The sequence below is a fragment of the Perognathus longimembris genome, chromosome 7 (genome assembly GCF_023159225.1).
Source record: "Perognathus longimembris pacificus isolate PPM17 chromosome 7, ASM2315922v1, whole genome shotgun sequence".
Lineage (NCBI taxonomy): Eukaryota > Metazoa > Chordata > Mammalia > Rodentia > Heteromyidae > Perognathus > Perognathus longimembris.
In genome coordinates this window covers 7,121,782-7,190,371 of record NC_063167.1, presented here as the reverse complement: position 1 = coordinate 7,190,371, position 68,590 = coordinate 7,121,782, and the positions used below count along the sequence as shown (strand labels likewise).

Genomic DNA, 68,590 nt, shown 5'->3' with positions numbered 1-68,590 from the left:
AAGACACCGGCGCCTTCGCAAGCCGCCATCCCTGCCGCCTTTTATTTATTTTTGTTTTGTGCTCATCCTGGGGCTTGCACTCAGGACCTGGGCCCTGTTGCTTAGTTTTCCCACTCAAGGCTGATGCTCTATCACTTGAATCACAGCTCTACTTCTGGTGTTCTGGTGGTTCACTGGAGGTAAGAGTCTCACGGACTTTCCTGCTTGGGCTGGCTTGGAACTTGGGCTCCTCAGAGCTCAGCCTCCTGAGAAGCTGGGGTTACGGGCGTGAGTCGCTGGATCCTGGCTCACAATCTTAACTGCTCACAGGGTACGACTTAGCTCCCATGTGTTGAGTCAACGAGTCAGTAGAGCCATCAGCCCGTTTCCCTGGGGCCTCAGGCTTGGCGGTGGTCGTTCTTGTGGAAGACGTGGAGTTCAAGTTCAGCTTGGAAAGGGAGGCCCGAGAACTCTCTCCCACCATCCCAGCTCCTACACAGCTCTTCCTTTTGTTTTGTCAGCTGTGGGGCTTGAACTCAGGGCCTGGGCGCTGTCCCTGAGCTCTTTTGCTCAAGGCCAGTGCTCTACCGCTTTGTCTTCTGGTGGTCCATTGGACCTAAGACTCTCAGGCACGTTCCTGTGGAGGCTGGCTTAGAACCTGGGTCCTCAGATCTCAGTCTCCCCGGCGAGGACTGCAGGCGCGAGTCCCCGGTGCTTGGCTTTGGCGACCTCGTCTGTGAAGTCGCGTCCAGCGCCTGGCCGGTCTGCCCTGACCAGGGCCGGTGCTGCAGGAGGTGGGGACAGGAGGTCACGCGGGGAGGGCGGGCTCTGATCCGCAGACCCGGGCGGAAGAGGAGCCACGAGGCGGCAGAGAGGTCTGCGAGGGCCGGGTCATCCTAGCTACGCGGGAGGCTGCGATCTGCGCACCCCGGCCCAGAGCCAGCCAAGCCCGCGAGACCTTGATCTTCCATGAGCCACCGGGAAACGGGAAGCGGCGCTGTGGCTCAACGTGGCAGAGCACCAGTCTTGAGCAAAAGAAGCTCAGGGACAGCGCCCAGGCCCTGAGTTCGAGCCCCACGACAGGAAAAAAATAAGGAAGGACTGTGGTGGGGGTCAGAAGGCCCGGGTCCAGTCCTGGCCCTGGTGGCCGCCTCTGCGCCCCATCATTTCAGAGGACGCACAGCAAGGCCTGCTCTGCAGCAGACTCTGGGGTGTCACCCCCGGCTCCTCCGTGGGGTGGGTGGGGGGGGGTCCCCGGACACTGAGAACGGCGGAGGCCCGAGCTCTGGGAGAAACCTCACCCCGCCCAGCCGTCCCTGGGTGCATTAGTCGTGGCTTCCTTACTGTTTAATTTAATCACCAAATGTCATCCGATTGCCATTTACCCTGCCGGCTCGCCAGAGATTTACCTATTTATTTTACATTTCAAATGAATTGTTCATTATTCTGTCACTGGGGCCTTTATTTCGCAATCCGTCTGGCGAGTTGTGACAAGTTGGAAATGATGCTGTATTGAGCGGAGTTCCCCCCAGGCCTCCTTGAGGGGGCCCCCCCCGCCCCCTCCCTCCTCAGTGGTGGCTGACTCACAGAGCAATCGCTTTCTAACAGCTTGCTTTTTAAAATTTGTGCTAGTCCTGGGGCTTGAACTCGGGGCCTAGGTGCTGTTCCTGAGCTTTAGTGCGTAAGTGCTCTCCCTCTTGGGCCACAGCTCCTCTGGCTTTGTGGTGGTTCGTTGGCGGTAAGAGGCTCATCGCCCGTGCCCAGCTGGGCTCCTTGCTTAAAAGACAGTGATAGGGTGATGATGGTGATTTTATTTGGGAATGTTGGCATTGGAATTCAGGTCCTCACACTTGCTAAGCAGGCACTGCGCCTTCAGCCCTTTTCTGCATTCGTGAGTTTTCACACAGAGTCTCCAGTTTTTCTCAGGGGCTGGCCTCAACTTACCCTCTTACCTGTGCCCCTGGTGCTAGGATGACAAGGTCTACCGTTAGGCCCAGCTTTTTAGTTGAGATGATGCCTCGATGGCATATTCCTGGTACTGTCTTGGAACGATGATCCTTCTGAGGAGTTGGGATTACAGGCGTAAGCTACTGCACTCAGCCTCTATAGTTTGATTATTAACTGCTGTGTAACTGAGGTGTGTATGTGTGTGTGTGTGTGTGTGTGTGTGCTGCTGTGAATGCACCTTCATTTGAGTTCTGCTTGTGTCGCATGGCTTTCCACCCTGGGATTTTGACTCCCTGGGCAAATGGCTGTGCTTCCGGAGTGTTGGTGTTCTCATCTGGGAAACGGGACGGTAAAGGGGTGGGTGTTTCCACGTGGTCGTGCTGGGAGAGGGCTGGGCTGGCTGCTGGGCTCTCAGTCCCGGGGCCAGGCAGCGTCCTCTGGCTCTGGGCGGCTCCCTTCCCAGATTCCCTCCGGGGCGCCTGGAGCCCTTCCTGTGTTGGGAGGAGGTTGTCGGGGGCCAGGGGGCCCAAAGCAATCACTTTTTGGAGGCCAGGAGCTCCCCTGGCCTCCTGAGGTCTTAAAAGAATTGATTGGCTTTTCTGATTATGTGATCAATACCTGCCCAATGCTGGAGATTTGGAAGAAAGACCTAGAAAAGCCCACAGGCAGGCGGGGAAATGGCGCAGCAATCCTTCTTGCTCGGGAGGGCGCACGCTTCCTCCTGACTTGGGGCGCGCTCTGGGCACCGCGCTGGCGCGCTCTTCTGGCGGAGGAACAGGAACAGTGCTGGCAAATTTCCCTCTAGGGGGTCGTTTGTCTGTCCCCACCTCCCGTCCCTGGGACTGGCTCGGAGCCTCCTTTATTTCCTACCTTTGCCCCAATTCGCAGCCAACGTCTTCAGATTCCCCATCCAAATACAGGCTCGGTTCTCCCGCTTCCTTCCAGGGTTTCCTGTGCCTTTGAGACACCAGCCTGGTCCTGCTCCCCCTCTCGCGCCACCTTCCCAGGATTCCTTTCCTGACCCCCAAACACAGGCCCTGCCCCCACCCCCGCCCTCCACCCCCAGGAGGCTGGATTGAAATAGATTGCCGGCCACACGTGGAATTTTAAATGTTCCTGCCAGCCACGTTCAGAAAATGAAAGGAATCAGGAGAAACGAGTTTCATCGCAAATCTGCTTTCCCCCGGTGTACCGCGGAGGTTTAGCATTTCCACCCGTAAAACCTCACCGGCAGCAGAGCCACGCGCGGGCCGTGTCCTCCTTTCCCTTTGTATTTGGACCAAGACGTAAGAACTGGGTGTGGGTTTTAATCATTGTTATTCTAAAGGTGGTGCACAGCCGGGTGTGGATTTTGTTGGCGCTCCTCTTACCTGATTCAATCCAAGTTCTAGGGAGCCCCTGGGGGACTGGCGAGGAGGCTCCCCCAATTCTTGCATCCCCACGGCCTCTTCTCACTTCAGCCTCACGCTCGGTGGCTTTACTTGTGCAACTTCTCTAATGCGATCAGTGATGCAGGGCCACACCTGCCAGAAAAATCCAGCTAGCTCTGAGCTGGATTTTGTTTTCTCTTACGGTCTGGGGGATTGAACCTGGGGCTTCGCAGTGGCCAGGTGGCTCCTTGAGGCCCTTTCTCCCCCCACACCTCTGTGGTCACCCTGTCTTGGCGGGAGAGGCTCATTTTCCCGTAGAGATTATGGCCCGGCGCAGTGGGCTGGCCAGGGGAGAGGTGTGCTGGGAATGGAGCTGGTGCCGTGGAAACAGGCAAGGCGAGGAGGAGGAGCCGGGTGGCACCCCCTCTCCCTGGGGGAGGAGGCGAGGCCACGGAGACCTGATTCAGCACAAGGGAAGGGAGGATTTTATCTTTGGGAAGCAGACAGGAATCAGACATCAGCCGACTGGCCCCGCTGCCAACGAAGCAGGGCTGGGGTTTGCAGCTGTCTACCTGGGCTGTTGGGCAGAAACACCCAGACTGGCTGAACCTGCAAACGTTTATTCCTCTCAAGATCAAGGTGCTGGCGGATTCGGACGCCAGGGCAGCCTCTTCCTGGCTTGCAGAAGGCCATTGCCTTCTCCCGGAGCCTCCTCAGATCAGGGCCCCAACCCCCTCCCGAGACCCCTTCCCCGAACCTGGTTACCACCCAGGGCGCTGGGGTTCTTGGGTGGTAACCTGAAGCTGGGGGTTAAGGTTTCAATATAGGATTTTTGGTGAGGGGGGCGCGGAGAGAGGGGAGACACAGTTGAGTCTATGGCAATATTTTACCAATGTTGAGATTATTGAAGCTGCTACGTTGCAAAGGAGTCTGGGAAATATGATGGTGTCACTTTGGGCATTGCAAGGGGTTGGGATTGTGGGGCAGGGCATCATGAGGGCGTGGCATCGCAAGGGGTGGAGCCTTGGAAGGGCATGGCATTGCAAGGGGGTGGGGCATCAGAAGGGCGTGGCACTACAGGGGGCGTGGCATAAAAGGGCGTTTCACTGCGAGGGGCTGGGCATCATGAAGGCGTGGCATCGCAAGGCGGGGTCACGAAGGGGCGTGGCATCGCGAGGGCGTGGTGCTGCGGGGGCGGGGCCTCTAGAGGGCGTGGGGTCACGAGGACCACAGGCAAGTGAGCCCACCCAGACACCGGCTAATCCCCAGACAGACCCAGGAGCCCCGTTCCCCTCCTCCCCCCCAGCCTGCAGGCCCGGTGCCCTAGAGGCTGCCGGAGGCTTTTCTCATAACGATAATCGATCATCAGTAAACATCCCTCTACTGCCGCCCATTTTCACGGCTCCTCCCACTTCACAGTGTGGATAAACTCATGATTCATTTCACCAGGTACCTACTGTTGAGATTCTTTAGAATGTATTTAGGTCGTTCCTAATTTTCTCTGAGAGAAGCACAATTATGAAGAACATTTCAGGAGCAAAATGTAACAACACCGTGCCTGAGAGCAAACAGGACCAAGCTGTGCAATCTGAAATGGCCCTGGGTCACAACACAACGGTGACACACTCACACGGAGTGTGCCCAGCACAGGGATGCTGCGACAGCGATGGTTAAAACTCCTCTCCTGCAATCCCAGCCACTCAGGAGGCTGAGATCAGAGAACTGAGGTTTGAAGACAGCCTGGCAGGAAAGTCCTTGAGACTCTACCTCCAACGAGCCAGCAAAAGAAGCCAGAAGTGGGGCTGTGGCTCAAATGGTAGAGCACTAACCTTGAGCAAGCACACCCAGGCCCCGAGTTCAAACCCCACTATCAGCACAGAAAAGCCTAAAACAAAACCTTGTTCCATTTGGTAGCGAACACTCTCCCCTGTCCACACCTCCACATTGCCATTCTTTACCTGTGGTCCTTTTCTGCTTAGTTGGCTCCTTGGTGTTTTTTTTTTTTTTTGCCAGTCCTGGGCCTTGAACTCAGGGCCTGAGCACTGTCCCTGGCTTCTTTTTGCTCAAGGCTAGCACTCTGCCATTTGAGCCACAGCGCCACTTCTGGCCGTTTTCTGTATATGTGGTGCTAGGGAATCGAACCCAGGGCCTCATGTATACAAGGCAAGCACTCTTGCCACTAGGCCATATCCCCAGCCCCTTGGTGGTTTTTTTTTTTGTGTTTTGTTTTTGCCAATCCTGGGCCTTGGACTCAGGGCCTGAGCACTGTCCCTGGCTTCTTTTTGCTCAAGGCTAGCACTCTGCCACTTGAGCCACAGCACCACTTCTGGCCATTTTCTATATATGTGGTGTTGTGGAATCGAACCCAGGGCTTCATGTATCTGAGGCGAGCACTCTACCCCTAGGCCATATTCCCAGCCCTTAGTTGGCTCCTTGGAAAACTTGTTCAAGGTTCCCCACCCCACAGCCTCCCCCATTCCCAGCCATCTACCTGCCTTCTTTTCTTATCCAACATCCCTTCCTAAGTGTGAATGAAGCCAACCTCATAGACCCTCCCTCTGGCCAGGTGTGGCGGTGATGCTTGTAACCCCAGCGCTGGCCAGCCAAGGAGGATGGCAAGTTCTAGGCTGGCCTGGGCTACAGAGCACGACTGCATCTCGAAGACAACAGTGCCCAGGCTCAGTGGCACGAGCTGGAATCCCAGCTACCTGGGAGGCAGAGATTAGGGCACTGAGGCGGAGGCTTTTTGCTGGTTATTTTGGGAATTGGAAGCTCATGGACTTTCCTGTGCAGGCCGGCCCGGAACTGCAGGCCTCGCATCTCAGCCTCGTGCATGGTGGGTGACAGGTGGGGGGCCACGCTCCCTGGACGCTGCCCTGTGGTGCCATGCCCAGACTCCCGGCCGCCAGCTCCCCATCACCGGCCCCTGAGCCTTGCCTGCAGCTGGGGGCGGGGCTTAGATCCCAGCTCTCACCAGCTGTCAATCATCAGAGGGGTTCCAGTGCCCTGTGTGAAGCCAAGGGCCCTTTGGGGACTTGGGGACTGCAGTCAGACGGTCACTTTCCTGCTGTGTGACCCTGGACATGTTGTTCAATCTCTCTGAGCCTCAGCTTCCTCCTCTTGTACTGGGCCCACAGAGGCTGCATGTAAGGTCTAAGGGTTTGTGTTTGCCCAGCACCTGGCCGCAAGTCAGGGCTGTTGTAAGTGCTAGCGGTGGTTATACTGAGTAACAAATGAACCCACAGGAATGCCGGTGACAGAGCCGATCCTGAACTGTGCGCGTGGCCCAGCGGGTCCCCGAAAGCTTGTCAGAGCTGAGTAGGGTTGGGGCGTCCTGGGCCCCGACTGTGAGAGCCCTCCATGGGAGGCGGTGGGTGGGAGCAGGGCTGTCTATCCGGCTCAGCACCTGCAGCTGGGAGAACAAGCTGTCTCCACCCCGCTGGCATTTTCCTTCTTCTCAGCGGGAGCCAGGGCCGCCCCATTAATCTACGCAGTAGGGGGCCTTTCAGAGCGGTTTCCAGAGCTTCAGCTCCTGCTGGGGGGGGGGGGGACTGGGAGGGTGTCGGGCTCCTGTGTGGCCCACAGCCACCCGCTGTGTGTCGGGGCCCAATTTGCCCTGAGGTGCAGCCCCCCCTCCGCCCCTCCCTCTCCACCGTCTGGGGAGGAGGCCTTGGAGGCGGGCGTGCGCATCCGGTGGGAGACAAGGGGCTTTGAACTCAGGGCCTCGTGCTCCGGCTCAGCCTTTGACTCAAGGCTGGTGCTCTGCCCTTCAAGCCACACCTCTACTTCTGACTTTTTGCTGGTTAGTTGGAGAGAAGAGTCTCTCAGATCTGCCTGCCCGGGCTGGCTTCAAACCTTGATCCTCAGGTCTCAGCCTCCGGAGTAGCTGGGGTGACAGCGTGAGCCATCGGTGCCCGGCTCAGAGACAAGGTGTTTCTAGCCTGGAAACGCTGCGGGGCCTGAGCATGGGGGCCTGGAACACAGGAACTCGATGCTGTTGAGGAGCGCTCTGTGGATTCCTCTCCTAAAGCACTGCGTGGGAGCCGCATTTCCTCAGCCTCAATCCATGCATGGGTAAACCGAGGCACGGGGCAATGCAGTGCATAGCCAGGGTGCCACGGCTGCTAAGTGGCAGGACAGGGCTTCCAACCTGCAGAGCCTGTCGCTGGAACTTGCAAGCCAGGCCGCTGGGCTCCTCTGCCTGGAGCTGCCATTGGCGGCTTGCCCACCTCCCGTTACCCCCAGTCTGTGCCCAGCAGACGCCAGGGCCTTCCGGATAGGGGTGCCGGTGGGAGACCCGAGTTCCACTTTCCCTTTTCTCACGTGGGGCAGGTCCAGAAAACCCAAAGCCAGGCTGCAGGCAGTGCCCGATTAGGGAGAGAAAATCCAGGCCCATCCGGCTTCAGCCAGAAGGAGCCCAGAGCCTTGAGGCGTCCGGGGCCCAGGTGTCCTTGCTGGCTGGTAACTGCCGCTGAGCTGGCTTCAGGCGTCTGTGCCCTCAGGGTGGCAACATGGCTGCCGGAGCCCGGCCTTGCATCTGCTTTCCAGTAGCTGTTACTCAAACCCACGGGCTGCTGCAGCCCAGGAGAGGGGAGGAACCGAGGGTCGGGGTGTCGGTGCTGCCTTGCCTCCGCACGCGGATGGATGGATGAGCACGGTGCCCCTTGAGGACCCTGCAGTGAGGGGCTCTCCCCTCTCCTTCCTTCCTTTCTAGCACGCACGAGCCCACACAGCCAGTGTCCCCGGGATGGCTCACTGTGACGGTGAATCAGTGCGTCCTTGCCACTGTGTCAGGACCTGAGGGCCCCCTCAGCCCACCAGGGGCTCCTTTGCGTCCGGGGCTCTGACACCAGGCTCTACCCGGCACTGGGTCTCCAGACTTCCCACCGCCCGTGTCTTCATGGAGGCGGCCAAGGAGATGGCCGCAGGGCCTTCTGCCCTCAGACACCTGCATGCCGGTGCCCGCGGTGGGGGTGGCGGGGTGGTTCCCGCCGAACGAGGCTCAGAGAGGTAGCGTCACTTGCCCAGGGCCACACAGCTGGGAGATGGCGGAGATGAGGCTGAATCTCGGGAGGAGGGATCTGTGGCGGGGGGGGGGGGGGGGGGGCACGTTCTCTTCGCATGTTCGGAGTCACCCAGCGCCAGCGTCTGAGCCTCCAGCACCAAGCGTTCCTGCCCCCAGGCTGCTCCATTAGCACGCGCCCGCGGGCCGAGGGAATTCCTCTCCCTCCTTCTGGGGGGGGGGAACCCCTGCCCTGCCCCCCACTGTGCAGTTCACCCCCCGGCCTGCACAGCTGTCCAAGACGGTCGGTCTCGGAGCCCTGTGTTTATTAACTGACTATAACTGTAAACAAAATGTAATTAAAGTGCTCAAGTAGGCAGAGCAAATCATTTAAATAACAAAGCGAGTCTGCGCTCGGGGCGCCGGGGTACAGAGGGGAGGAAACTGGGTCAGTGATAAACAGACGGCGGCCATGGGGCTGTAGAGAAAGCTGAGCGCAAAGTGGGTCAGGCCGGGCTCCGGTGCACATTCGCTCCTGTCTGCTTCGTGGCTTTTCTCCAGCGCGCTGGTGGAAGGGTTCTCAAGAAGCATCGCCGGCAGGGGGGGGTCAGCAGAACCCCATCTTGATCTCCGGGGGAGCACCCCGTGCGTGCTGGGCTCTGAGGATCTGTGAGGTCCGGGCAGGTGGGGGAAGGAGAGGGTGGCGGCGGAGGGGCCTGGCCTGGTCCCCTGCGCTGGCTGCCCCTGTTTGCAGGTGACCTCACGGTCAAGGTCAAGATGACCTTAGACCCAAGAGCGGCCTGGCCACCCCATCCCCCACTCCGGCAGCCAGGGCGCAGGTGCACACCGGGAAGAGGGCCCTAAACAACTGCGTGTGTGCAAGCAGACCAGGCGTGGCGGGTTGTGTATTCTCGGCTGCCGCAGGGGGTGTGCAACCAAATGGCGCTGGCTGCGTCCCAATAAAACTTTATTTATAAACTCAGCAGCGGCGGGGTGGGGGGGGGGGCGGGGGTGTCTGCTGCCCTGGCCGGGCTGGGCTGGCCGGGGGTGTGGAGTTCTGTGGGTGGGGGGCCGGGACGCCCCCTCTCGCATCTGTGTTTCGCCTCTCATCCTTGCCAGTTGACCCTGGAGGATTTCATTCCTGTCCGTGCCTCGCTTTCCCCTCTTTGGAGGGAGAGCACTGTCGGGGCTTAGTGACAGGGTTCTCAGAGGATGGGGTGAGCAGGACGGGCGGCCTGGGGCCCACCAGGGGGGAGGGGGCCACGCATTCTGTGGGTGTGAGGGACCCCCTCCCCCGTCCTCTCTGACCTCTGACCTGGGAGAGGACGCTGGCCCCATGCCTGCCTTGGTCTCTTGTGCAGACAGAATTGCGAGAACGTTCAGTTAGGAAAGCGTGGCGGGGGGGGCCCATCCGCGTAATAAACAGCAGCACTTAGGGCGCTCTGCTTAGGGCTGGGGTACTCCCGAGTTGTCTGTTTTATATTTTTGGACTTCTTACGATGGGATCCAAGAGCAAAGCAAAGGCAGAAGCTGGTCCTGGGGGGGGAGGTCCCCCAGCCTTCCTGCCAGGCCGGCTGCCTCCTCGGCACCCCAAACCCCAGCCAGGCTGGTGAGGGGGAGCACAAAAGTGCCTGGGCCTCAGCTTGCTGAGAATGGGGACTAAGCCAGCAGGTGGCCTTTGTGGGGGGCGGTGGAAGCTGGGGTGACAGGAAAGGTGAAGATCCTCGCACCAGCCACCCATCGTGGAGGGCTGAGGCTCCTCGCCTGCTCGGCGGCCTGCGGTGTGTTTACAGACACCTGCTGAAATGAGCTGAACCCCGACTGATGAGATGTCACAGTTACAGAGGGGGGGGGCTGCCCTGCTGGGTGGCAGCCACCATGGATTGCTCAGAGGTGAGGGGCACACTGGAGGGGCAGTGGGGGGCTGGGGGGGGTCAGGGGGTTTCCATCCAGCACAGCAAGGTTTCCTGAGGCCGACTCTCTCTCTCTGTCTCTGTCTGTCTGTCTGTCTGTCTCTGTTCTCTGTCTCTGTCTGTCTGTCTCTCTCTCTGTTCTCTGTCTGTCTGTCTGTCTGTCTCTCTCTCTGTTCTCTCTCTCTGTCTCTCTGTCTGTCTGTCTGTCTCTCTCTCTGTCTGTCTCTCTCTCTCTCTTGCTTGAACTCAGGGCTTGAACTCACGCTCCCCCTTGGCTTTTTCCTCTCAAGGCCGGCGCTCTACCACTTGAGCCACACGTCCACGTCCAGCCTTTTTGTTTTTACTTTTGCTACTCATTTGGAGCTAAGAGTCTTGTGGATTTTCCTGCCCAGGCTGGCTTTGCACCTGGATCCTCAGCGCTCAGCCTTCTGAGCGTGCGAGCCGCTGGCGCCTGGCTCCCGTTTGCTCCCCGAGCATGTTAATATTCTCCCGGGGGTGAAAGGCTCTTTGCCAATGCGACTTGTCCTGGTGCGGCGATACCGCGCGGGTGGCCGTGGGGCGCGTCCCCTGCCGTCCGGGCGGGCGGCCGGGACAGCGGGGCGGGAGGGGAGGCTGTGTCCACCGGTCACCTCCGTGGCAGGGCCGCCATCCCGCTGTCCCCTGGCCCGCCTGGGAGCAGCCTCATCTTCACTGGGAGGGCGTGCGGCAGGCGCGCTGACATCTCCCCTTTCTCCCTCGGGCTCTGGGAGCCTCTCTGTGACGCGGCGAATGAACTGTGAACACACTCAGCCTGCGGAGCCTGCGAGCTGCCCGAGGCCTCTGTGAGACAGCCCGGGGTGGGGAGTGGGGGCGGCGGGAGGGGGGACAGGGCCTGGAGGGGGGCTGGGGGTGGACAGGGCCTGGAGGGGGGCTGGGGGTGGACAGGGCCTGGAGGGGGGGCTGGGGGTGGACAGGGTCTGGAGGGGGGCTGGGGGTGGACAGGGCCTGGAGGGGGGGCTGGGGGTGGACAGGGCCCGGAGGGGGCCGGGGGGTGGGCAGGGCCTGGAGGGGGGGCTGGGGGTGGACAGGGCCCGGAGGGGGGCTGAGGGGTGGACAGGGCCTGGAGGGGGGCTGGGGGTGGACAGGGTCTGGAGGGGGGCTGGGGGTGGACAGGGCCTGGAGGGGGGGCTGGGGGTGGACAGGGCCCGGAGGGGGGCTGGGGGTGGACAGGGCCCGGAGGGGGCAGGGGGGTGGGCAGGGCCTGGAGGGGGGGCTGGGGGTGGACAGGGCCCGGAGGGGGCAGGGGGGTGGGCAGGGCCTGGAGGGGGGGCTGGGGGTGGACAGGGCCCGGAGGGGGGCTGGGGGAGGGACAGGGCCTGCGGGGAGCCTGGGAGGAGCTGCCGAGGCCTCTGTGAGAGGGCCCGGGTGGGAGGGGCGGGAGGGGGGACAGGGCCTGGAGGGCGGCCTGATCAGGGCCCTTCACTCCCCTCCTTCTCGCTTCTCTCTCCCCCACCTCAGCTGACTCTAAGCCTGTTCTGGGCTGGACTTGCCAGGGGACCTTGGAAGGAAAGGCAGGCCCAGACGCCCGGCCTGTAGACGCTGGGGCTCAGGCCCCCCCCCCGGATGCCCGGCCTGTAGACGCTGGGGCTCAGGCCCCTGGACGCCCGGCCTGTAGACGCTGGGGCTCCTGGCCTGGGTGTATTGGTGCCCACTTGTGGAGGCACAGGTTGGAGGATTGCAGGCTGAGGCCGCCAGGCCGGCCCCAGGCAGAGCTACGGCCCCACCTGAACAATCATGAGGACAGAGGGGCCCCTCCTCTGGGCAGCATGCCTCAGTCTCCCCCACAGGGGGCACTGCGCCCCTCGGCCTGGTTGTCTCTTGGCAGTGCTGGGAGCCCCCGGGGCCTGGGGTCCTCGCGATGGAGACTGTCCCCCTGTGACATGGGGACTGACAGCCCCACGTGACACGGGGACTGGCTCCGGGACCCCCCAGGCCAGCCGGAGGACATAACCCGGGGACACGACCTGGGGGAGGGGCAGGGCCCAGCCCCCCTCCCCGCCTGGTCTCTCGAGCGAGGGAAAGAGTGCTGAGTGCATTTCTCCCCCGCTCTTAAGAGCTGTGCTGAGCTTTAATTCCCGCCCCGCACACTTCAGTGGCTTTTAGCACATTCCAAGGGCTGTGCAGCCGGCACCACTGTCATTTCAGAAGGATTTTCTCTGCCTGCAAAGGAGTCACGCTCCCATTAGCAGTTACTCCTCATTTTCCCCACCCCCAGCCCCGACAGCCAAGCATCTTCTTTCTGTCACGATGGATTGGTCTGCTCGGGACTTTTCATAGAAATGGAATCACACAATACGCGTGCCCTGGAGACGTTTGCAAAGTTCACTCGCATTGTTGCCCGTGTCAAGAATCATCAATTCCTTTCCATTGCTGAATAATATTCCACGGCATAGATACATCTCAACTTATTCACACGCCATTCGGTAGACATTTGGGTGGTTTGCTGCTCTGACCATTTCTGTACGAGGTTTTGCTTTTGTTTTCTTTTTGTGCTGCTACAGACTGAGCCAGGGCCTTTGCATATGCCAGGCAAGGGTTCTACCAAGCTACCCCCTGGCCTTTGTTTACATCTACAGTTTTTGTTGTTGTTGGTCCTGGGGCTTGAACCCAGAGCCTGGCCACTGAACCTGGCTCAAAGCGAGAGCTCTACCACTTTTTTCTTCTTGTTTGTTTGTTTGCCAGTCCTGGAGCTTGAACTCAGGGCCTGAGCACTGTCCCTGGCTTCTTTTTGCTCAAGGCTAGCTCTCTACCATTGAGCCACAGCACCACTTCTGGCTTTCTCTACATAGGTGGTGCTGAGGAATCGAACCCAGGGCTTCATGTATACGAGGCGAGCTCTCTACCACTAGGCCATATCCCCAGCCCCTAGAGCTCTACCACTTTGAACCACAGCACCAGTTCTGATTTTCTGGTGGTTAATTGGAGAAAAAGAGTCTCATAGACTTTCTTGCCCGAGTTGGCTTTGAGCCACAATCCTCAGATCTCAGCCCCCTGCGTAGCTAGGGTGACGGGCGTGAGCCCCGGGGACCTGGCTAATCTGCATTTCTTTGTGTGGATTCTGTGTTCATTTCTCTAGCAGTGGGATTGGAGGGTCTCATGGAAGTTTGTGCCCGGGGCTCCTCATGACCGGCTGACCCGGACCCCGAAGCTCACCGGGGCGTCTCCGTGCTTGGTGATTCTCCATCCTGTCTCGCGCGTGTGCGTTCTGGGTGGCCGCTCCCTCGTCCCGGCTTGCGGCTGCTTTCCTGAGGCCCCCCCGGGGCAGATGCTTCCGCGGTGTTCCCCGAGGGCTCTGCAGGCCTGGGGCTGGGGCTCCTGGTCCGCCAGCCTCCATTTCCAGGTCTATTGTATCCAGAAACTTCTCAAAGGCTCCGTGGCTCGTGGGAGCTGCTCTTTGGATGTGAACTGAACAAACGAAATGGCCGCTTTTACAGCGGAGTGGGCTGCAGCCGGGAGGCAGGGCCTGGCCTGCGGTCCCCAGAGAAGAGCAGCTGGGCGAGGCTGCTGCGTCCCCGCGGGGCCCTGGGCTCCGGGTGCCGTGCCCGCTCCCGCCGCTTCTCTGGGGAGAGCCAGGGCCCCGCCAGCCCCCACCCATGGCCAAGCTGATCCAACCCCTGCGTCCCCCGACGGCTGGCCCGCCACCCGGAGGGCTTCCGCAGGGAGCTGGGCTCTCCAGTGGGCTCCCGGGTGTCGAGGGGCCCCGTTCCAGGAGGGGGTGGGGCAGCCTGCGGGGGGGGGCTCAGAGCTCTTTGGCCCGGGAGGAGGGGTGGGTCAGCCTGAGTCTCCTGTCCAGTGTGAAGATGGCGGCTGCGAGGGTAAAGTCAAGTCTTGGGGCGGGGGGTGGGGGGGGATGCTGTCGTGGGGGTTCTTTAGGCCACCAGGATCCCTATTTTAGCACAAAATGGAGGTCCTGCCTCGCTGGCAGCCTGGTCTGCTCAGCCCTCGCTGGAAGTGACCCGAGGCTTTTCTGTGGATTTGTATGCACGGGCAAGCGGCCATTCCCGTGACAGACACGGCCCACGCGGGCGGAGACGCGCCTTCCATGGGGCCGGCTCCTAAACGGGGCTGCGGGATGACCTCCTCCTCCTCACTCTGCCCCTCCTCCTCCTCTTCTTCCTCTCCCCCTCTCCTCCTCCTCACTCCCCCATCTTCCTCCTCTCCACTTCTCCTTCCTCTCCCCCTGTTCCTCCTCCTCTTCCTCCTCCTCTTCCTCCTCCTCTCCTCCTCCTCCTCTTCCTCCTCCTCTCCTCCCCTTCCTCTTCCTCCCTTTCTCCTCCTTCTCTTCCCCTCCTCTCTTCTCCTTCTCCTTCCTCTCCCTCTCCTTCTCCTCCTCCTCCCCATCCTCCTCCTCCCCCTCCTTCCTCTCCCCCTCCTCCTCTTCCTCCTCTTCCCCCTCCCCCTCCTCCTCCCCCTCCCCCTCCTTCTCTTCCCCCTCCTCCTCCTCCCCCTCCTCCTCCCTCTCCTCCTCCTCCTTCCCCTCCTCCCCTCCCCCTCTTCCCCTCCTCCCCCTCCCCCTCCTCCCCTCCCCTTCTCCACACACTAAGGAGCTGACAAGCTCCAGCTCCAGTGTCGCACCCCAGGGAGCCGTCTACCTGTGGGAGCCAGGGTGCGGTCAGTGCACACCCTGAGGAGGCTGAGACTTTGCTGGGGAGCCGGGGCCCCTGGGGGCTGGAAGGGACGGGGGGAGGGAAGTGGGCGGCTGGGAGTGGGGTGAGCAAGGCCGGCTGAGCGCCCCGCAGCTCCTCTCCAGGGCTTAGCGTTTGCCTGGAGTTGTAATGGGCGCCAACGTCCAACGCCCTCACCCCAGCGCAGGCAGCTGGTAAACTTAGAAACTACGCACATTCAGGGAATACGGCCGGAGAGGAAGGGGCTGCGTGTGTGTGTGTGTGTGTGTGTGTGTGTGTGTGTGTGTGGTAGGGCTGGGCTTTGAACTCAGAGCCTCGTGCTCACTGGGCAGGGGCTCCTCCTGAACCTTGCCCCCTGCCCAGCTTTGTGGGCACTTCTGTGCGGCCCTCGTTCTCGGCATTTCCATCCTGAAAGGCAGGCCCTGCCGTAGGAGCTTTCTCCACTTGTGGGGGTTTTGAGGAGCAGGAGGCTGAGCAGAGAGGAGGCTGTGGAGATGGGAAACCCCCATTGTTTGTGCAGTTGTAGGTGTTGGTGGTCCAAAGAACACGTGTGACAGCGTCTCACCTCCATACACGAGTGTGAGAGTCTCAGGCGTGCAGGGGGTGTGCCCTCAGAGCAGAGGGAGGGTCATGGAGTGCACACACACACAGGAGGTGCGGGGCGCTGGCTGCGGCCTGAGGAGGCGGTCTAATAGGCCCGCCTCTTCGCCAGCCCTGGGACCGCGTGGCTGTTAGCCACGCCTACCCTCTCCGGGTCAGAACTGGGAAGGCTGGCTGTAACCAGCCCCGCCTCCCGCCTCGGACCGCGTGCGCGCCAAGATGGCGGCGGGTGAGGAACCCAGGGGCGGTCCTATGGGACGTGATGACCGCCCATAGAGGAAGTCCCGTGACGTCGCTGTGAAGGACAGCCCTATCAGCCTGTCGCCGTGTCTAGCTAGCCACTCCAAATCCCCTCCCCTTCCTGCCGCCATTACTGCTGTATAAACCCCACCTTGAAAATACAGCCCTTGGATTTCTCGCGACGTTTTCCCCGAAGCGCCTGGTGTCCTGACTCCTTATTTAAACGTAAGGGGGCTGGGTGGGCGTTTTTCACGACTTACACACGTCCTCGGCTTTTCTCACCCCACTGGGGCACGCTCCCGCCCTTCCCCCGCAGGTTGGGAGGAGCAGGCGGGGGCCGAGAGCCCTACGTATTGGCGCCCAAATGTGCGGCACAAAAGCACGGGAAACGTAGACTTAGAGCTACCGGTGAGCCGGGGATCTTACCCTGGGGTGTGTTAGTCCCCCCATTGGAGAACGATGGGGCAGAGCCAAAGTCGATGGAGAGACTCATCTTTTAAGATTTTGAGGTCCACACTCCAAAATACCGGGTTGGACTTTTCAGACACTCAAGCCAGGAGGGCCTGGAAGACTTTGGAACATGCTGCGCCCCCACTTCGACAGGCTCGCACATGGGTCCGGGCCGGGACCCCCCCCCCCCAGGTTCCGAGCTGGAAGCTGTGGTCCCGAGACATGCGGCAGATGAGCAGCAGCGGCGGCAGCGCGGGGAGCGCATCATCTCTGAGCTGCTGGCACAGGGCAGGTGCTGCGGGGTCCCCGTGTCTGATCCGCGGGCGGGAGGACTGGCAAAGGGGCCCCGGGGGGCACACGGGGTTGGCTGTGGAGCGGCGCCGCTTTCGGGCTGGCTTGCCTTTGCTCCCCCCTCCCTCCGCTTCTGAGGCCTGGGAAATTTGCTGGACTTGCCTACCTAATATCTGTTGTTGGCTAATCTGCTTTAAAAGAGACAAAAAAAAAAAGGCTTTAGGTTTCTGTTGTTGATGTTTGATAAGTTTGGGGATTCACTTAAATTCGGATTGTTGTTGGCTAAGCTTTTGGTGGACAAAGGAAAGGTTTTGGCTGGTGGGCACCTCCCGCCCTGGCCCCAGGTGACATAAGGCTGAGCAGGGGCTTGGAGACTCCCGATAACCCTGCCCCTCCCCCTTGCCCCCCCCCCCCCCCCGCCCCAGCAGCGGCTTTACAATGAAGGTGTCTTGCTGTGAGCCTGAATCTGTGAAAATTTTTGTTTCCTAGGAAAAGTTTTTTTGTTTTCTAACTGACCACGTGGTTCTAAAATAAGGGCAAAATAATATCATTTTGCCACTGGAATTCCAGAAGACTTACATGGCCAATTCAGAAAGAGAAAATTTTTTCTAAGTGCGCCCAAAGCTTGTGCACAATTGTGTCTGTCTGTCTGTCTGTCTGTGGGGTAAAATATGTAAAAACTCGCATCATGGTTTAAAAATCACTTGCCTTTTTAACCATTTTAACTTGCTTAAGTTTTATGTTAAACGGGTCTTTGTGAACAGCCTGGAGGCAATCCTGACAATTCTTTGGTATAGACTAAGATTTTGCTTTTCCATTTTTCTCTCCTGTGCTCTCATAAACTCTTTAAGATCGAGGGATCCGAGTCATTTTATACAAATGTGACTATTAACCTAAATTTTCCTGACCCCAAATTAACATTTTGCTTCATAGGATACAGGTCAACATGTGTGCGAGCTGCATGGCTCCCAAACTGCCTGGTTTCACTACTAATGATCCTCTCTCTTGCATCGGAAACTGTAAACTTGGTTGGCCCTTGGTCTGTGTGGATTTTATGACCCAGAAGATGGTTAAAGGCCCAATCTCTCTAACATCCTTTTAAAGTTGTCACCCTGCTTAAACCAGAAGGGCACCAGCCTACAAAAGCCAGAGTACTCAGAGTAAGCAACCAGGGAATACTGGGAGATTTCAAATAACCAGTCTGTGTAGAATTTTGCAGGCAACCCAGCAGGAGGTGTGACAGTCCACCAGGGGACTCTGAGATGCCACTACAGCCTTGCCCAGATCCAACCCATCTCTCCTGCCTGCCCCCATTACACATGGTTAATGAAGCCTGCTGATCCAGGATGGAAGACACAGCCACTGCTAAAGCTGAGACCTTTACATTGTCCCGACCCTTTGCCCTCTGGTTGTTATTCATTTGTGTTCTCTTCCACCCTCCAGCAAGGTTAGATGATATGATTTGATGGCACATGGATCTCATTCAGTCTGCTGTTCTCTAAGTGTTATGACAGAACTCTGACAAGTATTTGTTGGTCAATTCTCAACAAGTTACAGGTAAAGCGCTATGCCTATTGCTCTCCTTGTTGCTTTAATTGGAGACAAAAAGGGCTTTTATGGCTAGAACTCCTCAGATTGCAGTTTGAAGCCAGCCTGGGCAGAAAATCTCTCTAAAACTCCATCTCCCAAGTAACCAGCAAAGAGCCATACTGGAAGCTTGGCTCAAGAGAACCAGCAAAATGCTGAAAGCGGCACCGTGGCTCAAGTAGTAGAGCACAAGCCTCGAGCAGAATTGCTCAGGGACAGTGCCCAGGCCCTGAGTTCAAACCCCGTGAATGCCAATGGGGGCAGGCCATCCCAGCAACAAGCACCTGGACCCCTGGGACTCAGCCAGTCCAGGGAACAAGGATCATGGAGAGGAGTAAGAGGAGAATGATGTCACATCCTAAATGGAGTCACCTTGTCTCGCCTTTTCAAAATTAATTAGAGGGGCTGGGGATATGGCCTAGTGGCAAGAGAGCTTGCCTCGTATACATGAGGCCCTGGGTTCGATTCCCCAGCACCACATATACAGAAAACGGCCAGAAGTGGCGCTGTGGCTCAAGTGGCAGAGTGCTAGCCTTGAGCAAAAGGAAGCCAGGGACAGAGCTCAGGCCCTGAGTCCAAGGCCCAGAACTGGCCCCAAAAAACAAACAAAATTAATTAGAGCCGGGAGATCAGAAGGAATAGTTGTTTACCCCACCCAATGCCCATACCTGTCCATTTCCTTTTCCTGCCTTTTGTATATATGTAAATATATTTTTGCCTCTGGCTACTCCAAACCGGTCCACTATCCCTAAACACTTCCTTCAGCTATCCCTCCTTCCTTGTAATTGGCCACAATTGGGTTTATGTTCCAAATGGAACTTTTCTGGCTTATGCCCCGGGTATGTTCTCCTATGTCATTCATGTTAACTAGCCCTGTGAACTTGTCAGCCTTTTGCCTGACCTCTTCAAAAGTCTCTTTTAACAGGATAACACCCCTCACTGAGGTTGCCACCTGGGAACTTGCAGTTCAAGGCCATCATTTTTCTACACTGCTATGCCCGGCACAGATCTGGACCTTGAAGACCCCAGCCCCAGGGACTCCTTGACATGCCCAAGCTGCAGGAGGTAGCCAGAGGAGACCATGACACCCTCTGGCCCTGATAACCATTCTTGTAGAAATGATGAGGACTTTTACCAACCAAACTGGACGGTACCAGGCCAAATGACGATTCAGGGACCCCTGACTACTTTGCCCCCTTTCAGCAGGAAGTAGTTCCAGAAGAGACAACCTCTGCCCATACTCCCAGCCTGGTGCCCTCCTCTGTTATTAATTAAAACAAAAGGGGCGGGCAGCCCCCATAACCAGTTAAGGACAGCCATGTTTACATTAAATATTTTAAATTTACACTAAAAATTTTAAATCTCCCCAAAACAGCGTGGGAAGGGCTTTGCATGTGCCTTCCCGATTGGGGAACCAAGCCCAATTTGGATACGAGCATTCGCTCTGGAGAAATGTCTTCTCCTTCTTCTCTCTAGGAAAACAAAGACTGTGGTGGATTTCTTCCTGTTCTTCCATGGAAATACGGGAAGCCTGCCTGCGTACATCAGCGGTGGACCAGCGCCGGCCCTGCTTGCTTCCTGGAATCTGCCTTGGTGTCTCCCGTGGCGCAATGTTTGCTGTGGCGATATTGCCTGCAGCTTTGCAAAAGAACTAGAATGGAGTATTACATTGTCGTTTCCCTCTTGTCTCTCCCTGCTGCTAAACTTAGGGGTTCCCGTTGGAGGGAAATAGGAGTTGAGGGTTTTGACACCTTGCTTCAATGTTTATGATAAAATGCTTACTAACCACATGCGTTAAGTTACCAGCGTCTTGGCTGCTGTGGACCACCAGAATCACCAGAGCTTGAACCTGCTTCTACCTCACCACTAGAGAAGGGGAATGCTGTCTGCGTTACCTTGAGTGGTGCAAAAATGGACTAAGAACTCCAATTTTCTCCGGACTGAGCCAAATGGGTGGCCCCTTCACTTACTCCCCCTTGTGGGAGAGGCCCCACATTTGCCTTATGTCTACATATGCCTTATGTTTATATCGCCTCCTGCTATTTAAAAAACAGAAGGGGGAGATGTGGGGGCGCTGGCTGCGGCCTGAGGAGGCGGTCCTAATAGGCCCGCCTCTTCTCCAGCCCTGGGACCGCATGGCTGTTAGCCACACCTACCCTCTCTGGGTCTGGAACTGGGAAGCTGGCTCTAGCCAGCCCTGCCTCCCGCCTCGGGATCGTGTGCGCGCCAAGATGGCGGCGGGTGAGGAACCCAGGGGCGGTCCTATGGGACGTGACGACCGCCCATAGAGGAAGTCCCATGACGTCGCTGTGAAGGACAGCCCTATCAGCCTGTTGCCGTGTCTAGCTAGCCACTCCAAATCCCTCCCCTTCCTGCCACCATTACTGCTGTATAAACCCCACCTTGAAAATACAGCCCTTGGATTTCGCGCGACATTTTCCCCGAAGCGCCTGGTGTCCTGAGTCCTTATTTAAACGTAAGGGGGCTGGGTGGGCATTTTTCGCGACTTACACATGTCCTCGGCTTTTCTCACCCCACTGGGGCACGCTGCCACCCTTCCCCCCTGGGTCGGTAGTAGCGCACCCTACAAGGAGGCTTTGCTTGCCCCCTGCAGCAGCTGGGTGAGATGGCCCAGGGCCTTGGTGCTCGTCCACCTGGCCGTGTCTCACCTCGCTGACTGGTCTGAGCCCCTCCTGGCTCCTCCTGGTGGTCATCATGGCTACCCGTGGCTGTCTTGTGGGTAGGATGTGGGCTTTGTCTGCTCTCATGGCCTCCCTGCACCTGCTGCTAACCTGGAGAGTGGTGCTGGGTTGCATTGTTGCTTTCCGTACCATGCATGGTGGTACTCCTGCTGGCTGGGGGGGGGGGGGGACCCTGTTTGGCCCGGCCTGGCCATGGGCTGGGCTGCGGCCCATTTCTCAGAAGAGCCCAGGGCAGCAGGCTCTGTGCTCCATATGGCCTTCTCCACGTGGGACGCCATGAACTGGGAGTTGGAGAAATGGCACGAATGGCACAGCCCATTTGATTGGAGCGATAAGATGGCGGTGAGGCCACCGTTCATTCATTCTTTCCGCAAGAAGAGACTGAACGGTGCCAGGACCCCTGCACAGTGGCCTCCTCCCCGCCACGCCCTGCCTGTCCCTCAGATGGGGGCCTTGGTCACCAAGCGACCTCCAGGGAGTCAGGTAAGCTCGTGCTAAGTTGGGGGGATGACGCCTCCGGCTCCCCACCTCACTGCAGCTCAGTGTGTGGAGGAAGTGGTGGTGTTCAGGGCTCTTCTGAGACACAGGAGCGTGTACCGGGGGCTCTCCATCGCCATGCAGGGTCCACACACGTGGGGCTCCGGTCCCAGGACCTGCAGGTGGCAAACTGGAGATGCAGGAGAGCTGACAGCGGGGTTCCAGCCCAAGCCAAAGGCCTTGGAGCCAGGCCAGTCAATGGCACGGTGCCGTCCAAAGGCCAGTGGGTTCAAGACCCAGGAAGAGGCTCAATGGCAAGATACAGGAGCAGTGGTGAGCTGGGCAGGAGAAGGAGCTTCCTCCACTCCCAGGCCTCTTCCTTCTATCCAGGCCTAGCTCGTGGGGAGCAAAGAGAGGGCAGGAAGATTGGCGCTCTGCAAATAGAGTTGCCAGCCCGGTCAGGCTAGTCCTGCAACCAGAGAATGTGGGGATTGCTGTCCGTGGTGCTGAACCATCGCGGCCCGCCAGGTGTGGCCCAGGATTGACGCTGTCCACGGTGCTGAACCCCCACTTCCCAGGGGCGGGTGTGTGTGTGGGGTGGTGGGGGTGGTCCTGGTGCCCGGAGGACCGTCTGGGAGGTTGGCCACTATCCAGGGAAGTGTGGAAGGGCTGTGGGATGCCAGGCCCTTTGGCCAGCTCCAAGGGCTCGGCTGAGGGCATTGAAGACTGTACCACAAGAAAGGGTGGACACTCCACAGATCTCGGTTCCCTCCCCCCAAGATGTCAGGGAAGGAAGAGACTCTGTGCCCCACTTCGATGTGATGTGACAGGCAATGGTCTATGTCTGGGGTGGTGGGGTGATTACTTAAAAATACGTGTTAGGGTTTTTGTGCCTAAATAAAAATGTGAAGTGCTCTTATTGTGAGGTGTGTGTGTGTGTGTGTGTGTGTGTGTGTGTGTGAAAGAGAGAGTGTATGTGGGTGCACCATGCCACCTAACTGGGGAGCTCTTTTCCCAGGTGACATTGGCCACCCAAGATTCATTTCCCTCGTTCCTGAGCATTACATAGATGGAATTATTCCGTGGGAGCCCTGTGGATTTGGCTGTCCTATTTCAACCCCATTATCTTTGGATTCACTGATATTCTTGCACGCCAATATTTCATTTGTTTGGAGTCAGGGTCTCACAATGAAGTGTATAAGCTGGACTTGAACTTGTGATCCTCCTGTCTCAGCCCCCCAAATGCTCGTATTACAGGTAAACACCATCATGTCCAGCAGGATTTCTTTGTTTGTTTGTTGGTGTTCAATACACACTTGTGTGAGTTAAACCCTGGCTCATTTGTCTGTTGTCCTGTGGATGGGCTGGGGTTGTTTCTGGTGTGAGACTCTTTTGCAATAAAGCCATGCATGCCCTCAGGCATATCTTTGGATGACCAGAGCAGTCATTTATGTTAGTAGCATACCGGGAGTGCAATTGTGGGATCCTAGTGCGTTCATCAGCTTCCGAAGCGGATATGTCGATTTAGAGACCTTTAAACATCAGTTTTCCCTTCCTGACTTTTCCCTTTGCTGGCGTCTCCTCATCAATGAAGGAGACATTCTGCAGAAGGCTCAGCTTAAAGAATTGTGGTTTTAGAGTTTTCTAGAATGTGTTATTGATCAGTATTGATTAGCTGGCTATTCCCTCCTAATCTCTGCCTTCTCCTCTCACACCCTCCTTCTCGGGTTACTGGCCTGGCTGATACTGCGATGGAATCTGAATGACCCCATGGAGTTTAGTCAGCTTCCTCCACACCTGCAATGTGCCTGCTCGGAGCCTCCAGCCTGGGGAGCCGGGAGCTTGGTATTTGCTTCCAGACCCGCAAAGCCTAATTTACCACCTGCAGGGAGCTCCCAGACCCCCGGAAGAGAGAGGCCAAGCTGCGGGGAGAGCAAGCGCCTGTCTGTTCCTCACCTTTCCCCCGGTCTTGTGAGATCAGGGGCAACGTGTCTACTGCCGGGGTGCAGTGTTTGGTCATTCTGAGGCTCCGCTGGGGGCTGTACTGGGGACAGCCCAACAACCTCAAGGATGCATGAGGAGTACATTGTAGACTGTCTGAAGCTTCCATCCATCCGTCAGTGCACCCTGTGCCCAGCCCCCCAATCCCACCTGCTGTCCTTCTTTGGGCCTATGAGATTTACCATGATGCACTTCCTCCCATCTGAGATCAATCTCTGCAGGTGAATTTGGTGTCTCTGTGTGTATTTCTTTGCCCCATTTCCCATCTCTTTCTGTCTTCCTATCTCTTTTCTCTGTCTGTCTTCCTCTCGCCTTAAAACAGATTTTGTTGGTGGTGGTATTATTGGGTTTTGAACTCAGGGCCTCATACTTGCTAGTCAGGCTCGTTACCATTGAGCCCTGCCTCCAGCTCTGCTTGTTGCTATTTTTGAGACAGAGCCTCACTTTCTTTCTGGCCATGTACCTGCACGGCAGCCTGCTTATCTTAGGCTTCACATCACAGCTGGGACGCCATGCGTGTGCCACTGTGCCCAGATCCCATCCACTGAGATGGAGTCTTGTGGACTCCTCTGCCTGGAATGGCCCGGAACCATAATCCTTTACATCGCAGGCTCCCACTTATGTCGGCTTAAAGATGTGAACCACCAGTGCCCGGCACCGGCTCCGGCCTGCTCGTCACTCCCCTGCTCCCTGCCCACGTCTCCTGAACCTCCCCGCTAGCCCTCCTGCAGCCAGGCAGGAGACGGTGCTGACCACCAGCCACGCCAAGGGGGCTGCAGGCAACCGGGGCCGCCCCGCCCCTCTGCCCGGTCAGCACTTTCCCTCTCCATGCAGATCAATAGGGCCCTTGGACACGACCTCAAGTTCAAGTGCAGCTTCAGTGACAGAGCCACCAGGCTGCTACCGCACACCTTCCTGTGATTAGAAGCGCCGCATGGGGGTGGGCAGAGAGGCATCCTGGGGGAAATCATTAGCCCACTAATTTGAAATCAATTTAAAGTGCATTTGCTTAATGGTATGAGCATTGTGAATTATCTATAAATGGTTAATTTAGTTGAATGTCACACCAGATTTTCATTTTATAAATGGTTGCTCGGAGGGCTGTCCGATCACTGCCTGTCCTCCCTCCCCCTGCCACCCTCCCTCCCCCACCCTCCTCCCTTCTCTTCCCTCCCCCCTGCCACCCCACCCCCCACTGTCCTCACTCTTTGTGGAAATCAAGACTTCATGGTGGACTGAGCTTTCAGTCTTCAGCTACTCAAGTCTTTGGCGTTGAAACCATTCTTTTCTTTCTTTCTTTTTTTTTTTTTGCCAGTCCTGGGCCTTGAACTCAGGGCCTGAGCACTGTCCTTGGCTTCTTTTTGCTCAAGGCTAGCACTCTGCCACTTGAGCCACAGCACCACTTCTGGCTGTTTTCTATATATGTGGTGCTGGGGAACCGAACCCAGGGCTTCATGTATACGAGGCGAGCACTCTTGCCACTAGGCCATATTCCCAGCCCCTGAAACCATTCTTGTAAGAGAAGATTTGAGGCCCTTGCCCACCCCAGCTGGTGTGGGGGAGGGGAGGGGGGACAGAGCAGCCTCCCCGCCACCCCCCCAATGGCTGCTGGGCCTCTGAGCTGCTCTGTGGAGCTCAGGGCAGGAGGTGCTGCACCCCCTCTTCCAGGGGTCACTGCGCCTGTCTGAGCAGGAGACACGAGGACCGCCCTGGAAGCCGCCCCCCCCCCAGCGTGCATGAGCTCAGAGGGCCACGGCCCCCATCCTCTCCGTGTCAGCTGTCACGGGAAGAAGGCTGCTCCTTCAGTGGCCATCTTGTCCCCGAGGCCCAGGCACCTTCAGATTGGAGGTGGCGCTGTGTGAGCCCTGTAGGCTGGAATCCATCAGCCGCTCCTGAGCTTCTGTCCTGTGCCCGGCACTGCGTTAGAAACCGCACCTCAAACAGGAAGATGGAGTCCGCCACGGGCAGGGAGCTGGTGGCTCATGCCTGTAATCCTGGCTACTCAGAAGGCTGAGATCCAGAGGATGGGCATTCTAAGCCAACTGGGCCAGAAAAGTCCCCTAGGCTCCATCTCCAAAATAACTAACCAGTAGCTGGACTGGAGATGAGGTTCAAGTGGTAGAGCACCAACTCAAACCCTGCTAGTACCAAAAAATAATGGCATTGCTACATCCCTGTCTGCTTTGATGAAGCTCCTGTTTTGTACCCTACTCTGCCGTGCCTTACTGAATCCTCCCTGGGACACGGCGAAGGACCAGCATCAATCGCCGCGAGTGACCCATCGAGGGGCCGCCCCACCCTGGCAACACACATTGGCGAACCCCCCGTTAGGATCTGGCTGAGGCTCTGTTGACACAGAGGCAGCGGGCGTGGCGTAGCGCGGTGCCAGTTCTGATCTGGGCCTGGTGTCCGGGTTCCTCAGCGGCCCCTGGCAAAGCACAGGGAACGGTGGCCTTCGCCACGGAACTTCAGTGGCCCAGGGACCCTGCTGGAGGTGCTGGCAAGTCTGTGCCCCCAGTGAAGCCCACGGGGTGGAGCCCTCCATGTGGGGGTGGCTGTCCCCCACCGCTCCCCACCCCTCCCTCACCCCTCCCCCACCCCGCCCCACCTCTCATGGTTTCCTGACCATCCCTGAGGGCCCCCCTGGCTTGTGGCCACGTGGCTCGGTCGTCCATCCTCAGGTGCCACCCACCACCTCTTCCGTCAGGTTGATCCAACCCCACGATCACCTGTTCATACAGCCGCACTCTGCGGTGCTGAGATTATGGCGGCAACATACAGCGTTTAGGGAAGGGGGGCACCATTCAGGGGGATGCCCGTCACACGGCTCCTTCAACGGAGTCTTCAGTTCTGGAGTTGACAGGCAGGGCTCCAGCCAGCGACTGCTGAGACAGTGCTGCGCAGCACACATCCCCAGACTCAGTGCTCCTCACGGCTAGCACCGGCTGCTGGGAGTCGGCCCAGACTGGGGGCGGCGGGGCCACGGGGTTCTCAACCTCCCGGAACGGCAAGGCTGAGAGGCCATGCCCGCCCCTGGAGGGACAGGGTCTTGTGCACACTTGCCACGTCCAGCGGGCAGCGGAGGTGTCAGTGCTGTGCCCATCCACAGGAGGACACAGAAGCGGGGGGGGGGGGCAGGGGGGAGGGGCAGGCCCTGCATAATGAAGAGCTTGGCCCGCACCCAGCCTGAGTGGGAGGAAGCTGATAACGAGGGCGATCACAAGGGCCGGGGCCGAAGCAAGCACCATCTCATGAAAACGCAAAGACCACGCGCTTTTCTGTTTACTGGACGAGCATGCGGGGAGAGGTAGGGATGTGATCCGCTTAGCACAGTGGGAGCAGAAGCGGAGGAAGTTTGGCCGCAGAGCCCAGTCCTGCCTCTTGCCCCGTGGGGCGGCCTGCTCATCTCCGTGGGTTGGGAAGGGCAGCAGGCAATGCCCTCCCCTTCACTCCAAGGGTTCTGATTGGGACCCCCCAGCTCCTGAGTAGAAAGGGGAACAGGAAGCCTGGGACTCCTCAGCTGCTGGGGGGGGGGCTCCCATCAGTGCACGTGGGGAGGGGGTGCACCTCCCTCTCCTTCCCTCCCTCTCTCTCCCCTGTAGCCAGAGTGAGCTCTGGAAGGAGCAAATGACAACCACCGCCCCTCCTGCTTGCACACAAGTCACCCAGATGACACAGCCCTGCAGGTGAAACCCGAGTGTGAGGTGATTGATAACAAAAGCCTCCCTCATTGCTCTCACCCGGACACACACAGGCTGCCCTGTTTCCCCCACCTTGCATTTTCCTCAGCATTGCATGGTGCGTGTGCAGGAAAAACGAGCAGATTCTCTCCCTGTCCCCTCTACCTGCCTGCCTCACCTCCCATTCCACATTAGTGGCAGTTTTTCCCTGGGGAGTGCGGAAGCCCCGCCCCCTTCCTTCCAGCTGTGCTGTGCACGTCCTGTCAATCAGATGGATGGAGGGAGGGGGGGTGTCCACAACACCCCCAGCCCTCGGGGGAAGACATCACAGCTGCAGCTGGCCAGGGCCATGTTTATCTGCAGGGTGAATTCTTAGATGTGAGATTGCTGAACGGGAAGGGTTTTACGATGATCGTGTGTGTGCACGCGCATGTGTGCACACGCGTGTGTGTCCTGGGGCTCGGATTCAGGCCAGTGCACTGTCCTTGAGCTTTCTCGTCACACAAGGCTGGTGCTCTCACAGGGAGGGCCACAGCTCCGCGGCTCGCTTTCTGGTGGTTAATTGGAGAGAGGAGTCTCATGGGCTTTCCTGCCCAGGCTGGTTTTGAACGGTGGCCCTTGGATGTCAGCCTCGGGAGTGGATTAGTGACAGCTTTGACAGTGCCCGCCACGTCGCGCGCCCCGATGGCGCCGGGTTACAACCTCTCCAGGCGATGCCCGAGCCTGGCCCTTCCATCTCCCAATCCCCTTGGTGGAAAGCAGGCTCCGCTTTAAAACCCCGCATGGGATCCCTGGCCCTCGCTCAGCATAACGCCCAGCTTTCTCGGGCGGGGTGGGGTGGACTTAGTCCTCTCTCGAGGCTGTCAGCTAGGCAGGGGGACAGGGAGGCCCCTGTGCTGGGGAGAGGGTGGGCGGCCCTCCCCAGGCTGGAAGAGCGAGCTCTCAATGACACTGGGCAGCTGGTGGGAGGGGCCGGACCCTGGAAGGCGGGAAGGCAAGGGGAGCCCTGAACCCCTCCTCCCCATGGGGCTGTGCCAACCAGGCCGCAGGGTGCCTGCCCACTGTGCCCCCCCAGTGAACGCGAGCCAGCTCATGAGGCTCAGCAAAGCTCATTAAGACCGGAGCCGGGGCACTGGGGCGTGCGGGCCATAAAGGACAGTCAAGGCTCTGCTCGGGGCCGGTGCCCCCGGGGACCCTGTGACACTGTCGCTCGCAAGAGATTTGTGGGCTGGTAGGCAGTGTGGCCCAATGTCACCTGCCCCTCCCCCGGCCCTGCAGAGCCTGGGGACAGGACAGGCGGTTTGGATGAGGAGAGGCGGGGGTGGAGCGGGGAGCCAGCGGGGAGGAGCTGAGCGGGGGCCACACAGACCTCGGGGAGCCCCGGCCATCCTGGGGGAGATGACAGGCTTGGGGGGCTGGCTGTCTCCACTGCACTCTGGAAAGGGGGCCAAAGGAAGGAAAAGGAGTTGCTCCCCAGGGTGGACCAGGCAGGGGCGCGTTGGGAGGGGCATCCTGTGGCTGCATACTAATGATATGTAAATAAGCCACCGCAGGTCTGAGGACCAGGGCTGGCCCCACACAAGGCTCCAGGGGGCCCAGGTCAGAGCCCAGGCTGAGCCCTGAGCAGCCCCTCCAGGGACCGGCACTGGGTAGGGGTGGGAGACCCTCGGCGCTCCTGGCCCGGCCTCCAAGGGCTCAGGCTTCAATGTACTGAGAAAGTTCCGGGGCTCCCTTCCCTTGCTTCTGCGCTTGAACGTGGCATCTCCTGACTTACCCATCGGCCTTTGAGCAGCTCCAGTGGGGCGCCGTGGGGTCGGGGGCTGAGGACCCCCGTGCCTGGCTCCACACTCCCCGGCCGTGAGTTAGGGGGTTCATCGCTCAGGCCTCGGTTCCCGGTGGATGAGGTGGTGGTGTGGGGGCCCACATGGTCCCCCATAGGAGCTGCCGCCCTGACCGTGGCTCTGGGTGTGTGTGTGGGGGGGGGGTGGTGGTTATGGGATAAAGGGTCTTTGAAGCTCCTATGATGAAGGTCAAGCCATTCAAGGCCTAATCACGTGACCCGCATCCCCTCTTAGAGGGGAGAGGACATGAGGACGCAGAGTCCGTGTCTACAACCCAACAGGCACCAAGGATAGGCGGGCCGGGCGGCCCCTCTGCCTGCGGCCGGAAGTGACCGGCCAGGCCCACACCTGGCGGGTGGGCGGGACATCCGCCTCGGGAGCCGCGAGGACACAGCACGGTCTGCGTGGTTCCCTGAGGAGGGCGTCCGGCCGCCAGGCGCCAGCCAGTGCCAGGGTCGCACCGACTCCTCACGACGGCTTGCCCCCGGCCTGCCGTGCCCCCCCCCACACGCAGGGAGCCGCCCGGGGTGGCAGGGGACGGTGGCACGCACCTGTCACGCAGCCACGGCCCCCGGTTATTTGCCTGCCCGCTGCCGTGTCAGGCGCCACGCCGGGCACTCGGAAGGCTCTGCGGGGCTGGATGGGCCCCGGAGAGACGAGTGTGTGCTAAGCCCCCCTCCCACGGCAGAGCCCCCCCCCACCCCCGGTTCCCACGAGGCTCCGGCTGGGCCCCGGTTGTTAGAACACGGTCGAGCCAGCCCCGCCTCAGACGCTCGCGTGAACACGGCGCTCTGCAGCCTCATCGCGCTTTAATGGGAACCATCCGCCGCGAGCGGCAGCAGGCACGGCCGGTCCCCCGCGGGCCCCCCAGACGCCCCCTCCCCCCCAGTCAGCGGCCGGCGGGGCCGGGGTTCGCGGCGGCCCCAGGGAAGGTCTTGGGGGAGCCCCCGAGGCTGGGGCGGGACATGCACAGCCCAGGGCGGGGTTCCTTGGTGCTCACTGTTGGGCCAGGGGGACCGCAGGCCCGCCCAGCACCCGCTGGGCTAAGCTGAGGGAGGGAGGGGCGGCAGGGTGCCCCCCTCCCGCTGTGCTCTTCTTGAAAGGCCGCCGGGAGGCCCGGGCCCCGAGGCGGCTCCGCGCTGCCCTCTCCCCGGCCACGGGATGTGGTGGTCGCGAGACGCCCACCCGGCAGCTTGGGGGGGCCCCGGGGCGCCCGGGCACAGGAGGGGGGCCGGTCCCTTCCACAGCGCTTTCACGCGCAGCTCAGGCTCTGGTGAGGAAAGGGCGTGGTCCACGCGGCGCGGGGCTATAGGGCGGCCCCGCTGGGCAGGGGGATCTTGTAGCCGCTGTGCAGGAGCGCGAGGCAGGCGCCCAGCCCCAGGGCCCCCGCCAGCAGCACGGCGCCCAGGGCCTTGAGGAAGGAAGTCCGGGAGCGGGTGAAGGAGCCGGGGGCCATGATGCCCAGCAGGGCGGTGCTCACGGTGAGCGTGTAGAGGATGGACACGCCCGTGTTGAGGGCCACGATCTTGCCGAACTTGGCAAAAGGGGCGATGATGCAGAAGAAGAGCGGCACGGTGGCGACCACGGTGGTGAGCGCGCTGGACACGATGGCCACGCCCACGTGCCGCACGGCCTCCAGGGTCCGCCACTGGCGCTGCGCGCGGGCGTCCTGGGGAGGACAGGGCGTGGCTGCGGCCGGGGCCCGCCTGGGGCGTCTGCGCACGCACCCCGGCCCGGCCTCACCCGCCGCTTGTGGGGGACGGCAGTGGCTCCCGTAAATGGGAGTCTTTCGACCTCACGTGGTGGAACGCGACTGACTTCGCTTGCACGTGTTTAGGAGTGTGTCCACATGAACACGCCTTGGGTCAGGGGCATGGTTGTGCGTGGGGCCTCAGGGTCTCGGCTGGGACCACCCACCCCCTGTAGAAGCCAGTGGGCGGGCCACGGGGAAGGGCCCCTGGCCCCTGGGCAGGCCGGTGGGCAGGACTCGGGAAGGGCCCCTGGCAGGCCGGTGGGTGGGCTGTGGGAAGGGCCCCTGGCTCCTGGGCAGGCCGGTGGGTGGGCCGTGGGAAGGGCCCCTGGCCCCTGGGCAGGTTGGTGGGCGGGACGCAGGAAGGGCCCCTGGCAGGCCGGTGGGTGGGCTGTGGGAAGGGCCCCTGGCCCCTGGGCAGGCCGGTGGGTGGGCTGTGGGAAGGGCCCCTGGCCCCTGGGCAGGCCGGTGGGTGGGCCGTGGGAAGGGCCCCTGGCTCCTGGGCAGGCCGGTGGGTGGGCCTTGGGTAGGGCCCAGGTTCCCTTTGGTCACTTGGGGAGTCACGGGGCTGCCAAAGGCCCCGCCACGCTGCTCAGAAGCGGACCCCAAGGCCCGCAGCTCAGCTTCCCCGCGGCCGGCGCGTGCTCACCTCGGCCTGGTGCGGCGGCAGGTTCTCCCCAGCCAGCAGGTAGCCTTCCACCAGGTGCACGCAGTAGTCCACCGAGGAGCCCACCAGGATGGACAGGGAGATGGCCTCCACCGCGCCCATCTCCCAGCCGCTCCAGTACATGATGGTCACCACCAGGCAGACGATGCCTGCCGGAGGGGGGGGGACCCGAGGGGAGGCACAGCTCGGACCCGGCCCGCTGCCACGGTCCTGGGACGAGCATGGCGACAGGAGGGCCCCGAGGGGAAGGGATGGCCTGAGCAGGGGCCATCAGAGGCTCACGGAAGCTGCCGGGGGGGTGCCCTCCCTCTTCCTGTCCCCCCGCCCGGCGCAGAGCCCCAGCCGCGTACCCAGGATGCTCAGGAGCACTGGCAGCAGGAGCAGCACGTGGGTGGTGAACACGGCCACCGCGGCCACACAGATGAGCAGGGAGAGGACCAGGCCGTAGAGGGCGCTCTGCACACCTGCACGCGGGAGAAGGGGCCTCAGGGGGCGGAGGAGGAGCACGGAGCCCGCAGCGCCCCCGGTCTTGGCCGGGCAGAGGCTGTGCGGGTGCCCGGCCCGTGGTGGGTCATCTGGGGCTCCACACGGGCCAGGTCCCCGGCACAGGGCCTGGCAAGGACTCCTGAGCGATGGCTCCCCGGGCTGCGGCTGGCCAGACGGCCCCTGCGGGAGGGGAACCGGGCCCTGCTCCCCAGGGCTCGCGAGGACGGAGGACCGCGTGGGCCTGCGTGGCCTGGGCCGGCTGGCGGGGCGCGTGGCTGGCGTGGGGAGGCTGCTCACCTATGATCTCCATGAAGATCTGCTTCCAGTGCTCACAGGTCTGGAAGCCTCGGCGCAGGGCCGAGCCCTCGGGGAAGGTCTGCAGCTGCTGCCGCAGGAAGCCCTCCCAGCGCAGGTAGTCCGCGTAGGTTTGGAAGGAGGCCTTGCCCTTGTACGTGGTCTGCAGGGGACAAGAGCCCGTGAGATGGCTGGGGCTGTGGGCTGCTGGCCTTCCCCGGGGGGGGGGGGGTCCCACTGCGCTGGGGCGTGGTGGTGGGCAAGGGGTGAGTGTCCCTGGTGCTCACCAGCTAGGCCCCACCAAGAACTTTTATTTTGTCAGTGATGGGGCTTGAACTCGGGGCCTGAGCTAGCACTGCCGCTGTGGGCCACAGCTACACCTCGAGTTTTCTGGTGGTTACTTGGAGGTCAGAGTCTCACGGACTTTCCTGCCCAGCCTGGCTTTGAACTGTGACCCTCAGCTCTCGGCCTCCTGAAGAGCTGGGATTACGGGCGTGAGCTACCAGCGCCCAGCACGTTTTTTTGGTCAGTCACGGGGCTTAACAATAGTGCTCTTCCACTTGGAGCCACAGCGCCACGGCCCAGAACATTCTTAATGTGGTTATGGGTTCAAAGACTGTGAAGATGGTGCGTCTTTACAGCGTGTCGGCTTCACTACCAAGAACAAACGACGAAGAAGAAAAGCTTGCCAGAGGCTTTTGGCCTGGGTTTACTGAGGACCGGGGGTTACGGGACCAGCCCCCCATCTGGCCGCAGTGGCTCTGTAGCTGCGGGCAACTTGAGGGCCAGGAGCAGAGGCGCCCCTCATCCAGAGCGAGTGCTTCGTGGCGCGCCGCGAGGCCCGGGGCTCACCGACTCGAAGGCCATGGAGATCCACTGCACGCGGCCCTCCTTGACGCCCACCGCCCCGTGGGACAGCTGCCCGGGCAGCAGGTTGGGCTCCGGCAGCTCCTTGCACTCGGGGTGCAACATCTGCAGGAAGGAGGAGAGGCTGTAGCCTGCGGAGAGAGGAGAACACGCGCTGGGGCCAGACAGCGGCCTCCCGGGCTTCACACCTGCACCCCCTCGCCTGCCTCCCCGCCCCCCGGAAACGCGCACAACCCTCGGCCCTGCCCCTGCCAACCCCACCTCTGCCACTGGGCGGAGATGATGACGGACGCCTCCCCCTCCCCAGGGGCCTCCTGGGCATGACCTCGGGTCATCTAAACGTGCACCCGCGTGGCACGGCCCCTGCTCTCCAGGAACACGCCCCCGGTCACACGCCCGGTGAGCCCGCCCTAATCCGCGGAGGCCCAGAATGCCCGGCGTCACCCCTCCCCCGTCCCTCGCGGGCGGTGCCCGGGCGCCCCGCCCACTCACCCGAGGGCAGGCACTGCGCGCCGCCCGGCTTCACCAGCTCCGAGTTGCCCGCGATGGCTTTGCAGAGGCGACACAGGTGCCCGATTTCTTTGAAGAGGTCAAAGCTGCTGTCGTAGATGACGCTGCCCTTTCCCAAGGAGACACAGCCGGCCCAGGCCCCTCGGTGAGACGGGGGCCCGGGTCCCACGGCGCCCCTCTCCTGCCCTCTCCCCCCGCCCCACCCAGCACCTGCCTCCCCCTCCCCCTGGGCTCTCAGCCCCCGTCCGGGCGTGTGCACTCGCACTACGTGGGCACACCCACCGGGTCCCCGATCACGTGGTTGTCCGCCTGCCGGGTGCGGTTAATGCCGACGATGCCGAAGACCACGAAGACCATGGCCCCCGTGTCCACCAGGGGCCGCACGGCCGGCTTCCCGCAGCCTGTGTTCACGCAGGGGTTGAAGCCGAAGGTGGCGGAGAGGCGGGCCTTGGGCACTGCGGGGGGCGACAGCCGTCAGGGGGGCAGGGCGGGGGGCGGGGCGGGCCGGGCCCCGCGAGGTGCCCGCCGGTACCTTTCTCGCTCGGCACGAAGAAGAAGCCTTTGGTGGGCCCGTCCGGGCTGGAGCTGAGCAGGCAGCCGGGAGGCGCCAGGCACACGCGCCCATGGAAGGGGGGCCGGTGCGACTGCGCGAAGTACAGCTTCCTGCGGGGGCAAGGAGGCCGGGGCTGAGGGCCGGGGAGCCCCGGAACCGCGGGGATTTGGTCTCTGCCAGGGGCGGGGGACGCCTGTCCTCGGCCTGCGCTGCCCAGATGAACGCCCTGACCCTGGCTCTCGGGGTCGGCAGCGGTCCGGGAGGGGCCCGCGGCCAGCCGTGTGTTCCTGCCATGTGGCACCGGGAGAATCAAGGAGCCACAAGGCCGATGAACGCGAGGGTTCCACGGCCTTCGGCTCGCAGACCACGGGGCCGGGGACAGCTCAGAGCTCTTTCTAGAATGTCTAAAATGTCTGATGACTCCTAGCCGCTGCTGCGTCACGGGGAGGACAGGGAAACCTGTGCCCAGAGATGAGGCGGGTCTGGTGGACGGGACCCAGCGGGCGGCCGTGTGTGCGCGGGGCCCCGCTGCCGCCTGACCCGCCGTGACGCTGCAGCCGCCCCGGCGGCCAGGAGGCCCCGGCCCAGACACCATCTCAAGAAAGTAAGCGCGATGGACGCTTGCTCTGGCAGAGGGGGCGCTGGGAGGGAGGGAGGGCGTGTGCACTGTGATAGGCACGGCTGCCGTCTTGGCCCCTAGAGCGCTATGGGGAGGAGGGGAGGGGCGGGTGGTGGTGTGGGGGGAGAGGAGGAGGAGGGGAGGGGCAGGTGGTGGTGTGGGGGGGGGAGGAGGAGGGGAGGGGCGGGTGGTGGTGTGGGGGAGAGGAGGAGGAGGGGAGGGGCGGGTGGTGGTGTGGGGGGAGAGGAGGAGGAGGGGAGGGGCGGGGTGGTGGTGTGGGGGGGGGAGGAGGAGGGGAGGGGCGGGTGGTGGTGTGGGGGAGAGGAGGAGGAGGGGAGGGGTGGGTGGTGGTGTGGGGGAGAGGAGGAGGAGGGGAGGGGCGGGTGGTGGTGTGGGGGAGAGGGGCAATTGGTGGTGGGGAGGAGGGGCAAGTGGTGGTGTGGGGGGAGGGGAGGAGGAGAAGGGCAGGTGGTGGCGTGGGGGGGAGGGGGGGAGGGGCAAGTGGTGGGGAGGAGGGGTGGGGCGGGTGGGGGAGGGGCGGGTGGGGGGGAGAGGAGGAGGGGAGGGGCGGGGTGGTGGTGTGGGGGGAGGGGAGGAGTGGAGGGGTGGGTGGTGGTGTGGGGGAGGGGAGGGGCGGTGGTGGTATGGGGGGATGGGTGGGTGGTGGTATGGGGGGAGGGGCGGATGGTGGTGTGGGGGGCGAGGAGGGGAGAGGTGGTGGTGGTATGGGGGAGGGGCGGATGGTGGTGTGGGGGGCGAGGAGGGGAGAGGTGGTGGTGGTATGGGGGAGGGGCGGGGTGGTGGTGTGGGGGGGAGGAGGGGAGAGGTGGTGGTGGTATGGGGGAGGGGCGGGTGGTGGTGTGGGGGGGGGAGGAGGGGAGGGGCGGGTGGTGGTGTGTGTGTCACGGACATCTCAGGCCTGTTGTCTGTGACAATGTCCCAGTCCTCAGCCCTGGGCACAGAGACATCCAACAGGTGTGTGGCAGTGGACAGAGGTTTCCAGAAGGTTCCCGCAGGCTTTTTACGTGAAAAAGCGGGAGGGCGGGGGAGAGGAGCGAAAGTGAGTGGAGAGGAGGGGAGAGGGGAGGGAAGGAGGGGGGAGAGGAGAGAGGAGAGGGGGAAGAGAGACGAAGGAGGAGGGAGGAGGAGGAAAGGGATGGGAGGGGAAGAGAAAGAGCAGGGAAGGGGAAAAGGAAAGAGGAGGGGAGGGAGGAGGAGGAAAAGGAGGACGGAGAGTAAGGTACGGGGGCCGAGGGAGAGAGGGGAGGCCGAGAGGAGGCGGGGGGGGGGGGGCGTTACCGGGTGTGCTGCTGCTCCGTGGCGGCCACGTAGAAGCTGAAGTCGCTCCTCCAGCCCCGCCTGGCGTCGCAGGCCACGGTCGTCAGCATCCACCTGCGGGAGGGGCTCGCCGCCTGGAGCAGCCCTACTGTAGACATACAAGCGGTCAGCTTCCTGGTGAAGTCACCAAAAGGCGCTCTATACACCTGAGCAGTGGGTTGACAGAGACAAGACAGGTGGCTCGGGGAGGCCTCTGGCCGCGGCCGTCCCCGCCCTCCCGGGACACGCTGCCTTGTCCCCGCCCCCGGCGGGGGGGGCAGAGTCGGGGGGAGGCTCAGGAGGCCGGGGCTCCAGCCTCTCTGAAAGCCATTCCCCAGCGGGGCTTCGGACAAGGCAATGACCCGACCCAGGAGGCCAAGCCTGGGCTCTAGCAGGGGGTGACCTACTGGGGAGTGGGGGGGGGGACAGGCAACCACCAGCCGCCCGGGCCTTTCCCGGGGTGGTGGCCCAGGGTCACCGCCCCCAGAGGGACGTGGCGAGGAAAGGAAGGCGGCCGGTCCCTGGGAGGGGCCTCCGCCTGGGCCGCTCCAGGAGATCTGGCTCTGGAGGCTGCAGCCGCTGCCCCCTGAGCTCGGAACTATGTCCCCGGCGTCGGTGTCACACACCGCACGGGCCTTACCTCGTGTACCTCCAGCCGTTTCACAGACAAGGAAACTGAGGCTCAGAGAGTTTAAATAACCTAATTCCCCACCCACACGAGGCCAAGCCAGGACTGGACCCCAGGCCCGGCTGACCCAGAGGCCCAAGCGGTCAGCACCCTGCAGCCCCTGTGGTAGACCTGGCTCCATCCTCAGGGCTGCCATTCCCCCCCAGGGGGGCAGGGCCCGCCCGTGCGGCCTGGGGTCGGGGTAGCCCCGGCTCACCTGGAAGGAGGGCACCTCGCCATCCCCGGGGGACACGGCCTGCCAGGGTGCGGGAAGGGTGGCGTTGAGGGAGAGCCTGTAGACAGCTGGGCGGCCCTTCGCCTTGGCTGTGGAGACGTACACGGTGCCAGCCGAGTCTAGGGATGGGGGAGGGAGAGGAGGAGTGAGTAGGCACCCTGCCATCCCCCATCCTCCCATGCCCCCCAGCCCTCACCTCCAGGGCTGGTTCAGTTCCTGTGCTACGTGCATGGTAGCGGGCTATGGGGGTGGCAGTGGTGAGGGAGGTGGGGGGGAGGAGGTGATGGGGGAGAGGAGGTGATGGTGGGGGTGACTGCCATGGATGAGGAGATGGATACCACTGGTGATCACCAGGCTGCTGGTGTGAAACAGCTGTGAGGTTGGGTCGTGGGGTGACTGTCTCATGGGGGTCACTCCCCAGCACTCATCATCCCAAGCCCTGCTTGGATGGAGAGTCCGGGAGGGTTGGCGGGGGGCTCAGGACCCCACTCACCCTGCGTGGGGGCCTCGGGCCGGCTGGCCCAGGGGATGCCCGAGCCTCCTCGCCTTTTCTTCTCCAGGGAAGTGCGGATGTTGTTCTGCAGGCTGTGAGGCTTCTCCTGGAACAGACCTGCCCCCCACGTCAAGTCAGCACAGCGGGGTGTACCCGGCCAGGCCTGGAGCCCCCCCCCCACATCAAGTCAGCACAGCAGGGGACACCCGGCCGGCCTGGCCGGCAAAGGGCAGAGGCCGGGAGGGGACCGAGTCGGTCTGAAGGAGACTGGACAGAACTGAAGCGCGTCACACACCCAACTGTGTCCTTGAAAGGCACAGCTAGGGGGTCATCCACTCTTTCTACGTGTGGTTCTGGGGTTTGAACTCAGGGCCGTGTGCTCTTTTTAGCGCTTTCTCTCAAGGCTGGCCTTCTACCGCTTGAACCACAGCTCCACTTCTGGTCTTTTGCTTGTTAACTGGAGCTCAGAGTCTCACGGACTTTCCCGTCTGGGCTCAGATCTCAGCCTCCACAGGTGTGAGCCATGGGTGCAGGGCCCCCTCGTTTTCCAAACCCCGTCCCTGTGGTGACGGCCCACCTCCCACCACGGGGCTGCAGAGTCAAATGGCCCTGCCGCACGGCCGTCCCCGTGCCTGGCACGCGGTCGAGCACCAGAGTGGGCAGCGATGACAGGCGGGCGACGCCCGGCCGGGCCATGCACTGTGCACTGGGTCTTAGCAGTGAGCGTGAGACACTTCATGGACTCACTGTACACCTCAGGGCGGTCCCGGGAGACGGCCGCTCCTGAGCACCCCGGGCCAAGGAGAGGCCGGTGACGCGGCACAGAGGCGGGGCGGGCGGCCGGGGTGGGTCTGGGCTTCCCGGCTGTCACAGGCGGAGCCGGGGCTGGTTTCCCGTGTCCCCCGGGGCACCGGTGCCAGCAGGGAAGGGTTCTGGGGGAGATTCTATTTGCAAGGGGCTTTGGGCACCTCTCTGGGTTGCAGCCGCTTTTCACGCGTTTGGTTAATGCCACGCCCGAGGGGAAGGCCGGGTAAATCCAAGCTCTACCCCAACCAGGCGCAGGCGACGAGAAGTGGCCTCTGACTTGCTTCCACCTGCCCTCCCAAGCGCAGGCAGCCGCTACGGCAAGGCCTGGCACAGGAGCTCCACCTCCACATCCCGTGCAGATCAAAGCACCCGAGAGCCTCCGCACGCCACTGCTGTCTCCTTGGGGCTGCCCCCCCCCCCAATCAGCTGCCACCGGGCTCTAATCCACACCCACCTAGCCTCCACCCAGCCAGGACTCCCTCTCAGCACCTCTTTCCTTGAATCCTGGCTCCTCTCCCTAACCCCTCACTTCACCCCACCTAGCCGGACCTCGCTCCTGAAGACCCCTCTCTCTGACCTAGCCCTGCTCTCCCCTACCCTCAGCGCTCTGAGCCAAGCTAAGGCCTTCCCTTCCAGCCTAACTCCTCTCTGCCCAGCCCTTCCAGCCTAACTCCTTCCTGACCCCCAAGTGTCAGTTTAGACGTGGCCTCCCCCAGAAAGCTTGCCCCGAGAGCTGGCGCCCTGCCCTTCCCCTGCCAAGGCTTGCATCTGTGACAGTGGCCCAGCGCCGGTCGGCACATGAACTCGCCGAGCTCCAGGGTCCTGTCTCTCCCGCCCACCGCGTCTTCCCAGAGCCGGCACCCAGCGGGCACCCAGGAAGTCCTGCGCTTGATAAAACAGGGGGGCCTCAGGAGCAGAGGTTACACAGTGACAGCCAGACACCAGAGGGTGGGGTCTACCTGAGCAGGTGATGCAGGAGATGCCCTCTGCGCTCAGGTTGTACTTGAGGTCCAGCAGCACCTGGATGTTGGTGTCAGGCCGGAAGAGCAGTGGGGCCCGGCTAGCGGGGCGCAGCCGGCTGGCAAACACCAGAGACAGGATGAGGATGGAGACGAAGAGCCCTGAGAAGAGGGAGGCCGTGCTAGCCTGGCGGGGCCGGGGCCCCGCGCAGATCTGCAGTGGGGCCGGGTCCCGGCAGTGCCCAGTCTGTGGCTGACACTCGCTAGCGACAGCTCTTCCAGGGCCAGGACCATGTGGTCATGTGCAGAGTTCTGGGTTTGGCTTTAAGCTACAAGCTGACATTTGTCCACAAGAGCCTAGCGGTATCTGAGGGCATGGACCAGTTCATGAGAACCTGGACCACCACCCTCCCCCTCCCCAGTCTGCTACTGAGTACAAAGACAAGGGCCAATGGCAACGCCTCATGCTTCCTGGCACCTCCCACATTCACCTACCGGGGCCAATGGCAATGCCTCATGCTTCCTGGCACCTCCCACATCCACCTACCGGGGCCAATGGCAATGCCTCATGCTTCCTGGAACCTCCCACATCCACCTACCAAGGCCAATGGCAATGCCTCATGGTTCCTGACACCTCCCACATCCACCTACCGGGGCCAATGGCAATGCCTCATGGTTCCTGACACCTCCCACATCCACCTACTGGGGCCAGTGGCAATGCCTCATGGTTCTGGCACCTCCCACATCCACTTACCGGGGCCAATGGCAACACCTCATGCTTCCTGGCACCTCCCACATCCACCTACCAAGGCCAATGGCAATGCCGCATGGTTCCTGGCACCTCCCACATCCACCTAGCAGGCTAAAACCTTCATCCTAAGGATGCACTGTTAGACACAATCCTTTTTTTCTTTTGTGCCAGTACTAGGGCATGAACTCAGGGCTTCATGCCCTCCTCTAGCTTTTTCTGTTTGAGGATGGAGCTCTACCACTTGAGCCATATCTCCACTTCCAGTTTTGGTAATTACTGATAAGAATCTCATAGACTTTTCTGCCCAGGCTGGTTTCAAACCTCAATCCTCAGCCTCCTGAGTAGCTAGGATTACAGGCCTGAGCCACTGGCACCTGGCTAGACATAGTAGTTTTTTCTTTTTGTGTGTGAGCTGGTATAATGCATATGGAAGACTTGTGTTCTACCTGATGACATGCCAGCCTTGCTACCGCTTATACAACAGGAGACTGAGAGCACCTCTGAGTCACTGTGCGTAGCAGGACTGGGGTTCAGAGCCAGCCAGGCTGAGGCTGAGTCAGCATCTGAGGCAGGACTGGGGTTCAGAGCCAGCCAGGCTGAGGCTGAGTCACCGCACGTGGCAGGATTGGGGTTCAGGGCCAGCCAGGCTGAGGCTGAGTCACCGTGCGTGGCAGGACTGGGGTTCAGGGCCAGCCAGGCTGAGGCTGAGTCACCGTGCATGGCAGGACTGGGGTTCAGGGCCAGCCAGGCTGAGGCTGAGTCACCGCACGTGGCAGGACTGGGGTTCAGGGCCAGCCAGGCTGAGGCTGAGTCAGCATCTGAGGCAGGATTGGGGTTCAGAGCCAGCCAGGCTGAGGCTGAGTCACCATGCATGGCAGGATTGGGGTTCAGGGCCAGCCAGGCTGAGGCCGAGTCACCGCGCGTGGCAGGACTGGGGTTCAGGGCCAGCCAGGCTGAGGCCGAGTCACCGCGCGTGGCAGGACTGGGGTTCAGGGCCAGCCAGGCTGTAGACGCTGAAGCCTGACTGCGAGCACATTGCTCTCCTGAGCCCTGCCCAACCCCCATCAGATGCCTGGCAAGTGGCAGCTGCAACAGGGCCAGAGCCTCCTCCACAGGAAGGAGAGGGTCCAGCATGAAGGAGGCGGCCGGGCCTCCAGCCTCCATGTCACCTCCAGGCGCGGGGCCTCCGGCGTCGGCATGCTTAGGCCCCGCGTGGCCCCGCCCCGCCCACCCCCGGTGCCGTACGGCCAGGAAGGGGGTGGATGCGCTTACCCACGACCACCCAGCGGCTCTTGACGGCTGACCACAGGGCCCAGTGGTGCAGCAGCTCCTGCAGCTGTGCGAGCAGCGGCCCCCGGCTGCCTCCGCTGGAGGCCGGCTGCAGGCCCTCGGGGGGCACCGACACCAGCGCCACGTCGCCCAGCTCCAGAGACACTGCCAGGCAGGGTGGAAGAGCGGCCTGTCGGCCCATCGGAGCCTTCTGGGCCCCTGCCCGATCCAGGGAAGCCCGAGGGCTGGGTGAGGCCCCCTCCCCCGCCCCCGGGTTCCCTCCCCTTTCCACCACCTCAGCCAGCCCTGCCCTGGGACGGGGTGGGGGTGGGGGTGTCCCACAAACCCTGCTGGCCAGGGTGGCTCCTGCGGGGGCAGCCGGCCTGGCTCTCACCTGGCCCCTCGTCCACACTCAGCAAGGGGAGGTCATCGTCCAGGTAGGGCACGGGGCCCGGGGCAGGCCCGCCCCCCGGGAAGCGGCCGCACCTCTGGTGACACCTGTGGATTGCAGGGAGAGGCGTGAGATGGGGTCCCAGGCCCCTGGGTCGCCGCCATCTCACTGGAGACAACGTGGACAGCAGGCCGCAGCCACTGCCACCAGGGTCATCGACCCTCCGGGAGACAATGGTGACAGCAGACATTGCCCAGGGCGCGGTGGTGACACAGAGCGGCCCCTCTCGGCTGCCACGTGACAGCCGTTAATGGCCGCAGGAGCCAGCAGGAGCCGCGGGGGCTGCAGGGGGGGAGGGGGGTCCTGGGGAGCAGCAGGACCCAGCTCGTGTTAGCACAACTAACACTTGTGAGCATGGGTGTTTTACACAGGTGACAGCCTGTCCTTGTGACCCTTGCACAGTGATCACATCTACTTTACAAGAAAGGAACAGAGAGGCTGAGTGACCGGCCCAAGGCTGCACAGAGGCCAAGAGAAGGGATGGGTATTGGAGCCTTCGGAGTTGCCCATAAAGACTAACGTGCCCCACCAGGCTCTGGGAAAGTTGTGCCCAGGCGGGGGTCTCTGCAGGGATTATGAACAGGTGCCCTTCCATCAAGACACTTCAGTATCATGACACTGTCCTTAATTTCTTTTTTGTCAGTCTCAGGGCTTGAACTCAGGGCCTAGGGGCTGTCCATGAGCTCCTTTGCTCAAGGCTAATGCTCTGCCACTTTGAGCCACAGCTCCACTTTTTCTGATATTTTTCCCCTCCTAGTAGTTAATTGGAGAAAAGAGTCTCATGGACTTTCCTGCCTGGGTTGGGTTTGAACCACAATCCTTCAGATCTCAGCCTCCTGAGTAGTTAGGATCACAGGCGAGAGCCTCTGGTGCCCGGCCCTAAAAACAGTTTTAATGCCCGCAATGGAGACAGCGGGTGACCCTGCGCAGTGCCCAACCTGTGCCACCGGTGACACACGGACCCCAAAGGGACACTGTGCTCACCCTCACAGGCCAAGGTGGGCGCTCAGCTCCTCCGGCCCCCCTCTTGGTTCAGCAGGCGAGTGGGTGTATTGTGCACCCCCAAATCCCACCGGCCAAGGTCTCTGTGTGCCTTGCCCCGAGCCCAGCGACCCGAGAGTTGGCAACACCGCTCAGGCCTCCGGGTCCCGGGCTGCCTGGCCCATGGTCTCCACCTGGAGACGGCCTTGGTAAGTGGGCCCCTGGGTGGCGCTGGGGCAGCAGCGGGACCCCCAGCAAGCTCCCCATGAACGGTGGCCCCGGGGAAGCCAGCAGTGCCATCTGGGTAATGGGCACGGGAAGGACCAGGCCCCCGGTGCTGTGCCCACTTCCTGGCAGTCAGATGGCCACAGAGGCTGACTGCTGGGCCCCAGCGTCGCCTTCTGAGGCCGGGGCACACGGCAGGCACTGGCTGGGAGACTGGGCCGGTGGCCCGAAGGCCCGCTGTTGTCTGTGCGGACCGCGAGGGGGCGCAGGTGGCTCACCTGGCCTGGCAGGAGCTCTCCAGGGGTGCCAGGTAGAGGCTCCAGAGGCCCAGGGCGGCGGGCATGGTGACGAGCACGGCCAGCCAGCAGCAGGACACGATGAGAGCCATGAACAGCCCGAAGTCGTGCACGGCCGGGATCTAGAGCCGGGAGGGGACGGGCACTGGTCAGCCTGGCATCCCCGCGGCCAGGGAGGGCCGAGACCCCCGCTGTCAGGTGGGGCCCAGGCCCCTGCACACCAGCTTAGCCCAGGAAGGCACCGGGAGCCAAGGGCTGGTGCCAGGCATAGCAGCGGAGGATGTGCTCCTTCCTAAGAGTTGCAGCCCCAGCTACCTAAAGCTCCGGCCACCTAGAGTACCGGTTACCTACGACCCGGCTAGAGCCCCCGCTACCTGAAATCCCAGCCGGAACAGCATCTGGCCCAGCCAAAGCGCACAGTGGAGGCTGTAAGAGGAACCCAGGAAGCTATACCCATTTGACCAGCCACAGGTTAGTGATGTACCACACAGAAATGGGGAGCGGGGGACAGGAGTCCCAGAATTCCCACAGGGACTGGCCCCAGGTCACGGCAGACAGAAAGCCATAGGCAACAAGCAGACAAGCCTGCAGTCTTTGTTAAACACCTTCATCGTCATCTCACTCCATTTCCAGGATAATCCCCAAGGGAGGAAGCACCTAAGCTTTTTGCTTGCATGTGTGGCCCAGGTCTACCTGTCTCAAAGGCGTGTCTTTCAGACTCGCAGCACCAAGTGCTTGTTCTGCAGGAGCACAGGCCGGAGAGAGGAGGCCAGGGTGAGGGGTGGAAACATGGCACGAAGAGGGCGGAGGAAGAGCTGTGGGCTGGGGGTGAGACTGTGCCAGGCTCACCACGTGCCAGCTGTGTGACCTGAAGTCACTCTACGTCCCCGGCCCTCAGTGTCAATGGTCTTGGGTTATGACATTAAGTAGGAAAGGGCTAGGGACGCGGTCCAATGCCCAGGCAGAGGGAGACAGTACTGGAGAGCAGCAGTAAGGAAGACGGCTTGCAGGAGCGTTGCTTGCCCACCGGTTAGGTTCTGGTGAGGGAGATTCATAAGCACAGTGGACTCCAGAGGAATGGCGGGCGCCTGGAGGCAGGGGCTGGAGACCACGGGGTGCCAGCCATGCGTGGGCCGGCGGGGAGGCAGGCCAGGCCGAGGGGCCCTCACCTGGGAGAAGACGTTGGCTGCGTAGGCGGCGGCCGTGGTGAGGGAGGTGAAGAAGGTGGCTTTGCCCGCCGTCTGGATGGTGTGGATCATGCGTAGCTGCGGGTCTTCCAGGTGTGCCGCCTGGCGGTAGGTGTTGATGAATACAAAGACGTCGTCCACTCCTGGGGGAGGGAGTTGGGGCCAGAGGGCAGGTGAGCTCAGGCCCCCCACCTCTGGGCAGCCTCCGCAGGGCAGGGCAGGGCAGAGCAGGCTCCAGGAGAGTCCAGTGTACAAAGAGCCGCAGCTCAGGGCTCAGGAGTCTCAGCCCCACCCACTAACCATGCTTCTTGGCTAGCCACACCCACAAGTCTAAGCCACACCCACCCAGCTCCTTGGTCCCACCCATAGAGCCAAGCCTTACCCATCATGCTCTTGGGCAGGCCATAGCCACTCTAAGCCCAGGCCCCACCCACACGTCTAAGCCCCACCCATCCAGCTCCTTGGCCTCATTCATCCTTTCCTCCTAGCCCTCGCCTGCTTTCCCTTTTGCCTGCCGTCCTAGGGCCTTCACTTCCGCCCAGCATCCTTGCTTGTTCTTTGCCCATCAAAAGGCCAGGCATCTCCCACTCAAATTTTAACCCCCATACTCCAAGCTCCCCAGGCCCGAGAGGGCCTTTGTAGAAGCCCAGCGCTGCATCCAGGGAGAAGCCCTTGGGACGGAAGGGGCCAAGTGCCCCGGGAAGGCCTACAACTCACCAATGCCCACGATCACGAAGGCAGCCACTCCATTGAGGATGCCCAGGTACTGGATGCCGAAGACCACGTGGTAGAGAAAGAGGGCCACCAGGCAGCTGAGGCCAATGCTGGCGATCCCAAAGAAAGACAGGAACACTGGGCAGGGCAAGAGGTACAGGGGTGATGGGGATCACTTGATATCCCTGCCCCTGGCCGGCCTTGCCCCAAGTCTCCTTGCCCTGGGCCCCTCCACAACTCGGTCTATTCTCAGTGCGGGTACAGAGCAATTCTCAGTTCTCCATGTCAGCAGGAGGCCCGAGTGGCAGACAAAACCACCTGGCCAGTCAGGTGGACTAGGGAACTCACCTTTGAGGTGGAACTTACCTTGAGTGCTAGCACGGAACGAAACCTACACCATGTGCCCCAGATGACCAGAGGTTCCTCAGGAAGGAGCCATGTCTGTCAGTTTACCACTGAGTCCTGGCACCTGACAGCATCGGACACAGAACTGGTGCCCAGGTGACATTTGCTGCATGGAGGACTGCATACCCTTTCCAGTGTTTTTTTTTTTTTTTCTGATCCTAGGGCTTGAACTCAGGGCCTGGGCACTGTCCCCAAGCTTCTTTGTGCTCAAGGCTAGTTGTCTACTACTTGAGTTGCAGTGCCACTTCCAGTCTTTTTTGAGTGGTTTATTGAAGAGTCTAACAGACATTCCTGCCTAGACTGGCTTTGAACTCAGATCCTCGGATCTCAGCCTCCCAAGAAGCTAGGATGACAGGTGCGAGCCACAGGTGCTCCACTCTTTTCCAGTTTTGAAGGCATCACCATGTCTGACCAACTTGGGCAACAGGGCACACCTGCTGTGCGTGGACAGTAGTGAGCAGTGGCTCGTGGGCACGGAGACTGGAGATGCGGGGAGAAGGGCAGCTAATATGAGATATGAAACAGGCTACGGCCCAGATAACCACAGCCCAGATTCTGATGTCCCTGGTTCCCCAACCCCAGGCTCTCAAAGGGAGAAAAATGATCCCAGAGCGAAAGGTCAAGCTGAGAGGTCCTGGGGGGGTGGGGTTCTTGGGGACGACCCCACCTGCCTTGGGACTTCTGTTACCCACACCACAGAGCCGCCACTCTGTCACAGGCCAGATCAGAGAACATGCCGGCACTCCCGAGAAGCAGGCTTTGGCCGGCCAGCAGGAGAGGAGGGGCTGGGCCTACCTGAGCAGGAGGTGAGGATGTAGACCAGGGCAGCGATGCAGCTGCTGCTGATGAAGGCCAGGAGCATGTCGTTGTTGAAGGTCCTGCGCACCTCGTAGTCGAAGAGGTCTGTTCCGCCATAGAGGACCTGGACTTTGCTGGGAGGAGAAGGGACATGAGGAGAGGACATGGGGGGGGAGGAAGGCCGGGGGGGCCAGGAGCTCCCCCTTCACCTCAGCTAGACACCCAAGTCATCCGGTGGCTTCTCACAGTCAGGCCAGGCACAGGCAAACCAAGCGGGATTTCTGGGTACAGCAGAACCTCTCATGTTTTCTAACTCGCCCCAGTGATTCAGAACTACTGTTCTACTCAGATAACAATGATTTCTATGTCGACTTCCAGCTGCTGATTACCCACAGCAAAATTTAAATTCTAATTGGCTTCTTCCAGATTCCATTTCACATTCCTGTTCTTCTCATGATTGCAAGCTATTTTCCTTTCTTTTTTTTTTTGCCAGTCCTGGGGCTTGAACTCAGGGCCTGAGCACTGTCCCTGAGCTTCTTTTTCCTCAAGGCTAGCACTGTATCACTTGAGCCATGGTGCCACTTCTGTTTTGTTTCTGTTTGTGTGGTACTAAAGAACCAAACCCAGGGCTTCATGCATGCTAGGTAAGCACTCTACCACTAAGCTACCTTCCCTGCCCCTTCCTTTGTTGCTGTTGTTAGTCATGGGGCTTGAACTCAGTGCCTCAGCTTTTCGCTCAAGGCTAGGGCTCTACTATCTTGAGCCATAGCACCACTTCTGGTTTTCTAGTAGTTAACTGGAGATAAGAGTCTCACAGACTTTCCTGCCTGGGCTGGCTTCCAACCCCAATCCTTAGATCTCAGCCTCCTGAGTAGCTAGGATGACAGGTGTGAGCCACCGGTGCCTGGATTAAAAGCTATTTTTAATAGAAAAACAAACTGTGCTTTAAAAAGCGAACAAGAGCAACACCTGATTCTGTTGAAGGAGTAACAGGATGAGATCTAAATTGTACTTCTTACTGGAACCAAGAGAAATGTGAGAAAACATATGGAAGACAACACAGGACACCAGAGAACAAAGGATCATGGTCCCTGAGAGAGATGGGACAACGCGGGTCGCTGATTACCCTGGCTTAGCGTCTCAGCCGCATTTCCTATTCTCAGTGTAGCTCAACATATGGCTTTTAGATTCTCCAAAAAGGCTGAGAACTTCCAAACTCGACAAAAACTATGAACCTATTGACTCAAGAAGCTTGAAGAATGAACTCCAAAGACACAGGAAAGAAACAACAAGTACAATTGCGAACACCTTAAACTGTTCAAAAAGTTGACCACGAGAGCATCTTGGAAGCAGTATGAGGGAGGAGCACATCACATACAGAGGATCCAAGAGGAGGATGGCAGCAGACTTCCCATGGAAACAATGCAGGCTGGAGAACAATGGAGCAATGCCCTTCCATCCTGGGAGAAGACTGCCAACCCAGCATTCCAGATCCAGCAAAAGTATATAAAGGAAGAGACAACATCAGCTATACACTAATTCCCTAGTAAACTAGATAAAATGGAACACTTCTTGATTCATAATAGGAGGCCAGAATTACCATGGTACCACAGCGAGGCAAGAAAAGCATAGTCCAATGTCTATCATGAACGTGTTATACAAGCACGGAATACAAACACTCTAACACTTCATGAGAAGGACAATACAATGTGATTAAGGGGACATGCCCCAGGAAGAAACAATTTGATGCGATTTACTGTTCAAAAAAAAAAAAAAGAATTACTAATTCTCTCTTTGGATTCAGAATAAGTATTAGAAAAAAAATCAAATATTCATAATTGCTTAAAAAAATAGCCCATCAAATTAGGAACAGAATGATGCTCCCTTAGCCTGAGAAAAGACACTAAGAATCCCATACACTTCTTGTTTTATTATCTTTAAGCAGCTGCACAAAGGAGTTGCTGTTTAACAAAGCAGTTTATGAATACAGTACATCTTGATCAATGTCGCCCCTTTCACCATTCTCCCCACCCCACATACTGCTTTTAGAACAGGGTACACACTCTCATCACAGCTGTTTGGTATCGTACTGGGGTGCTATCCAGTGCAATCGGACAAGAAAGAAAAAGAACTGACATGTGTCTGAATCAGAAAGAAGCAAGACTGTCTTTGTTAGTGAAACACAGGATTATGGCTGAAAACCAAGCATAAGAAAAGACTCCATCAACATTTCTATAGGCTATCCAAACTCCATCGTAATTGGTGTGTGTAAGATGAGAGAGGAGACTGTAGACAAAAAAAAAAAATCACTGAGGAAGAATCTCCACAATGATGTAGAGCTACACAAAGAGTCAGATGCAAATTCTTAACAAAAAGGCAGAACTTTAACATTAAAAGCTCAGACATTAAATGGCAGGGAGATTAGACACAGTAAAACCTAGAAAAGAGCACTGAAGACAGATGGGACTTGGTGATAAGAGTTAACATTTGTGTAATTACAGCCATAAAAGGAGAGAACACAGAGAAAACAGAATCAGAAGCAATATTTGAAGTGGTACAAGCCAGGAAGTTCTACAACTGATTAGACATCAACCTATAGATCAATCTCTGTGGTTGAGGCTGATCAAAGACAAAGAAAACCACAATACAGTAAAACTAGTGAAACGGAAGAGATGACAAAGAGGAATCTTAAAGCCAGAGGAAAAACAACCATTCAAAAAGAGTTACGGGCTGACTTCACTACAGAAACAATGGAAGTCCAAGGGCAGTGGGACAGCCCCTTTAAAATATTCAAAGAAACTAGTTGCCCATTTATCTAACTCTGCACCAGCAAAATCAACTGCAAAATGGAGGTGTTTTCTAGTTAAACAAAACAGGGAATTTACCACCGGTAAGCCTGCACTGAAAGAATTCTACAGACACATGAAACTGTAGAAAGTAATGAGCAATAGGGAAAGGTAAGCATGTGAGTAAATATGGATAAGACTACGTGCAATAACATAACATCGTAGGGGGGTTTAAGTATATATAGAACTAACACGCAGGATAAAAATACAAGAGGCAGACAAACAATAAAAGCAGTGTTCTAAGACTTCTAGCTTTATCAGGGAAACGGTGAGAGTAGTGGCGTGTATAATTCTGTATTAAGTCCAGGTGCACGTCTTCATTTCTTGGGTCACTAACAGAGGAATGGAAAGGGTTTTGTTAATCAAAAGAAGGCACTAAAATCGGAGCCCTGTCTGTCAGGATTGCTATGAAGTGCTAGGGGGAAGGGACGGGAGTGATTGGTTTTTCCCCTAAGGGCAGTGAGTGGTTTAACGCTGCAGCTGAACATCTCCACAGTGATAATTCCTATCAGAAACTTCGAGGAGCCTTCCACAGTCGGTCACTCTCAGCTACCTTCCCTACAAACTCATTCGTTCGTTCTTTGTTCGTTCGTTCCTCAGACAAACCCCTACTAAAGCCCGGCACAGTGGTAAGGCTAGAACTACAGAAATGAGCCAGAAACAATCCCAGATCCCAGTGATGGAAAATAACTAGAACAGAAAGCATTCATCTACCTCCCCTCCCCTGTGACAGCCATATCTTAGAACTGTCCTTCTGCTGACCCTGTTGAATCATCTCCCCTATCCTATCTTCCTTGACAAACGCGTTCACTGGTTTTGGAAGAGGGCGGAGACCAAGGGCACGTCTGGTGCTGATGCCCCTGGTGGACACGAATGCTGTGGAGACTCTGAAACTCTCTACTCAACATGGCTTTCCCAGCTGCCTTCATCTCACCCATGTCCATCTGCCCCACCTGACTTCACTTTCTCTGCCTAATGTCTAAAGGGACCCTAGTTGTAAGGGGGAGGGAGGGTTCCATTTCCTCTTCAGCCAGGCTGAAGCTCGAGACCTGGTTGCCCTTCCCAGATTTTCTTCCCACATAAAACCCGTTGGACTGTTGAGTTAGCCTTTCTTCTCCTTTTCTTTTCTTATATCCAGTACATAATTCACTTTGGGACAGAATATAAAATTAGACCTTTCTCAAACTTTAACATGTAATGTTAGCTTAGGGTTCTGATTTGTGGTGATGACAGGTAGGCACAACCATGCATAGCTAGACTCTCTCCTTTTATTGTTCCACTGACACCTGAAGTTAATAACTTACCCAGTGTCTCCTTAGACACTTGAGACAGAGAGGAGCTCCTTGTCTCCTGTCTAGAAATCTTTCCAGAAAGCACCATCTCAGGAGAAAATCAATACATAAGGCCTGTAGGGCAAGAGTTCAGGAGCTCCCTCACTCCCTCCAAGCTGTCATGTTCAGGAAGCATAAGCACTGATCAAGGGAAGGGCTTTACAGAGAGACAGCAAGAATGTATCTCACTTGGCCCCTGATTTGGCAAGAAAGACTTCCCGGGGGTAGAAAACACTGTAGGAAAGGGGATCTTGGGCGTACGATCTCAAGGCACCTAGGGGACCTTGAGTGAATGATCAGGAGGCACCTGGAACCCAATTTCCCACAGCAGCTACAGCTCACACACAGGGACAGGACCCCATGAGGGTGTGGCAGGACTTCCTACCTGGTAGACTGCTTGGCCAGCATGGCCACATATGTGACCACGAAGCTCTGAAACTTGGCCCGTTGCTCCTCCCAGCGATCATCCACAGAATAGTAGTTGGGCAGAGGTGCCCCAAACAGGATCTCACTACGCAGGAGGGAGCTCTTCAGATTGTCTGCGGAGAGGCCCTCATCCACATACCAGTAGAACTCCGGGTGAGTCATAGCTAACTCTAGGGAGCCTGTTGGCAGGGGGTAAAGAGCTCAACAAGTAGCAGCCACCAGCCCTACCAGGACCTCATCCCTCTTCAAAGTTCTTGCTCAAGCTTCCGGGAATGAGGGGGGGGGGGGGACGGGACACCTAAAGAGGTAGGGATAGCTTCCAGAACCTACAGCTCTCAGAAGAGCAATCCCCAATTGCTCTGTTTGAATCCCAATTAATTCCAGGGCTCAGGCTATGCAGTCCTGCAGCTCTATCCCCAGTCCCTGCCTCATGGGATTCTGCCTCCCTACATGGTCCCTTATGAGTGTATCCAACCTCCACAGACATTCCTCTGGCTCTACTTTGCTCTTCCTCATTCAATTCATGCTTCAACCTGTCTCTTCCATCTTGTGTGTGTGCGTGTGCGGGCACGCGTGTGTGTACTGGGGCTTGAACTCAAGGCCTGGGCGCTGTCCCTGAGCTTTTTCCTTTTTTTTGGCCAGTCCTGGGCCTTGGACTCAGGGCCTGAGCACTGTCCCTGGCTTCTTCCCGCTCAAGGCTAGCACTACTCTGCCACCTGAGCCACAGCGCCCCTTCTGGCCGTTTTCCATATATGTGGTGCTGGGGAATCGAACCGAGAGCTTCATGTGTAGGAGGCAAGCACTCTTGCCAGTAGGCCATATTCCCAGCCCGTCCCTGAGCTTTTTGTACTCATCCTGTCTCTTCCACCTTCCGTGTGTGTGTGTGTGTGTGTGTACTGGGGCTCGAACTCAAGGCCTGGGCGCTGTCCCTGAGCTTTTTGTACTCAAGGCTGGCGACCTACCACTTGAGCCACAACCTGGCTTTTTTTTTTGGTAGTTAATTGGAGATAGGAGTTCATGGACTTTGCTGCCTGGGCTGGCTTCGAACCTCCATCCCGAGATCTCGACCAGTGGCTCCCTCTTGCCTCGCGCTCTGAGCGGACCCGGGGCCTCCCTCACCCCGCTCACTCCGGAGCCCGCGGACCTGCTCACCCCGGATGTCGGCCAGGTCCTGGCCCATGCCGTCGTAGTAGATCTTGCCGCCCCTCTCGGTGGGGAAGAAGTAGGTCATGAGGGAGCTGGGCGGCGAGCAGTACGAGTAGGAGCCCAGGGGCAGGTCCTTGAGCACCTCGTGGGGCTTCCAGCAGAACTCCCGGAAGCCCGGGTGGTCCATGATCTTGCGCTCGATCTCGTGGATGGTCACCAGGCGCTCGCTGGTGAAAATGTTGCGCTCGGCGTCGCCGCGCGCCAGGAAGATGAGCTCGATGCGCCAGTGCGCATGCGTCTGGGTATTGGCGCTCACGTAGGTGCGTGAATAGTCCCAATGGGAGGCGGCACTCCGACGGGCACGGCTCTGATTGGCCATAGCGGCTGCAGGGGGCGGGGCACTGGGCTGGCGTGGCTCTTTCTGGGCCACCACTGGCTGGTCCTGCGGGGCTTCACTCTGGTTGGCCGTCCCATCCGCCAGGGGCAAGGCTTCTTGCCGGAGATGCCGGTTCTGATTGGCTGTTGGCCTCTGGACGTAGGAAGGGTCCCAGTGGGACACGGGGACAGCCCGCGGGGCTCGGGCGGGTCTGGAGCGGTTCCCGAGGTGCAGCTGCTGCAGCCGCTCAGCAATGAGCCGCTGAAGCGTCTCGGAAGTGAGGTCGGCCAGGTCACGCCTGCTGCGACCCCAGGATCCAAACTGGGACTTGAGCGCCAAGGCCAGGGCGTCGAAGCGCTGCGAGGCCTCGTGGTTGCGGATCTCGAAGGCGTTGTAGGAGATGTCGATGTCCAGGGGAGGGTAGTAGAGGAACATGAAGGCCGACAGTGCCATGGGCACGCTGCAGCCCAGGAAGAGCACCAAGCCCGCGCAGCACGGGTTGGTGAAGGCCCAGCCCAGAGTACTCCAGAACCCCGAGGCTGGCGGCCCAGGAGGGAAGGTCCAGCGCCGCCAGCAACAGTGCCCCACTGCCCCGGCTCGGGGCCCCGACTTCTGGGACCCCCTAAAGGCCTCTCCAGTTGCTTCTTCCTCCTCTTCAGGCCACACATCCTGTAGCAAAGGATCATCCTCAGAATCCATGGCCTACGGGGGGAAGCAGGGGGTCAGCAGCCTGCAGAGGAAGGGGCTGGTGTTGGCCACGCCCACTCCGCGGGCCATGGGGCGGGGCCATGGTTAGCCACACCCACTCACACATTTAACTTTGGGTCTCCTGCAGCTCTACTGAAGTCATCCTGGTGCAACAGCAACAAAAAAAAACCCAACATCCTCACCTCATCCCCTCACCCAACAGAGAGAGGGAGAGAGGAAAGGAGTGGGGAGAGAAATTGGGGGCTTGAACTCAGGGCCTTGGCACTCAGTCTCCTCAGTAGCTGGGATTGCAGGTTTGAGCACTGGCACCTGGCTTAGATCTCGGGGTTCAAGGCCACAGAAAAGGAGAGCTGTAGCTGTTACAAATAGAAAAGCTCTTTCTCCCTATGTGAGGGGTATTGGAAAAGAATCCTAACTGCATATGGCTTTCCGGATCTTTTGCCGGTTTCTCTGACTTTAGAACTCAAGGCTAGTATAAGATGTGACTCCACACAACCACTTGTGTTTAATGAGAAGCTGTAAAGTATGCTCACAAAAGTAGAAGGGGAAGAAAATGGTGTCTGGGATCAGACAGACCCTGGCTGGGTCCCAGCAGGGAACACTGGCAAGGCCCTGGGCCTCTGTGGAAGCGAGAGTCTTCATCTGTTTAAAAAAAAAAAAAAAAAAAAAGGTGGCCATTCCAGTAGCTCACAATTTGTGGGGTCAAAGGTGGAAGTAATCTGCAGTCTATATGGAATGTTAAATATCATCTGTCACATAAGACTTCTCTGCTCCCCTCTGGGAATGGTCACATGCTCAACCACTACGGGGGGGGGGGGGATGCCTGTCATAGCTTCTCCTTGGGAGCCCTCATCACTCCCCCCCCCCCCCAGGTTGCAGCTGCGTTCTTTCATTGTCAGGCTCAAACCACTTAACATGCAGCTCCAGCAATGTCAAACCTTTGGGCACAGGCGGGGGCAGGCCAGCTGCCTCCCCAAGACCTGAGCACCAGGAGCAGGAGAGACTGGCAGGAGAGGCAGCCCCAGGATTCCAGTGGAGGGGGGCAAAGATGGGCATCCCCGGGCATGGCCTGTCCCCTTGTCTTGCCTGCCTTCTGTGCGAATGGAGAGAGCCTCATTATCTAGTTAGACACCAGGCAGGGAGAGGAGGAAGCCAATTATGCCAGAGCTGACTAATTAATTCTGCCTTTCCTATTAACATTCTCTGGAGCGCTCCATTTCAATTAGACGGTGTGTCCGGGAGGAGAGCAGACGGCCGTCAGTCCAGAGAAAGTGAGGAAGAGAGGGTGAGGGAAGCCAGGCAACAGGGACAGACACTGGGGAGATTTGGGGTGGAGGCAGATGGAAAAAGAGAGAGGAGAGCGGAATAGTGGCACGAGGAGGGCGGCAGATGAGAATCGGGAAACCGAGAGAGAGAGAGAGTGACCAAGAATGGGCAGGAAGAGAGGAGTTTGTGTGTGTGGGGGTGGGGAGGCCTGGATGGGGCAGAGGCTGTTCCTGGATTCCCCAAAATTTCTATCAATGAGATAATTAAACTTCCAATTCTATTCGCAGTGCCCCCAAAGGAGCCTGCCAGCCAGCTGCAAGAATACCCCCTGTTCTTGTATTTATTTTTATTTGTGGGGGAGACAGCCCAGCCCCACTCTGCCTCCCAGGGGTTACGACGTGGCGGCAGTGGCCGCCCCCACGAGGAGGAAGCCATAGACGGTGGAGATGGACAGAGACAATTCAGCACTTTTCTTGGACTGAATGCAGCTACCTGCTCCCTCCTGGCCTCCTTGTGGAGTGCAGAGTTTACAGTGTGTTGGTGTCGAGGGTTAAAGGTCAGGATTGGGTATCAGGGCAGCCTGCCCTAGATGGTCTGGGGACCCTGCTATCCCACTGCTACGTCATGAGCAATGCCACCCCTTTTCTGACATCCAAATCTCAGTCATCTTCCATGACTCTGACTGATGTCCTTGCCAAGAGGTCTCCCCGCTCGGAACCCTCTGGCTGCCTGCCCAGTCTCCTTGCTGCCCTCCCCATGGGTGTAAAAATTCCCCGGATGATGGGTGCTGGTAGCTCACGACTAGCTACTCAGGAGGCTGAGCTCGGAGGAGTGGTTCAAACCCAGCCTGGGCAGGAAAGTCTGGGAGACACTTATCTCCTTTAATTAAACATCAAAAAGACAGAAGTGAAGCTTCCACCCTCGAGTGAGGAAAAAGCCAAGGGAAGCCAGATGCTGCGTTCAGATGCTGGTGCTGGCAAAGCAAGTGGGAAGGGGAGGGGAGGAGAGGTGAGAGGAGGGCGGGGCGGAGCAGCGGGATGCAGCGGCCCCGGAACTCTCTTGGGACCCTCACCCAGATGTGGAACCCAGCCTCCATGCTGGGGTGGCCTGCGCCTGCCCGTGCAGAGCCCATGCGGAGGAGTTTCTGCTGAGCAGCGCAGTGGCGTGGGCCACATGGGCAAAGGAGGTCGTGGGCGGGTAATCCCAGAGAACCCCAGCGGTGGCTCAGATTCCACACAGCGGCATCGCAACTGGGGAGGACCCCGGCTGCCCACACGCCCGCCACTCCCCCCAGCATCCACAGGGCTCCGTCCGGGGAGCAGAAAATCGAGTACAGCCACCCACGCCACCTATGAGGACGGCCCCGCAGCTGGGGGGACAGGAGCCCCACGGAAGCAGACGCGGCTGCCCTGTCCCCCGCTGGCTTGAGCCGTAGCAGGAGGGACCCCAGAAAGACAGCCGGGCACCGGAATGGGGAGCTGGCGGAGCCTCCATGGGTGACAGGAACCGGAAGGTCTGCTCCAACATGGAGAGAGAGAGGAGTCTGGGAATGCATTACAGGTGGACTACAGCCTGGCACCCGTGGCTCACGCCTGTCATTCCAGCTACTCAGGAAGCTGAGATCTGAGGATCGTGGTTCAAAGCCAGCCCAGGCAGGAAGCTCTGAGACTCTTACCTCCAACTGAGTAACCTCCTAAAGGAAAGAAAGAAAAGGAAGGGGGAGAGGGGGAGAGAGGGAGAGAAGGAGGCAGAGACAGAGAGACAGAGAGAGACAGAGAGAAATGGGGCTGTGGTTCAGGTGAGAGAGCACTAGCCTTGAGCACAGAAAGCTCAGGGACCATGCCTAGGCCCTAGTTCAAGCCCCGGGATTGGCATAAAGAACACCCCCCCCCAAAGTAGGCAATAGCCTACCAGACCCCAAAGGGCCCTGGAGTACACCCTGTCCAGTCCAGTGCCTGCCTTTCACACGGGCAGCACAGCAGAGTGGCGCCAGGACACCTGTCTGAAGTCCTATCGGACTCTATCCCTCCAGTCTGCAGCTGTTTCTGACACCCCAATGTGGACAGAACGGAGCTTTGAGGATGTAGGGTGACACCACCCAGCCCCACAGGCCTGGCTCTCCACTGGCAGGAATGTGGGTGAGCTAGGGCCCGGCCTCCCTGCCACTCTGTTTACAACTCCCCTCCTCTAGCCAGGGGCGGCAGAAACCTTCCTTCTTTTATTCCCTATCCCAGGCAGACTATTAAAATATAACCCAAAAAAAATCACATTAGACATGCAGATCTGACTTAAAATACATATATGCATATATAATCTAATGGCAATTAGGAGCTAATCAACTTTTTCTTCCTGACTCGGGGTGTTTAGCTCTGGGTCTGATCCTGGGATCAGATCCTCTCAGCCTTGGGTTGAGAGATGTGGGCAGGAGTTCAACTGGGTCCTAGAGCACTTCCAGTCATCGCTGAAGAAATCCCCAATTCTCTCCAGCATCTTTTTTTTGGGGGGGGGGATGGGAGATGGAGGAACTAGGGCTTGAACTCAGGGCTTGGGAGCCGTCTCTTAGGTTTTGCACTCAAGGATGACACTCGACCACTTGAACCACGCTTCCACTTCCAGCCTTTTGCTGGTTAATGGGAAATAGTTGTCTCACGGACTTTGCTGCCTGGGCTGGCTTCAAATGGCAAATTCTCAAATCTCAACCTCCCGAGTAGCTAGGATTCCGGGAGTGAGCACAGCTGTGTGCCTGGCTCTCTTCAGAATCTCAAGTGGGAGAGAGGGTGTCGTCCCGATCTACGGAGGAAGGGGGTGACTTGTCTGAGCCCTTCCTCCAGTGAGCAGAGCCTCCAGGTACCGCCCCCCCCCCCCCCCAGGCCTCAGGAAAGCTGGCATTGTGGCCGCAGCTGTCTCTGCACGCACCGGACCTGCTTCACCCCCACAAATGCCATCCTGTTGGCTCAGCGTGCCAGCCGATCTAGAGGGATGTCCGTGGCCACACTTCTCCACAAAGACAGCCTGGGCTTCTCGAGCGGGAGACCAGATGGGGGCGGGGGTGGGGAGTGGAAGGTGCAGGCGGGGGTGGGGGTGGGGTGCTCTGTGTTGAGCCCGTCTAAACCCTTCATTTCTCAGGGAAGAATGAGCTGCAGAGACAGAGCGGATGAAGGAGAGCTGGCCTCCCGGGGCCGACAGCTGGTGAGAAAACTGGGCGCTCACTCGTAAAGCCAACAGCTCAACATATATCAGCCAAACAAGCCTGGCTCTGGGCAATCTATCAGCAGAGGGCTCATCCGCCAGCCCCAGTGGGCCTGCCAAGAGTGCACATGGGGGCTGCCACCAGGTGCCCCCATTTTCTGGGTCCCCTGTAGTGGGCTCTGTGTGACATTTGTGTTCCCCTGACACTGAAGAGGATTATCAGGGACTGAGAACAGCCAGGGCCTGGTTTTGGATACAAAGAGGGGAACTAAGCAGCATAGGATGTGTCTGATAGGCCTGGGTTCAAATCCCACCCCCGACACTAGACAGGACCCCATCTATACGATGGGACAATGATGCCCAGGCCCCTCACTGAAGGGTGGCAGCTCGCATGGTCATTACGGGCATCTCAGATGGCAAGAGCCACAAACCTGGCCTCCCCCTGTGCCTGTCAGAAACCAGAGTAACCTCTTCTTCTTGGCCAGGAGGTCCAGGGCTTCAGCGTCCCTCACTCCTTATAACGCAAATCGATCCTGGAGGGAAGGTTCACACCTGTCATCCTAGCTACTCAGGAGGCTGAGATCTGGGGATCCCACTTCAAAGCCAGTCTGGCCAGAAAAGGCTGCAAGACTCTCATCTCCAATTAGCTACAAAAAGCCAGAAGTAGAGCGGTGGCTCAAGTGGTAGAACGTAAGCCTTGAGTAAAAAAAAAAAAAACCTCAAGGACAGTGCGCAGGCCCTGAGTTCAAGCCCTGAGACTGGCAACAACAACCAAAAAAAAAAAGCAAACCAATTGTGGGGCCTGACCCCACATCCACAGCCCTGGGAGGGCTGGGGCTAGCCTCAGACTCCTGGATCTCTGGCCAAGACTCACTCCTCAGAGCCCTTCTTCCTCCAGTCACAAGAAAGGAAGAGATGATGGCATTTGGGCCAGGTCAGGACTTTGTGATGAGAGAGAGAGGGACACACAAGAGACCACCCAGCTCCCCTGGGGCCAGGACACCAAAGAAAACATCAGACACGGGTGGCTTTCTACAGGGACTGGGCTGGGCAGAAGCTCACCACCACTGGGCAGTGGGTGGCCAGCACACGCTAGGCGCTTTACTTATTTCACCTCGGATCCAACCTCAGCTCCTGGGGGCAGCTTATAGGGTGGGGACCAGACCGAGCAGAGCCCCTGTGCCTGGTTGCCAAGCAGAATTCCACCCCACGACGGGCTCTGTCCTCCCCTCCTCCCATGCCCTACCCTCTCCACCTGCACAACTCACCCCCCGCCCACCCCCAGCCCCATCAGTCCTGGTTCCTGGAGCAGACACAGCTGCCTGAGCATCCCCACGAAAAAGACAATAAACGCTTAATAACACCGGCAACATGAACCCAGAGCGGTGAAATACAGCTTGGACTCCCAGGTGCATTCCTGGCAGGGTTAGCAGTGTCCTGAAAACCCACCATACACGGCTCGGCCAGCCTGTTGGGGCCGCTGCCCGCAGCTCCATGCAGGGCCGGAGACTGCGGCTGCAGAGCGGGGGGCGGGGGGACCCTGGGGCCCCGCAGCCAGTCCTGCGCCTCAGCCCCCAGACTGCTGGGTTAATAAAAAATAAAAAGATCCCACAATGTATGACCAATAACCACGGCTATAAAAGCCAAATTGGATTCCTTCCTGGCTGATGAGCTCAAGGCGCGTGCTCTCTCTCTCTCTCTCTCTCTCTGACTCGATTAGCAAATGTGGAGAACAATTCCTGTTTTCACCTCCAGGCACCATTCTGTGGGCTCAGGTGCAGGGACCAGGGAGGGGAAGGAAGCAAAGGAGGGGGCCCTGGCCTGCCACCTGCCTGCTGTGTGGCCCAGAACAGAACACGCCGTCCTACCTGCCAGGTGGTGCCAAAGCCTCCAGGTCTGGGCCCCAGTCACTACCCAGCTGGGGAGGCAGAGGAAGGGGCCTAGATGCTGGAGAACTAACTGCCTTTCGCCCCTACTCAGAAGCCACTGTGTAACATGGGGTGGGGGCCGGGGGCCTGCTATAATAATCAGGCCAAGAGACAGGAACGGCCCAATCGCCAACAGCTCTGTGCCAGGTGCCCATGCCTCCTCCCTTGGCACACAGCAAGTAGCCACCTTGACTACAGTCCCCAGCTTGACTGCAGGTGGTGTGTGACCTCAGTTTACCCTTCTGACAAACCGGAAGGGCGGATCCAATGAGCCTCCCCAATCCTATTGGCTGGAGTCCCCCAAAGGCCAGGATACAGAGGTGAGGCCTGGGAAAGAAGATTCCAGAGTTTAGGGTTCTGGGGCTATATAGCCCGGAGCCAGAGCAAGCCCACCAGCAGAGGGTGTGCAGAATGTGGAGGGCAGATGCAGGGGGAGGGGAGGCGGATTCTGGAAGCTGCAAGTCTGGAGCCAAGGGTGTTCTGGGTGTATGGTGCCAGGGCGGGGCTGCTGCCGAGGCCTGGGCTCTCTGGAGGCCCTGACAGAAGCTCTGCAGGGAGCCAAGCGGCCCACTTAGTCCACTGGGCTGGGAGGGCAGGAGCGAAGCAAACTGGTTTTTATTCAAACGCCTGCAATCCCAGCATGGACGAGGCCGAGGCAGGAAGACTGAGAGTTCAAGGCCAGCTTGGGCTACATACCAAGATCATCTCAAAGAAAGATGGCAAGGTGGGAACAAGAATAAGATCCTCCGTTTTGTCAGAATCTGGGGTCAGGCCCTGACAAATCAAAGCCTTCACAGCAAACTCCGGCAGCAGCATCTGCCTCACCCATGGCCCAGCTGTCTGTCAGTCTGTCTATCTAGACACCTACTCCCTCTCCACCCACCCATTGGGAGTCCTTACTTCCTTCACTTCCTATGTAAAGGGCTGTTTCTTTTTCTTGTGCTGATACTGGTGCTTGAACTCAGGGCCTCATACTCTGGATTAGTTTGTCCATTTAAGGATGGTGCTCTACCACCTGGGCCACGCCTCCATTAGTGTCTCCCAGGCCTTTCTGCCCAAGCTGGCTTCGACTCAAGATCCTCAGGTCTCAGCTTCCTGAGTAGTTAGGATGACAGGTGTGAGCCACCGGTGCCCAGCAGTGTTGTTTCTAATGTCCTTTCCCCTCAAAGGCCCCAACAAACCTGCCCTCCCCCGCCCCCCCCCCCCCCATCCACTCTCAGCCTCTTTAATACCCAAGCAGGCCATGCAGCGGGTGCACCGTCTTCATCTCAGACGCCCGGCTCTGCCGCTCTGGGACAATCAGCTCTAAGTCTCTGCAAGAATGAGGCAGGGAAAGCTCACAGCCTTCCAGGGAGTCTGCAGCGCCCCCCCGCCCCCCCCCCCCCCCCGCTCTGGCTGCTCCCCGCCAGCCAGGAAGGGCTCCTCCAGCGGGTGGCGCTTCCCAGCCGACTCCACCTCGTGTCTGGACAGCAGGGATGAACAGAAACTGGCACAGCTGCCTTTGTGAACTCAAACCAGCGGGCGCGTTTCAACCAGCTATCCCCGCACGCAGCTGCATCCAGAGACGCCGCTCCCAGCTGGGTCTGTGAGGAGGAACATCTGGGGGAAAGCCGGAGGAGCCCTGCCAGTCTACCAGATGCAGCCCACATCTGGACACTGGCGAGTGGACCTGTGGGGTTGCTGGGCAGTCAGGAGGGAAGCGGTGAATCCCCACCATCCAGGCAACCGGAGGGAGCTGAGCGCACGGGTACAAATGACCTGCGCATGCGCCACAGAGCTACGCACCTGTACTCCTCCTGAAAGACCTAAGTGAACGTAAAGGCCCACACGCGGGCCTCCAACCCTTAACACGGAGATGCGAACACGACCTCACGGGGGGCCGGGACGCATGGGGAGGCAGCTACGGGACCCCGGGGGGCCCCGGCGCAGAACACAGCTCCCGGTGAGGACCGAGGGAAGCGGGCCTCGCTCCGTACCGCCGGACACACACTCCCTGCCTCACCTTCCCGGGAGCACCAACTCGGCACCACCTTCCTGACCTTGAGTGCTAAGCGAGCACTCCCCCCCCCCCCCCCCCGAAGCCGAGGTCACCGGCTCTCCTTCAAGGCAGTCTCGGCTTCCCGTGGGCTGCCTTGAGTCGTGTATTTTTCCCTCGGGACTGGAGTCTTGCTAGGTAGGTGCTTCTTACCACTGAACCATGCCTCCAGGCCTGATTTTTTGCTGTTTTCGAGGTAAGGCCTCTCTTCTCGCCCAGGCACGTTCCCGGGCACGATCCAACCTTGTAAGGCTTCCTGTCCAGCTGGGATAACGGGTGCTCGCCCACCCACCATATTTAGCTCTCCACGGAGTAAGGTCTTGATCTTTTCTGTTCAAACTGGCCTTGCACCTCAGTCCTTCCCATCAGCCAGGATTATGGAACCTCTCCCCCTCTCCCTCTGCCAGCTCTGGGGCTTGAACTCAGTGCCCTGCCCTCTCCCTCTGCTACTTGGGCCTCCAGCCCGGCTTTGTGCTGGTTCATTAAAGATGGAGTCTAGTGAACTTTTCTGCCTTGGGTGGCTTCAAACCCCGATCCTCCAAAGTAACAAGGATTGCAGAGGTGAGCCTCTGGCACTTGCTTCTGTCTCCCCTCTTCACGGGCTCTGCCCCAGGATGCACAGCCAAGGTGCCGGCACCTGTGCCGGCTGGGGCAGATGGCAGGACAGGGGTGGGCTTGCCACACGGAACCCTACCTGTTACCAGGTTCCCCGGGCACGCTACCTATGGACTCGCCCGGATGGCTACATGCCTGGACCACGGCTCCTCAGCCCCAGAAAGTCCCTGGGTCCTTCCACTTCCAGCGGGGACCCAGGCGCCTCTGCCCTGGGAAGAGATGAGGGGACGGGAGCCGGGGCACCGGTGAGCCCTGAGGGGACCGAGATGGCGACTTTGCCACTCCCAATGCCCAGCGCCTGGCCCGCGGAGGGGCTGTGCGGGCGGGAGGTGTGGCCCGGTCACTAGCCAGTGAGCAAACGCACTAGGTACAGAGTTCGGGGACCAAGTTTGAGTCCCGGTCTTGGGCCAAAAAGCCCAAACAGGTGGAGGTTTATGGCCCTGGTCTCATGGAAGGGCGTGGCCGGTGCTAGAGGCCGGAATCTAAATGAAGTCCATCCCAGTTCCCTGCGGCCGGCGCACCGCACACACTGCGACCCTCACCTGCTACCCGATGGGCAGTTCCAAACTGCCCGCTCCCCAGGCCGGTTCCCGAGGGGTCCCCGGAAGGGAGAAGGTGGGGGACCGGGGTTGAGGGCTTGCATGCAAGCGCGGCCTCTCCAGTGACTTCTCCCACGCTTCAGTGATGTCCTCCAGAGCTGGGCCCGGAACACCGCACCGGGCTTCCTCCTTGCAGGTTTTGGCAGACACAAGAGCGGCTGGCACACGTGCCAGCGAGCGTGACAGGATGGAGGTGGAATGTAAACAGCCCGGGACTGCCCATCGGCCCTGCTGGAACCCCCACCCCCCACCCCCGCTTCCTCTCTCCCACGGTGACCCTGCCAGCAGGGACTCGCCCGCCGGGCTCCATCTGCCCCTCCACTGGCTGTGTGACCTTGCACAGGTGACTCAACCTCTAGTCAATTCGCAACGTGCTGTGTGCAGGGCACGGCAGGAGATCTGTGGCGGTGTGGGGACCGTGCTGCTCAGGGTGTAGCGCCATCCGCACAGTGCCTGGGACCTCGCTGATGTTCTGCACCTGCTCTGCTTTCTGACTAAGCGGGGGCCGGGGCCAGGGCAGCAGGGCCAGGTTTGGTGCAAGGGGGGATGCAGAGGAGAGGACTGGCGCAATGGCAGCAACAGCAGCTCACCTCTGTCCATCCTGGATGCTGACACTTGTGGGCGTTGTCCTTCCTCCTCCTTCGCCCCCCCCCCCACTTCCTTGCTTGCCTTTAGGATGTCATTCTGCAGCTCCAGCTGGCTTGGGGGTCACCACCCTACTGCCTCCTCCATCTCCCAAGTGCTGGGATTACAGGTGCGCACCACCCCTCCCCTCCCCAGCATAAATGCATTTTTTAAACTAAAATAATGGTGAAAAAAGAAATGACTACAAACAACACGAGGTCCTAGGCAAAACGGGCACTTTTGTTTCATTCAGACTGGAATGTATCCCAAACGTGGCCTCTTGCAGCTGGGCAGCCTTATGTCAGTCTCCCCACTTCTCGGAGCCCTGGTTTGCCCAGGTGCTCAGTGACTGTAAACACTCCTGAGCACGTGGCGGGCTTAGATGAGATGGCAGGTATAAATCAAAGCCTTGGGCCCGGCACACAGTATGACTTCAACGACTGGCAGCCTCTCGTCGTGAGTTGGGGACCCAGGGCCCTCAGTCTTGCGCGATCCCCCTTCCTCGAGAACTCTGGTCCAAACAGACATATTTCGTGTGTCTGTGTACCAGTCTTGGGGCTTGAACTCAGGACCTGGGCACTGCCACTGAACTTTTTTTACTCAAGGCTGGTGCTCTGCCACTTGAGCCACAGCTCCACTTCTGGCTTTTTGGTAGTTCATTGGAGGAAGAAAAAAAAAACAACATCTCCTGGACCTCCCTGCCCTGGCTAGCTTAGAACCACGCTCCTGGAATCTCAGGCTTCTGAGTAGCTAGGATGACAGGCGTGAGCCACTGGCGCCGGCTCACACACGCGTTCATCACCCTCCACCCACCACCGCTTCAGGCTAGGGTTGTGTGGGAGTCCTCCAGTCTCCCCGTGGCCTAGCAGGGAGCGGCCTGGCTAGAAGAGGCGCTGTCGCCCTCCCGGGACCAGCAGCAGCCCTGCCGCTGGCCGTTGTCAGCAGCTGGAGCGTGAGCTGCAGTCTGCCATGAAATGCGACTTGCGGAAAACAAGCATATTTGTGACTGGGTGTGTGTTTGCATCTCAGGCTGGCACTGCTCTCTTGATCATTTCTGGGCCCTGGGGCTTCGCAGCGGGGCTGGGGAGGCTGTGTGAACACACTTTGCCCACCTCCCCAGCTGCCCTGGCAGGAACCACGCCCTTGTGGGGGGTGGGGGAGGGAGGCAGCAAAGGGGAGGCAGTCTGGGGACCAGCCTTCTGCCCGCACTGTGGGATCTCCACATTTGAGTACCAAAGACGCTAATCATTGGGCTTCCGAGTCAAATAATACTAACATCATATCCAAACCAATGATATTTCTGGCGCCAGCTGGCGCGGCCACCGCCATTTTGGGTGCCTACTTTCATGGCTGCAGTGGGCTGGCTGATGGATACCAATAGAGAAAATCTCTTCCACTCTGTGTCTCACTGGGCTCATCTCATCGGTAGAGCTGTCGGCAGCCCCGGCTCACCAGGCTGAGTAATGGCTAGCTTCCTTCCTTCTCCAGATTCTTGGCCAGAAACCAACGGCCAAGGCAGTCTGCTTAGTTGGTTGTGAGGCACTGGGGCTGCCTGACCAGCCAGTACCACGGTCAAGACATGGAAAGTGGCCCTTGGTCAGTGTCCTCGGTGGGGTCACACCAAGCCAGTGGAGGGTCCGTGATTGGAGAGCAGGACTTCAATCACACAAGTCTAAACTACCAGAGGAAAAGGACTTCACCATCATCCACCCCCCCCCACCCCCAAAATCTGGCTTCTCATCTCCACTCTGCCGTCATTCACCTACCAGGCATCTACTGAAAGATTCGGTGCGGACTGTACTTGAGCAGTGTGACCTTAAGAAAATGACTTGACATTTCTGGTCTTATTACGGAAGCCATGGGAACGTCCCTCTCTGGGGGGCAGGGTGACTTCAGGAGCGGAGGATCTCTACGGAAGGGGAGAGGTCCCCCAAACCTCTGCATTCCCCTCACCCCTGTTCAGGGGACTCACTGGACAACGTTCCAGACTTTCAGGGCACAAAGAGATCCCAACTGCACGCTGCAGCCAGCCCTGTTTTATAAACAGGAAGCTTTAAGGCTGGGGTATATTGGGGTCCTGTGGTTGGCTGCAACTTGGATCTAGGTCTCCCTACTTACAGGTAAGCCTTCTCCTCTTCCCACAGGACTAGTCCCTTCACCCATTTTTCTGGATTTTAAGTAGGAAAATGTTGAAAGGCAAGCAGAGACATGGGTTCTAGATCCTTCCAAAAGCTAATCACCAGGGGGTGAGGTGTATCTGGAGCCCAGGACTCTCATCCTTCGTGTTCCAGGTCCATTGGAGAGAATGTGGAAAATTTCCTGTGGAGGGTGGCAAGCTGCCGGGGCCACAGGAATGGGAGCCAGGAGCTGCAGGTATCAGGGAAGATGGTGTCTGTGCCCCTGAAGGAGCAGACTGGGGCAGATGCAGGCTAAGGCAAGTCAGTGAAGGAGGGAAGGCAGCGGGAAAGAAAGACTGCACAAGCCCAGGGTGCAGGGTGCGGAGCAGGCAGAGCTGTGAGCAAGACCAGCAAAGACTGTGGGCCCTGCTGGGAGGTATGTCTGGGACAGGTGTGAATAAAGTGTGGGGTACAGAGCTGAGCAACACGGACCCTGAGCTTCAAAGGATGATTCAGAGACCCTGGCTTGGCCTGCTGGCTTGGGGGGGTTCCTTTGGGCCACAGCCTCTTCGTGTTGGTTCCCAGGAGTTCTGCAGTAGGTGAAGAGGTGCTGCGTGTTGTGTGTGTGTGTGTGTGTGTGAGCAGCCTCCCCCTTCCACCTGCCTGTGCGCAGAAGTCTGAGCTACTCTATGAATCACCCAATGCAGCAGCCTCTGGAGGGGGTTGGTGTTGGTTGGTCCTGGGGAGAGATGCTGCGGGGTCCACGAACTGGCGCTTGTCAGATGTGTTTACCCACGTGCACGTGAATCCCTGGCTCCGTGAGTGGGCTGCGGGCAGGTGGGCGATGCGCATTTATCTTAGCAGACCAGGAATCTGCGCGTGGTCTGCAGCTGGTCAGCGGCGGCGGGTGCTCGCGCGGGGGCTGGCGGGGGGGGGGGTGGGTGGGGTGGGGAGGGAGGTCGCGGGGTGGGATGGGGCGCGGGGTCGCTTGGCCGCCTCCACGCGCGGTCCGCGGGGCTGACCCAGCGAGCCCACCGGTCCGGCCCTGCACCCAGCTGCACGATGGATTGCGGGAGCCGAGGCGGCCACGAGGAGGCCTCCCGAGAGGTGCCTGCCCAGCCCAGCCCAGCCCGGCGCCCGGCTTCCCCCCGGGGAGTTGGGAAAAGTTCTCCCGGAGGCGCGACTGGCTGCCAGGACTTGGCGGCGCTTCGGGCGCTCGGGCTCTCCCCCCCGCCCCCCCACCTAGACGCCTCCCGGCCCAGAGGCCCACCCCAGCTCCCCTTTGTGCGCGTCCTCGGCGGAGCTCAGGGGCCCTCGGCCCCTCGCCTGCCCGGGTCCCGGAGCCCCGCGCGTGCGGCCGGACCCGCGGCCAGGTGGATGGGCCGCCGCACCTTCGCCGCGCCCGCGCGCCCGGGTGGGCGGAGGGTGCCGCGGGGCGCTGGCCCCCTCCCCGCCTTCCTCCGCGCGCGCACGGCCGACGGCCCGGTCCCGGGCGGCCGCGCAACTTTTATGGGGTCCGGACCTGCGCCCGCCGGGACGAGCGGGCCCGGAGGTGGGGAGCCCGGCTGTTTCTGGAGCGCGCACGGGGCCGGGGAAGGAAACTCGAGGCCCGTGGACCCGAGGCCCGGAGCTCGCCTCGAGGCCAACCCCGCGCCCCCACCGCACCCGACGGCGTTCCCGGGGGGGCCCGCGGCCCGCGCCCCGGGGTGGGCGGGAGGGCCCGGGAAGTTGGCGCGGGGCCCCGCACCGGCCCGGTGCGTGCGGCGCGGAGGCCCGGGCCCTCCTCCGGCGGTGTGCACCCCCAGCCCGACAGGGAGATCGCGGGGCGCCCGGTGGCCGTCGCACTCACCTCGGCTGGCGGAGCGGTGCGGGGCAGAGCCGCGGGCGCCCAGCGGGACGCGCTCCGGGGAGGTGGAGGGCCGCCCCGCCTCGCCGCGCCGCGCGGACCGGTCCCCTCGGAGGAGTCGCGGCGGCTCCGGGCCGCGGGAGGCCGGCGCGCTCGGCTCGGCTGCGCGGCAGGGACGCACCAGCTGCGCGCGCGGATCCCGGACCCCGGCGCGCAACCCGGGCGCTCGGCGCCGCCGCCGCCTTTTATGTGCCACCCGCCTTTGTTTGGGTCCGGACTTCTACCACGGGGCGCGGGGGGGTCCCGGGCAGGCCTGGAGCCGCGTCGCCCTGCCCGGCTCCGGGCGCCCCCAGCCTCGGCGCCGCCCGGCTCGGCGTCACGGCCTGGCTGGGGCCCGCGCTCCGCCACGCGCTGCCGGGTGCCGAGCCCGCCGCCGGGCGCCTCCGCCAGGCCGCCGTCCTCCCCCGCGGGAGCCGCGCGGTGGTACAGCCCGGCTCCGGACGCCCGCGGCGGGGGCCGCGCGCCGCACAGCGACCCCTGGGGGCCGGGCCCCGCCGCTGCAGGCGGCCCTGGCCCGGCTCCCGCCCCGCCCGCCAGGTGCCCGGGCTCCGGGCCGCGCTGGGCTCCTCGCTGCCCATCTCCCCGCCTTGGCAGGTCACCAGCCTCCTGGACACCCGCGGGCATCCCCGGCGCGCCCTGGAGGGAGCCAAGGCCGGCCTCCTGGCGCCATCCCTCCCTCCTGCATCCACCCCCCCACCCCCCGGCCCGCACAGCCCGGGGCCCCGGGAGCCAGCGGCACAGCCCGAGCCCATCTCTCTCCGCCAGCGCTCAGAGGGCAGGCATTGCCGGCCGCCCCAGGAGCCTCGGAAGAAGACAGGCGGCCGCCAGCTCCAGGACGGAGAACTCCTCGTGATGGCAGCCAGAAGAGGGGAGGCCAGCCGGGAGTTCACCACGACTGGTCAGCGTGTGCTGGCCACGGATCCAGGAAGACAGGGGTGAGGGCCAGTCCCTTCCCTCAGGAAGCCTCCAGCCACGGGAGAGATGAGCATGACACGAGACCCATGCCTTGCCCACAGCTGTTAGCCCCCAGCAGCTCTTCCTGTGTGTGTGTGTGTGTGTGTGTGTGTGTGTGTGTGTGTGAGCTCGCACACACATCCACACCAGGACTCGACCCCGGGTCCCTAGCCTTTTGTGCTCACAGCCAGTGCTCTATCCTCTGAGCCACACTTCCAGCCCGGCTTTTTGTTGATTAATTGGAGATCAGAGTCTCACAGACTTGCTTTCTTGGGCTGACTTTGAAGCCAAATTTTCAGATCTCAGCCTCCCAAGTAGCTAGGATTACAGGCGGGAGCCACCAGCCCCTGGCACATCCTTGTTTTTGAAAGGAGAAAACCCAAGTGAGGAGCGTGTGTGTGTGTGTGTGTGTGTGTGTGTGTGTGTCTAACTTCATCTCCTGCTCGGTCTCCCTGGCGCATTGTCCCTGCAGGCTGTAC

The 68,590-nt window shown here is 59.9% G+C and overlaps 1 protein-coding gene across 2 annotated transcripts; it reads right to left on the bottom strand.

The window, feature by feature from the left end:
* Nucleotides 1–30,050: 30,050 nt before the first annotated feature.
* Nucleotides 30,051–67,251, bottom strand: Disp3 (dispatched RND transporter family member 3). 2 transcript variants are annotated; one of them, XM_048349817.1, is made up of 21 exons: nucleotides 67,101–67,251; nucleotides 51,801–52,872; nucleotides 50,608–50,827; nucleotides 46,043–46,179; nucleotides 44,846–44,980; nucleotides 44,111–44,271; nucleotides 42,924–43,063; nucleotides 41,383–41,486; nucleotides 40,992–41,153; nucleotides 38,969–39,130; nucleotides 37,203–37,319; nucleotides 36,692–36,828; nucleotides 35,790–35,974; nucleotides 33,851–33,981; nucleotides 33,601–33,773; nucleotides 33,301–33,427; nucleotides 32,794–32,939; nucleotides 31,945–32,104; nucleotides 31,512–31,625; nucleotides 31,144–31,310; nucleotides 30,051–30,413 (listed from the first exon to the last, which is right to left on the bottom strand). In XM_048349817.1, exons 2-21 carry the CDS (start codon nucleotides 52,867–52,869, stop codon nucleotides 30,051–30,053), a joined length of 4,110 nt encoding a protein of 1,369 aa, XP_048205774.1. In that variant the 5' UTR covers nucleotides 52,870–52,872; nucleotides 67,101–67,251. The 2 variants fall into 2 exon arrangements, with proteins under 2 accessions (XP_048205774.1, XP_048205775.1); XM_048349818.1 differs by lacking the exons at nucleotides 30,051–30,413; nucleotides 31,144–31,310 and having other exon boundaries at nucleotides 31,519–31,625; nucleotides 32,794–32,913.
* Between the last annotated feature and the right edge of the window lie 1,339 nt (nucleotides 67,252–68,590).

What these genes read in the sequence shown, in the direction of transcription:
- Disp3 (XM_048349817.1), bottom strand. Translation starts at nt 52,869, where the DNA reads ATGGATTCTGAGGATGATCCTTTGCTACAGGATGTGTGGCCTGAAGAG. An exon ending in CTGGCCAAGCAGTCTACCAG is followed by an intron (nt 46,180 to 50,607) that starts GTAGGAAGTCCT and finishes TTCTCCTCCCAG; the next exon opens with CAAAGTCCAGGTCCTCTATG. An exon ending in CAGCCAACGTCTTCTCCCAG is followed by an intron (nt 43,064 to 44,110) that starts GTGAGGGCCCCT and finishes TCCCGGCTCTAG; the next exon opens with ATCCCGGCCGTGCACGACTT.